The sequence below is a fragment of the Notechis scutatus genome, chromosome 3 (assembly GCF_049901735.1).
Source record: "Notechis scutatus isolate UNSWTSFEM ecotype Mainland chromosome 3, rNotScu1.2, whole genome shotgun sequence".
Lineage (NCBI taxonomy): Eukaryota > Metazoa > Chordata > Lepidosauria > Squamata > Elapidae > Notechis > Notechis scutatus.
Window position 1 is genome coordinate 65,140,595 of NC_142011.1, and position 60,948 is coordinate 65,201,542.

General features: G+C 40.0%; 2 protein-coding genes across 3 annotated transcripts; both read left to right on the forward strand.

Moving 5' to 3' along the window:
- The first annotated feature begins 5,016 nt into the window (after window positions 1-5,016).
- TMEM61 (transmembrane protein 61) lies at window positions 5,017-23,346 on the forward strand. Of its 2 annotated transcripts, none has more exons than XM_026665671.2 (3): window positions 5,017-5,309; window positions 18,548-18,965; window positions 22,596-23,346. In XM_026665671.2, the coding sequence occupies exons 2-3, from the start codon at window positions 18,616-18,618 to the stop codon at window positions 22,885-22,887; spliced, it is 642 nt and encodes a 213-aa protein (XP_026521456.1). In that variant the 5' UTR covers window positions 5,017-5,309; window positions 18,548-18,615; the 3' UTR covers window positions 22,888-23,346. The 2 variants fall into 2 exon arrangements, with proteins under 2 accessions (XP_026521456.1, XP_087816453.1); XM_087960327.1 differs by lacking the exon at window positions 5,017-5,309 and adding an exon at window positions 15,794-15,828.
- Window positions 23,347-37,669: 14,323 nt separating this feature from the next.
- Window positions 37,670-46,985, forward strand: BSND (barttin CLCNK type accessory subunit beta). Its single transcript, XM_026665704.2, has 4 exons — window positions 37,670-37,912; window positions 40,058-40,185; window positions 42,465-42,701; window positions 44,767-46,985. The coding sequence occupies exons 1-4, from the start codon at window positions 37,736-37,738 to the stop codon at window positions 45,191-45,193; spliced, it is 969 nt and encodes a 322-aa protein (XP_026521489.2). The 5' UTR covers window positions 37,670-37,735; the 3' UTR covers window positions 45,194-46,985.
- Window positions 46,986-60,948: the final 13,963 nt, after the last annotated feature.

Consider the following 60,948-nt stretch of genomic DNA (forward strand, 5'->3'; position numbering starts at 1 on the left):
TGAATCCAGGCACAGTGGATAGCTGGATGCTCCCAGGAGATTGCAGGGAGGCCTCCTAGGCCCAAAACGGGACCTAGCAAGCCTCCCTGGAGCCTCGTGGGAGCAAAAACGGGGTGGGGGTGGCGTTTTCGGCCTAGCAGGCCTCCCTGGAGCCTTGTGGGAGCAAAAACGGGGTGGGGGTGGCGTTTTCAGCCTAGCAGGCCTCCCTGGAGCCTTGTGGGAGCAAAAGCGGGTGGGGGTGGCGTTTCGGCCTAGCAGGCCTCCCTGAAGCCTCTTGGGAGCAAAAATAGGGTGGGGTGGCGTTTTCAGCCTAGCAGGCCTCCCTGAAGCCTCTTGGGAGCAAAAATGGGGTGGGGGTGGCGTTTTCAGCCTAGCAGGCCTCCCTGAAGCCTCTTGGGAGCAAAAATGGGGTGGGGTGGCGTTTTCAGCCTAGCAGGCCTCCCTGAAGCCTCTTGGGAGCAAAAATGGGGTGGGGGTGGCGTTTTCAGCCTAGCAGGCCTCCCTGAAGCCTCTTGGGAGCAAAAACGGGGTGGGGGTGGCGTTTTCAGCCTAGCAGGCCTCCCTGAAGCCTCTTGGGAGCAAAAACGGGGGTGAGGGTGGCGTTTTCAGCCTAGCAGGCCTCCCTGAAGCCTCTTGGGAGCAAAAACGGGGTGAGGGTGGCGTTTTCAGCCTAGCAGGCCTCCCTGAAGCCTCTTGGGAGCAAAAACGGGGTGAGGGTGGCGTTTTCAGCCTAGCAGGCCTCCCTGGAACCTCTTGGGAGCAAAAACGGGGTGGGGTGGCGTTTCGGCCTAGCAGGCCTCCCTGAAGCCTCTTGGGGGCAAAAAACAGGGTGGGGGCAGCGCCAGACCACCCAACCCTCCATTTTTGGCCTAGCAAGCCTCCCTGGACCCTCTTGGGAGCAAAAATTGGGTGGGCGGCGGCACCGGACTCCCCCAATGCCCGTCTTTGCTCCCAGGAGGCTACCCTACACTTACCTGGTAGCCAGACAGGCTTCATGGGGATTCCTGGGAGGGGAGGGGCAGGGCAGGCGGGGCCAGCTGGTTTCAGAACTACCGGTTCACCGAACTGGATCAGGCATGATATTCTTCCGATTAAAATCGGAATTCCGATTTTTTGGGGAATCGCCCCCTCCTTTCCCCCCACCCCTTCTTCTCCTCCTTCCCCTCCCCTCGGAGGCGCGAGTCAGGAGTTGCTGGCGCGGCTCCGCGCGGCTCCAGTCCCGCGTTGCCTCAGGAAGGGAAAGGCAAAAAGGAAGAGCCGCGGCGGCGCTTTGCAACGGCAGCAGCGGCTCCTGGTTTTGCCTTTCCCTTCCCGAGGCAACGCGGGACTGGAGCCGCATGGAGCTGCGCCGGCGGTAGCAACTCCTGACAGCCCCAGCCGGATACCTGAGCAGAGCCTGGGCGGTGCGAGCGGAGGCCGCTGAGTGGCAGGAAAAGGGAGCTGGGCCAGCCACAGACCAGCCTCCGTGCAACACGCCGCCGCCCGGCCCCGGCGAGGGAAAGCAGCGGGCGCTCCCCGGGCGCGTGGCGGGGGGGTCTCTTTTGTCCGGCCCTGATTTTTTTTCCAGAGCGGAATATCATGCCTGCTGGATGTAAAAATAAAATCTGGTTCTTGCGAACCGGCCTGAACAGGTAGAATCCCACCCCTGGATACATGTACTAAATTATAAGCCCTAGTATAATCTTAGCAGCTTGTCAATACAAGAAAATAATTGAAAGACATTAAAATAAATTTACATTCCTGATGACTTCATGGACACGCTCATAGAGCTGATTCAATCAGGCATCGATGGTAGATTTCAGGATCCTTCAATTAAACAAATTCCTGATTCTTTCAACAGGAGATCTCGGAAGTAGAAAGCCCATGAGGTAGCTGTACTGTGTGTAGGATGTTGACCCATTCTACTTGTTTTCAACTTTTTCAACTGTTATATGATATTGCTTTATAATTGTTTACTTGATTGTTTTATTCTACACTACTCAGAGTGATGTATATGAGTTGTGTAGTGCTATAAATCTGATAAATACATTTGTGAGGAACCCAAAAGTGTGCTTTCACTGTCTTGGCAGCTGGCCTCTGGAACAAAGTTCTCTCCACCAAACCCCCTCAGCCCACCCCAAGATTTGAATGGCCTTCATTTTGTTGATGTTTTACCCAGGTCTTTGGCAAGTGAGATTGAAGCTCCTTTTTCTACTTTTTCTTTGTTCTCATCTGGATGTGTCGTCTCTGGTATCTTTGCTCTTTTTGGTTTTGTCTGGTTTTCTTATTTTCAAATGTAGTTAACAATTTGTAAACTGCCCAGAGTTTCTGAGAGTTGGCCAATGTGTGAATTATAGGAATTAAATTTATTAGTAGTAGTAATAGTAGTAGTAGTAATTGTAGAAGTGTATCTCAGCCACAGTGAGGAAAAAAGTTTGCCACCATCTTTTTTACAAATAGGTTTGCAGTTTCCCATTGAGCCCTACAATAGCAGTAGCGCTAAGATATTTAGCCTCATAATGATTTACAGCACTCTCTGGGTCATCATTTTACTGACCTCGGAAGGATGGAAGGCTGAGTCAGCCTTGAGCTGTCAGGATCAAACTTCAGACTTTGGGCAGAGTTAGCCTGCAATGCCGCATTTTAACCACTGTACCAGTAGGGCTCATGGATTTCTGATGGTCTCACTCCTAAATATTAAACAGATGCAATATTGTTTAGTTTTTTAAGACCAGCCAGATCCAGCTAGGTGCTGCCACCTACCATAGTAAAAACCCCAAGCACTTTTCTATGCCAAAACTTCGAACTCTAAAATGTGTTCACATAGCCCTGTCTATTTTGTCATCATCATGCCTAATTCAACCACTACTCTCCCCTCATCTTCCCTCTGCAACAGATGGTTGCAGCCAAAGACCAACCTTGGATTCTGCTTACAAAAATCAGAGATGGAACCATGCCTTATGATTGAATTATGAATCCTTCAGATGGATCAGTACAATGGAAAGTATAAAAAGGAGAAACAGCTTTCTTGGTATTAAAAATAAGCAGAGGTGTTTTTTCCCCCTTTAGAAAACTCTGTCCCTTTTCTTTTGTGTTCATGGTATTTTTCTTTATAGAGTTCTGTTATTGGATTATGTTTCCCTTAATCTTCTGGCTCTTTTCTCAGCAACACAAAGATAATAAAAATTAATCTTTGCTTTGGCTGAGAGCTCTGAAAGATGACAGATTTGCTTGAGGTGAGGACATATGCAACTTGGGAAGCCTGTATCAAAATTAAAATCAAGCTGAATATAAATGCTGGGTGCCTTTTTCATCTGCTAAAATTATAAGCATGGTTTTGCTTCTCCAGCCACGAAAATATGCAGGGCAAAGGTGTCTATAGTTATGACAGCCTGGCCTAGAAAATATGCAGCCTGTGTGTGTGGCTTTGCTCCATAATACAAATTGATATATATCAGAAATGGTCACAAAAGAAAGAATTTGGTTAGAGTCACATGTTTCAAGTAATTGGATATGAATAGCTTCATGACTTCCTTAGAGATTCTTCAAACGGTAATTTTGTGGGCTGTTGTAATGTATGACTCCAGAAGAATAACTATTACCATTTTTTTTCCTTCTTCTTCTTCTTCTTCTTCTTCTCTTCTCTTCTTCTTCTCTTCTTCTTCTTCTTCTTCTTCTTCTTCTTCTTCCTCCTCCTCCTCCTCCTCCTCCTCCTCCTCCTCCTCCTCCTCCTCCTCCTCCTCCTCCTCCTCCTCCTCCTCCTCCTCCTCCTCCTCTCCTCCTTCTTCTTCTTCTTCTTCTTCTTCTTCTTCTTCTTCTTCTTCTTCTTCTTCTTCTTCTTCTTCCTAGTTCTTCTCCTCCTCCTCTTGTTCCTCTCCTTCAAAATAGTGGCAAACCTCTCTAGTATGGCTTGATTTTATAATAAATTATTTAATTATTTAATTAAATAGACGCTATAAAACCAAGGACTAACTTCAAATATCACATTCATGCTAAAAATGCTCCTGGATCACACATGCATCGCTGTGTGAAAAATATTAACATAATAAATGCATGATGGATAAGTGTGTTGTTTGGGACTATGGTGACATATTCAGAAAAAGAAATGTTAAAGGAAGACTAAAATGGAAGAGAACATTCTTGAGCAACTAAAAGGGGTGGCAGCAAGCATCTTTGTCCACTTAAGTGATTTGCAAACTTGGCAGCTTTAAGATGTGTGCCTTTATAAACTCCCAAAATTTTGCAGACACCAATGTTGGCAGGGGAATTCTGGGAGTTGAAGTCCACACATCTTAAAAATTGCCAGAATGGAGAAACACTATTTTTAAACAAATAGATATTTAGGAAAAGTTCATGACTTTTGTGGAAGCTATTTTGAGAAAACGGCCTTTAAATGTGCTCAAAACCCCAAATATGTTATTGAAGTCCTCCCCCATCCCCACATAGGTCCCAAAACTACAGTAAAACGTTGTAATAAGTTATTGTAATAATTGAGGTGCTTTGCACTTTTCTCTGAAAGAGACAGGCACACTTTCTAAAACAGGAGTCTCCAACCTTGGCAACTTTAAGACTTGTGGACTATGCTGTCTGCGGAATTCTGGTAGTCGAAGTCCACAAGTCTTAAAGTTACCAAGGTTGGAGAAACTTCTGTTCTAAAACCATCCTACTCTCCGCGCCAGGCTCCCTCTACGTTAGAGGGCGCCCTTCAGATTTCTGCGTTGAGATTTAGCCCCACTTTCGACATGCTGAAATGCAGCGCTCCCCACCCCATTCCCCCTCTGCTTTTTCCCCTCCTTTTTGTCCAGGATGTGTTACAGAAGATGTGCAAAACGCGGTCGTTTTGCAGCATTAATATAACGCAGTGTTTCTTTCTTTTAACGTGGCAACTTTTAAGGTGTGTGGACTTCAACCCCCAGAGCTCTCCAGTCACCACGGTGGCTGGGGGATTCTGGGAGATAAAAGTCCACACATCTCCAAAATTGCCAGGGTTGAGAAACAGTAATTTAAAAACAAAAACAAAAACGCTTCAGCAGAAAGCATCAGCGCAGAATTTCTGCGCCAGGATGCCGCCCCCCTCCCCCCGCTTAATTCCAACGGGGGAGGGAGGTAGGAATCCCGGCTTTTTCCGCTGGAGGGCGCTGTTGCAGTTTCCAAAGTTAGAGACGGGGGACTGGCAGAACTGGCGAGAAGCCGCGCTTGCAAGTCCGCTTTCTCCCTACTGCCGCTGCCACCGCCACCGCCACCGTAATCTCTCCGCGGTTGGCTTCATCCGTTGTGCGAGGACCGCCACTTAAAGTAGATGGGGAAACCCCTGAAGCTGCGGCCGATTCGTAAGTACTTTCCCGTGGCGGTGGGAGAGGGTCGCAAGCGGAGCGGACGCAAAAAGGGCGGGAAGGCGCAAGGTTGGTGGTGGCTTCTGCGGGAGCGTGTCTAGCAAGGCGCTACGTGCTGACCGGGGCTGTTCACGAACTGTGCAGTATGTCTTCCTGAGGTGAATTAAGCTATTTTGCCGCTATTAACATAGCGGGGAGAGAAAAAAGAGGAGTTTCCTCTTATTATTCCCCCCCCCCCACCTTTAATGCTGGATCTTTTTAAAGAGTTGAACATAACTGGGGAGGGTCTCGTCTGCTAGCTATCTAAGCGATCGGATCCAGTTGGGATTCTGGAGTCGAATTGCTTCCTTCCAGTGAGTTCTTCTAAGGGGCATATAAAGAGACAAATAGGATGATGATGATGATGGAAAATGGTATTGACCTTATATCCCCTTTCTCCTTATTTGTCCCTGTGTATTGGAAATACCAAAACTTTCCTTCCCTTGCTTGCTTTTATACAGGAAAAGAATTGAGATTTATCCACAGGTTTATTTATAGAAGGTGGTTTAGATTCAGGCATCCCCGTTTTACAGGGTTTGAAAATGAGTCATATAAGGATGAGCTGAGTCTTCAAAAACCATCTTTTGCTTGTGGGTAATGCTGTCCTTGGATTCGCTGTTAGCATGAAGCGTGGTGATCCTAAGGAACACTAACACACACGGAACCTGAAGCTGTTCAGCCAACTTGTTGTCTTCTTGCCTCCATGCCCTACCAGCAGTAATTTTGGATTTTCTATACCCCACAGCTGTTTTTTGATAGAGCCGATGGTATCATAAAACGAAACGGTGGATGCTTGCTTAGCATGCAGAGCTGCACAAAGAACTCCAATATTTTTGCCTGTTTTGCACAGACTTCCAGAAAATTGTAGAACTGGAAGGGATCTCAGAGACCATCTAGTCTGACTCCCTACTTGGTGTAAAGCATTTCAGATATCCAGGCTATCCAGTCTCCATCTGAAGATCTCCAGGGAAAGGAATGGGTCACTTCATGAGGCAATTAATGACAGCTTTTTCAGTGGGGAAATTTCTCTTCTAGTCTGGGTCTGCTTTTGTGCAGTTTCAAACCTTCTTGTGCAGTTTCAAATCCTCTTCTGTGTGGTAACTCCTTAGATATCTAAAGAGGATGACTGAAATTCCCCTAAATCTTACTTTTTACCAGGCAAACAGTTCCTTTAACTGTCATAGGGCTTGCTAGTCCCATCACCTTCTTCATGGCCATGATCTGAACATATATCTGAACTCTACATACTTTGTTGATGTCCTTTCCTTTGTAGATTGGAGTTCCCAAAACTGGACCCAGTATTCTCTCATCGGCCTGATATAGGGGCTTGCCTGGGGTGAAGTAAAATGGGGCATTTCTGCCCTGTAATCAAGACACTGTGTTCCTCCTGTTAATACTCCCCAAAATAGCAATTCCCTTTTCAGCAGCTGCATCACACTGTTGGATCATGTTTAGTTTATAATCTGTAAGATCTAGGTCAGGGGTCTTCAAACTTGACAGCTTTAAGACTTGTGGACTTGAACTCCCAGAATTCCTCCTCCAGTTCCTCCTAGCTCAAGAATTCTGGGAATTGAAGTCCACAAGTCTTAAACTTGCCAAATTTGAAGACTCTTGACCTAGATCCTGTCTCCATTCAGGTCTCCATCCTATACGTAGGTGCTTTTCATTTTTTTCTCCCCACATGTCAGATTTTGTATTTTTCCCTCTTAATTTCAGTCTTGTCTGTTTCATCCTACTCTTCAGAGCGGTCTAGTTCTTTTTTGAACCTTCAGTTACTCTTCTGAAGCATTACCTATCCCTCGTAGTTTTGTGTCACATGCAGTCTTGATCATGCTCTCTTCAATCCTTTCTTTTGTCCAGGTCAGTAATAAAAATATTGAACAGTCCAAGGCCCAGGATAGAGCTTCATGACACGGTATTTGATGCAAATCCCCAAGCTGATATGGAGCCATGTACAGTATGAATACTCTTTGGGATGGGTGGGTATCATTCAGCCACTTATGAATACATATAATGGTTGTATCATCTAACCCAGTGGTCCCCAACCTTTTGAACACCAGGGACTGGTTCCATGGAAAACAATTTTTCCATGAAATGGGAGGGGGGGCGTGGTTCGCACATTACCTAGCTCAGAGGTCTTCAACCGTGGCCACTTTAAGCCTGGTGGCCAAGATTGGAGACCCCTGACCTAGATCCTGTGCACATGTAGATGAAACTTCGTTCACTTGCCCGGCCAGTTCCTAAAGGGCCATGGGTCTGCAGTCTGGGGTTTGGGGACACCTAACTATCCTATATTTTACAGTGTTATTAATGAGGATATCCTAAGAGGTTTTGCCAAATGTCAAGTTCTCATTACTACTCAAGTTTTCAAAATCATGTTGATAATTTGCTCAAGGATCTTGCCCAGCGTCAATATCAGATTGATAGCTCTGTAGTTTCCTAGGTCTTCGGTTTTTCCTTTTTTTGAAGATAGGAACATCATTTGCCCTACTTCGGTCTTCAGGCATCTTGTTCGTGGTTCTGTTTGGTCACATCTGCTAGTTTCTTCATTACCCTAGGACAGGAGTCTTCAAACTTGGCAGCTTTAAGACTTGTGGACTTCAACTCCCAGAATTCCTCCTCCAGTCACGTTAGCTCAGGAATTCTAGGAGTTTGAAGATTCTTTCCCTAGGATGTAGCTCATCTGGCCATGGAGACTTAGAGCAGTGATACCATTTAAGTGTTCTTTTACCCTCTCCTTGTCTATCCTGAGCTGTTATTTACTTTTTCAACTAGACTAGAGGTACCCTGAAGGCCAGATAGGGCTTCATTTCCCTTCTGTGAATAGACAGATGTAAAATACAGGTTAAGACAATCTGACATTTCACTATCGCTTGTTTGCTTCTGACATCTGTGATTAGACTTTCCTAGAAGTGTTTATAAAAGCCATATGTAAACTCACTCATTCTTCAGGTTTCCTCTGAAAATGACATGTTCCCTGAGATTTAAGGATCTTTCTTTGGGGGCATAATATTCAGGTAGCAATTTAATCTATTCAAAATTCTTGTATCGGAGAAAAGACATTTGAAATTATCACCCACTTTTGACAGTTGGCAGGTGACAAAAGGTATAACTAAATAAAGATAAAGAGAGTATGTAAACCATATTTAGAGGCTCTGAACATATTCTTTTGGGGCACTCTGACCCTGAGAAAACTATAAATGTCCCTCTCTATAGAATTGGCAGGGGGAGGAAGAGTTTAATGGGGAGAAAATACTGCTGCTAAAATCTTTCTGTCAATGCTCAGATATAAACTGAACTGTTTCTCACCAGAATACAGAAACCTATGAATTAAAAAAACCTCACACGCAGCTGTGAGCTGGGCTTACAATGCTGCCTTCTGAGATTCAGTGATTCGCACGGATATGAACAAACACTAGGCATTGAAACTGATAGTCATTTGCTTTGCACCCTTCAGGAAAGGGATCCAAGTTCAGTTCTAACCATTTGCACAGTTTTCTACTAAAAGCTGGAATTTTGGCCTGTTTCTGCACAGAGGACCAAAAAGGAAGAACACCACATCTTTACACAGCACGTAGTTTCTTTTATTTATGGTCCAAAACTAATATTTCAAAGAAGAGGATATTACAATACATCAAATATATAACAGTGCCATACAATTTTTTTTTTTAAAAAAAATAGAACTTGTACAGAAAAGCCAGAAGCAATTAACAGTGTAGGGCATCAGATGATTCATGCAGGCCATGGCTATTGTTAAAAATGTAGTAACTTTATTAGAAATAGCTGAAGTTTGTTAAGGAGAAAAACAGTGACCTGGTCAGTGAATGTGAAGGTGTTATGAGTTCTAACATTCATTCATTGTGTAGTACAATATATACATGTGAAACAGATTTTACTTCTATATCAGAACATATACAAGTGCAGTCTTTTTAATCACCTATCTATAGTATGAGTTATTGCCCTTCCATTGTAATTTTCTGATTTGGCCAAAGTGAATAATCTCCTACGTGAAATAAGGGAAAAGATAAAAAGGTATCTGGGAATCAGTGGTGGGATTCAAATTTTTTTACTACCGGTTCTGTGGGCGTGGCTTGGTGGGCGTGGCAGGGGAAGGATACCGTAAAATCTCCAGTCAGAGGTGGTATTGGCCGGTTCTCCGAACTACTCAAAATTTCCGCTACCGGTTCTCCAGAACTGGTCAGAACCTGCTGAATGCCACCCCTGCTGGGAATGGAACAGGGGAGGGTAGCTGTTATGCAGTAATGGAAGTGGGAGATCTGCTTGGAGATCTAAGCCTCAGCAAAAGGGCAACCATAATTTATCAAGGGTGAGACCAGATAATGCCAGAAAAGAAAAACCTCAAAACCAGGTGAAGATTAATTTGTCTTTTAAAGGAAGATTCACACCTGTCTGTGAAGGTGAAGTGAATCCATGATGTTCTTCAAGACAAAGGTGGGCTCCAAAGGAGATGCAGTCTAATTCCAACTGGTTCAAGTGGCGTAAGGAGCTTGTATTATAGCCCTTATAATTTTAGATTAGGTAGCTTCTATCAAAAGCATTCTTATAAAAAAACCTAACTGGGCGCCATATACATGGAGCCCAGTAGTTTAGCCTTGAATAATTTAAGAGCTGCTAGTACATAATTCTTTATGACATGCATATTTGATAATGCCAAAGGATGCCTTTGTGACTTTTATTTTAAAAAGTCCTTTTCTGGATTAATCCAATGCATAGATGGTAGGGGAGATAAAGGTGCTCATAAAGGTAGTTTTCCCAGGGTGAGTTTCATCTGTTGCAGATCGTTCAATTGATTTGCCATGTGTGAAGTGATGGTTTTAGAAGGAGTCTAAGACTAATTTATGGAAGGGAATTTATGTAACTAGCTACTAGATTTCTTGACTGCATTTAACTTCCAGAATCAAAGATTGTGTCCCTTAAAGGTCAATTGTTACAAAGTAAGGATAGAAAAAAGTTTATGCCCATCAGTCTTGTCTGTGATTTATTTATTTATTTGCATCCCGCCTTTATTATATATTCCTCTGCTATTTTCCCACAACAACAACTTTATGAGGTGGGTTGGATTGAGAGAGAATGACTTGCCCAAAGTCACCGAGCTGGTTTTCATGGCTAAGATGGGACTTGAACACACAGTCTCTGGTTTATAGCCTGATTACTAGAGCCGCGGTGGCACAGTGGTTAGAATGCAGTACTGCAGGCTACTACTGCGGGCTGCCTGCAATTTGGCAGTTCAAATCTCACCAGGCTCAAGGTCTACTCAGCCTTCCATCCTTCCGAGGTTGATAAAATGAGGACCCAGATTGTTGTGGGCAATAGGCTGACTCTGTAAACCACTTAGGGCTGTAAAGCACTGCGAAGCGGTATACAAGTCTAAGTGCTATTGCACTTAAGGTTGGTGCCTTAACCATTAGACCAAACTGCTCCTCATAGTTTGTCTGATCAGCTGTTGTGGATTCAGAATGGTAGCTGACTCTACAGTATTTGAACTTCTTATTCTCTCCATGTGCTTGTATATTTTTTAATTTTTAAGTGCTTTTCTTTTTTTAAATATGACTTTTATACTTTTTTTTATATTTTGCTGCTTCAAGTGATTGTAGTACACTCCCCAGAACAGTTTTTCTTTTATTATAAAAAAACGTATTGTAATGATCGTCCATGTTTCAGTGATATTCAGCAGATGGTTGCTGCATTGCCACATTAATGGCCCGGCTCACCCTCATGCAGCATTCATGCAGTTTTGCAATTATATAGGCTCCACGCATGGGGGAATCTGTGCATTGAGTGTCCTCTATCAGCACAATCCCTGTTGAGCTTCCCGTACTTTCTCTTTTCTAAGTAGCAAATGTGACATTGTGAACTCAGATTCTGGATTTTAAAAGTATTCCAAACATGTTTCTGAAAAATTAAGAACTAGCTTCTGTTTTAAAAAAACATTTTATTAGGTTATAAGATAAGATACAAAATACAAAAGTAAATAGAAAGACAATAAGGGGAAAGAGGTGAAAGAGAAGTGAGGAAGAGCTGGGAAAAAGGGGGGGAAAAAGCATTTACTTCCGACTCCCTCGGTTGCAGTAAAATAAATCATTAACATCAAAGCACAACTTTTTGCTTTTTCATAGTAATATAAACTAGCCATTTCTACAAACACCTATCAATCTAATCGGTAAAACCCAAATTTTAAAGAGCTAGTTTCTGAGAAAGAGAGTTTGTTGTAATGGTTTAAGACACCAGGCTAGAAACCAGGAAATTCTGAGTAAGGAATAAAGCCACTTTGGACCACTCTTTTCTCTGCCCTAGGAAAAAAGCAGTGGCGAGCCACTTCTGAGAACGTTGCTAAGAAAACTGTGTGGATTTGTCCAGATGGTTGCCAGGAGTCAAAAATGACTTGAATATGTGTGCGTGCATGCACGTACACACACACACACACAGACAGACAGACACACGTTTCAAGGCAACCTACTGGCAGAGTTTAAGCTTACTAATTAATTTTAAAATTGCTGTTTTAAACAATGTAACTGTCAGATTTAACAGATAATCAGAGTTGGAAGGGACTTTGTAGGTCATCTACTCCAACCCCCTGCCCAAGCGGGAGACCCTACACCATTTCTGACAAATGGCAGTCCAATCTCTTCTTGAAAGTCTCAAGATCCCTCAACTTCCGAGGGCAAGCTATTCCATTGGTTGATTGTTCTCACTGTCAGAAAGTTTCTCCTTATTTCCAGGTTAAATCTCTCCTTGTTCAGTTTCCACCCAGTGTTCCTTGTCTGGCCTTCAGGTGATTTAGAAAATAGCTTGATTCCTTCCTCTCTGTGGTAACCCCTCAAATATTGGAACACTGCTATCATGTCTCCCCTGTCTTGTGTAACCAAATGACTTCAACCCTATTATGTTCAATAGGGCTTATTCTTGAGTGTGTATTATCAAATTCAATGTACAATAACAGCAGATCTGCAGCTTGGGAGTTCTCCTGGGCTCCTGGCTAGGTGGAGGTCCAAAAATGACTCCCATCCCCATGTAAATGGACTATACTAATAATGAATTTTATACAATGTTTCCTTTGAAGACATCAGGAGGCTGTAGTTGGTATTGAACGCAACAGCCTGCATGCTGACAGGTAAGAGCCACAGCACATGGGTGTTGCAGATGCTACCTTGTCTTCCAGTAGACTTCCAAATGCAATTCAGGGAACCTAAATTTGACCCTAAAAGCAGTGCCACAAGCAGAAAAGCTGACGATGTCCACAGGTGTGAAGGGAAGATGCGTTGACCCAGAGGTAGGGTTTCTCTGATGAGTTCCTTCTTATAGAACTGCTTACCTGAAAAAGTTTGGATTGCACATGCTTTAAATATTTGGAAAAAGCCTGGAGGACAGAGTTCTTCCAAACCTTTTAAGTATGAGTAGGCTAGCATTATGATAACTAGTATTATTTCATTGTTTTGATTACGTTGCTTGTTTTGTTGCAAAGGACCCAGATTTCACAGAAGCTGGTCGTGTACAAGTTAACCAGCCAACCAACCAATACCAGCTCGTAAAATGCGTACATCCAACATTATTTAAAGCTTGTGTGTTGAACTGGGAATCCTCTTTAATCTTCAAACTTTAGTGGTAGAACATTAATTTTGCTGTAAGGAAAAAAGTGAAGGATCAAACACTTTATTCTAAATTCCTAAAGCAGAAGCATTTGTTGTAATTACTTCCAAAAAGCAGATTTTGTCTTAAGGATTTTGTCTTACCCTTAACAAAAGTGTTTTATTTCCAACAGGTCCCATTTAAAGGTTTAATCCCGAGCAGACTTGCACAGAATTTAGCAATTCTCAGTGAGGGGACCCACTGTATCTGTGGCTCCTCCTTTTCTAGCAGCGTGGGCTGGGGATGTTGGAAATGTTGCTGTTGCAGCTTTTTTTGCCAGGGAGGGAAAAATTCTTTTTTCCCCCTCTTTCCTCCTATAAAACTGTCACTCTCTTATTATTTTGTAAGCGACAGAACATGTGTTCAGCTATTAACCTCCCCCACACAAATCATCCTGGAACGCTGAACTGGAGAATGTTTGCTGGGTTGTTTCACATGGCAATTTTTTTTTTTAAGCAAACTGGTCTTGGTTGAACTGCAAAGAAACTCTCCACTTTCAGCTACCCTTTGGTTTATTATCTCTGGCCCTTGGCAAGGGCAAATTCCTCTTTACTTCATCCAAGGCCTTGCCTTTATGTGAAGGCCAAACTAACTTTTTATCATCAGAGTTTAGGACATTGCGAAGATATAAATGAAGAAGAAAATGCTTTTTAAACAATTCAGACTTTTTCCAGTGCAGCTCAACATTGCCTGATTAGTTTCTTTATCTAGTGAGTTTAAGTTTGAATCAGAGACTTCCTCATTGCAAGGTTTTAGGATTCTATCTTGTTTATGCTTCCTTAAATGACATTGTTTTGAGAAAGTCTGTGTGAGATGGCCCTCTTAGGAACCACCAACCACCAGCTCTTTATGAGACAGTGGTGGAACTTAAAAAAAAACTTAAATTGTTTTTCAAAGAAGTAAAGGACAATTGGCAAGCCTGTGATTGGGAGCTTTTCCCCATTCAGGTATCCTCAGATATTGTAAAACTTGCCCCTCTCATCATCTTTGACCATTAGCCCTGCTAGCTTAAGATGATTTGAATTTTGATCCCTAAGTCTGGAGGCACCAAGTTGGGGAAGACTGGACTGCAGCAATAGGCAATCTAGTGACTATTTGTGGCTCCCAGATCATTCCCGGTTTGCTCCACGAAAATCTGGCTACAAAATTGATCATTTGAAGCGGTTTGATCTTTAAGGGGTTTGTTTTTGGTCTCAAGATGCAAAATTGATCTTAACTAACTTATTTTGTATCGTGCCACTTCAGAAAAATTTGACTGAAAAACATTGCCTCCACCCTTCACAATATTGTCACTGGTTACTTCCCACTTATTTTTAAAAATTGAACATCTCCCATGCAAAAATGATAACCGGTTCCTGATCTAGAATCTAGATTGTCTCTTGTCTTTCAATGATAAAATAGGAATGCATCCTGCCTTAATCTGTGAATGTTCCCTCTTTCTAGTTGGTTAGAAGGGCTGAAGGGGAAGCAGTGACAACAGCCTCGGCTTTAAAAGTTTGATCCGGATTATCCAAGATATTGAGAGATACTTTATGAAAGTCTTGAGATGCAAGAAGCCTGATCCTGTAATCCAATTTACTGAAAACAGACTATTTCAATAACATTAATTAATTAGTACTATTCAGATGTGGTACTCAGGCTTAAGCAATCCTGTATAATGTAAATCCTTCTAAAGGCTTTAGAAGGAGTTGACCGAACTACAACATGACATTCCTATAAAATCAGTATGAATTGTTTCAATAAAGCGAATTCTTGCATCAAGTTATAAAGCTGGGGTCATGAAGCTTTGGCCATATGCTTCTTTTCCTCAAAGTACTACTTGTACAGTCCTAACCATTGAGTCACAAATCTTTCCAAATATCTTAAGGACACAAGGTGACCTATGCCAGTTTCAAAGCTAAAAGCTCTTCTGTTATCCCTCTTTTCCACCCAAGTTGAACATGTTACCAAGGATAACTCCAACTTTAGAGGTCCAAATGGATTTAATAGATGTAAGCGTCTGTGCCACCAAGATTTTCTGGGAACTAAAGTAAATAGAGAGGAAAAGACTTTAATGAAGATGGGATTAACTCTATCCCCTCCCCCAAGTATAATTGGCTAATAGATGCTTTGATTTTTCTTTTTTTGGCTAAAGGGTATATATTTTGTCCTTCAACAGAGGACAAACTATACAGCAGCTTCATTTTCTTTGGCTCGAGATTCATTGTTTAGAGATCCATATCTAGAACTGAAACAACATACTGGATTCATTAACTTCCATCATCATCCTATCTGCAGCTTTAATAAACCTAATGTCGCTACTATATTAATAAAACCTGATTTTACAATATCTTTTCATTAGATAAGGATAAGATCATGCAAGATTTCTTTCAGTGCCTCATAATTCAGTTACCCATAGCCCAGTTCAAATGAAATGCAATTTTGCTTGTCATAGGTTTAATGAATGTCGGTTTTCTGGATTTCAATCCCTCTGCATCATCATGGATTTTTGTCATTCTGGGAAATACAATACCAACACAGCAACAGGAAAGTTGTTTTAGAAAATATATTTTAGAAGCAGGTGAAATGAGAACCCCCGATTTTCAAGCCAGAAAGAGACATTTGATAAATGGGTGGCAGAAAGTTTTAAGGTTGAAAAAAAAGCATCCAAAATTGCATCGTAGTAGTCCTCAAGTTATGACGGCAATTGGGACTAGTGATTGTCATTGCTAAGTGATATGGTAGCAAAGTACAATATCACATGACTGCGTTGCTTAGCAAAAATAATCCTGGCACTCCCATGAGCCACAAGATGCATGGGTTGTTAAGTCGAAAGCAGCGGGAGTCCCAGGTAAGGAGTGCAAAAAATCTCAGTGGGATGGAGTGGGGGCTTGGGAGCAGGGGGTGCACGAATGCAGGAAGACCAGGGGTGGAGGTTTGATAGGGTGCTATGCTGGCACAGGAAGGAAGGGTCAACTTACCAGAGCAACTTGCAAGTTTCCTGCTAGCTTCTCCATTGATTTGCTTGTGAGAAGCCAGCAGGAAAAGTAGTCAACGGCGATCGTGCGATTGTGGTCCCACTGTATCCATTGGAAGTGCAAGTCAGTTGCAAAGCCAGAACTTTTGAGGACTGGTCATAAATATCATGCTTTCATCACTTTAAACAATTGCTGAATGTGTGGTCAGTAAGTGAGGCCTCCTTTTAACTTAAAAAGGTAGTAAGGATTGAACTTTGGGACTAACATATAGGAGTTGAATCTTGTTCTTTACTTATACGTTTCCTGTGCACTGCTCAAGTTTATGCAGAATTATTGGAATGCATGGCTTCCTAATTGTGATCTAGCTAGTGATCTACACTTTTTGCATTTGTTTCTGAACGCGGAGCGGAGAGACTTTCATAGCCATGCTCTTTACCAGGTTTTGACAATAAATAAACATATCTACCTCTATTTATGGTCAAAGATTATGTCTAAAAATATATATATAGATATATTTCTTTCTCTTCCCTTATATACTGTATATATATATGAAAATGAGATCTTAGAGACCAGTAATGGAATTTTTATGTCTTGCTGACATGAATACCTAATTAAGCTAGTTTTTGAAACACTATTTTTCTTTATTTCATTTTGCCCTTTCATTTCACTTGAAACCACATGTATGATGATTAACATCTGATTCACACCAGGCCTTTTTGCACTGTTAGTAGCTCCCCCATATAATTACAGTGCTCGCATTGCACATAGATGTAGGGGTGCATCTTGAGAGAGAATTCATTTCAACATTTAGCTACTGTGCTAGCTGTTGTAAATATGGGAGGTGCAAAGTATAAAATCTTCCTCAATCTGCAAATTATTGATCATTGGATAGGGGTAGTTCTTTCTAAGAAGGGAAATTTGTTTGTAGATTAGGGTTGATTAATCTCTCTTTGACCTTTGAAAATTATGCCTTGTATCATCTCTGTAAATGAGTGTAGAAATGAGTACAAAAGTGCTAATTTCATCCTCATACATTTTTTTCCAAGTTTAAAAATCCTGGATAATTCAAGCTTCTAAATTTGGTAGAATGTCAAAACCCGTCTTTTCACGAATGAAGGCAAATATCCATGTCCCAGGATAATGTTGCAAGATCCAATCTGGGTCGATCACTGGGACCAGAGATTTATTCAGTAAATCCTCTGGTTCCTGTGGCTGACCCAGATTGGATCTTACAAGTCCTTTCCTACAGTTACCTGGCAAAAGAATGTATATGAATCTGAAAGCATAAGAGAGGGTTGCTTATTGTGGAGAAATGAGATGATTAATAAACTATGCAGTGAGAGATTCATAAATCAATCTCTTGGTAGTATCAAGAATTGAATTTGGAAAGAATGGATGTAAGAGAAAGAAACTAGAGTGACAGTAGAACATTTGCAGGAAATTAAAGTAGAGATGCTTAGTAGGAGCAAGGTGAAGGTAGAGCTCTGAGACATCGTATATAAATGAAGGGCCCTGGGCGTGACCTCTCTGTCCCATCAATCCTAACTGGAACCAAACATAGAAAAAGGAGAACCACCATAAAGCAGGGGATCCCATACCCAAAAGCTATCAAAACACAAGATAACAGGGATTTTATCTACTAGCATATAATTGCATGTTAACGATTGTACGTCATGTAGCATATTTAATGAAAACAATGCCATCCATGTATCACAAAAATGTAAACGGGTGCTTGATAAGAAAAATATTAATCCCAACAAGATTCCATTTACTTTATTTCATAGAACAAAACCAATGTGAGTTCCTCTCCTTGGTCATGGTATAATTTGAGATTTGATAGGAATTGACGTGTGCGTGTGTGGTAATGAAAATATGCATCAAAAAGTATAACACAACTTTCGTTATGTATTATTAGATGACATTGATTGGCTTCTCAAATCTGAATCTCCTCCAGAACTGCTTAGAATACACATATATACCCTTTATATCCCTTTTGTTAACTACAAAAGGGATTTTTGTGTTAATCTTTTCATCTGAAAGGCAAAAATCATATGGCAAGGGAATACCACATTAAGATGAATGTCAGATTTTAGCTAACCTCACAGCTAAACTGAATACCATCTTGATATTTCACTCTGAGCAGACAAAGTTGAATGAAAAGTTTAAAATGAACCTGTGATGAAGTACTGTAAAAATTGGATTACCTAATGTTGATATAGGTAATCAAGATATAGGTAGATATGTAAGACAGTGGGGATTCTCATTATTGATTTTTTTTAAAATTCTGTGACTTCATCTAAAAAGTGCATATAAAATGAATTTGCTGTAAATTGTAGTTTTTTTTAATAAATCCATTTGATTGATCTCAAACGCAAAAGCTGTAAATTTGCTTCCCAGGTTTAACTTTGTATTGAAAATAGCCACAAAATGGCATTTGATTTTTCCTTCCATTAAGAAGGCTTTGGGCTGTTTTGAAAGGCAAAAGGTAAATCTTAATTGATTCTCTTTGAATCTAAAGTTTGTGCTTTCGTTTTGTTTGTCCTATGGTCTGCTTGTAACTACTCACCATTCATTTTCTTGCTTCTTTTCCAGTCTGAGTGTTGACTCCAGGACCTATACCTTTGTGTATTTTATAATCCCTACAAGTATCAGTCTCTAACATGGCCATAGCTTCTTTGCGTCATGGAGTGACCATCGCTGGAGCTATCCTGCTGGTGACGGGAACACTGTGTTTTGCTTGGTGGAGCGACGGTGAAATGGGGGTCACTGCACCCAGCAGTGACCCCAAAGTCACGCCTCAAGGAGAAACGGAACTTATGACCAGGGCTTCCTCTTCCAGTCCTGTACTCAGATCAATCAGCTTCTTCTGTTGTGGAATTGGTGGCCTTCTTCTTCTGTTTGGACTCCTTTGGTCAGCCAATGCTGGAATAATTTCCCGGCACTACCAATACCATTTTTCCAGCAACCTTCAGTACTCCACAGTTGAACCTCTTGAAAAGCAGACATGCAGGTTAGCAAGGTCTTTGTAGCCATATCTGAGAGATCAACATAGTCCTTTTAACTTGGCCGGCAAATAATTGTCAGGAAGTGTTACTTCAAGAGAAGCATCATGCAAGAGACGAGAGGAATAGAAGGTTAATTTGTCAGAAGCCATCTAGCCAAATGGCATGCTGAAACAGGTGTTCCTTTCACGACTTTTATCTTGGGGTAGTCCAGCACCACATTTACTCTTGCAGACCATTAGGCCTTTCTCAACCAAAGGTTGTGCTTGTTGAGCCATCAGTGCTGCAAAAAGAATATCTCCATTATAGTCTACCTCAGTTTCATGACTTATAAATGTGTGGTGCATGGTTGTAAAATTCTTCAAGTTAAGCTTGATTTTGATAACTTCATGGAACTGTCAATATAGAAGTGGTTTGCCATTACCTTCTGAGATATTTTTTCAAATTCCTAGTTTAGCCAATAGACCCTTATTCTTTGCAATCCTTACATCCAAGTTTTAACCAGCCCTAACCCTGCTTAGCTTTGGAGACAAAACAAGGACAGCTAGATAGTAGACTACTACTCCAAAATATTCAGCCAGCATAGCAAGTGTTTGGACACAATAAGAATGATAGTCCGAATTTCAGGAGGTTATCATATTGAGACACTTGGTATTAGTTAGTGTATCAACTTCTGCAAAACCGAACAGTCACACAATAAGAGTATTATTAGCCCATTTTAAATATCATTGTGAAACCTCAAGATGGCTGAATTGTTAGAATTTTGTTTCTCATAAAGAAATTTAATTCACTTGCATACCCTTCTCCCAGCACTGGGGAAGGATGAGATTAAAAGTGTAACTCTTATACCTAACAATAAAATTACTTTCTCCAATTAATTCTCCGTATCAGACATTATGAAGATTACATACTATATTACAGCTATTTTTCCCCATTTCTTCCTTTTAGTCTAGATAGAGCAGTCTCTGCCTGACTAGCCTGGTTTCATGATGATTTCAACAGCTATTTCCACTTCTAAACTATTTTTCCCCTTGAAAAAGAGGAAATGAGATGAGCAAAGGTTATGGGAAAGTTTTATCTGTACACAAACCATGTTGTTTAGTAAAACACAATAGAAAAAAATGGGTATGTTTTATGGCCCATGCAGTAAAGATTAATCAGTGGTCATACTGTTGAGTTTTGATACTGGGTGTTTGTTAAGAGTGCTGAGGATCCATTGTGTGTGAATACTACACGAACACTGAAGAAATTTGCAGCACGACCTGCTTCTTAGCTTGCTTTTAGAGGCTGAATGGGAAAGACAGCTTCAAACTGTCTTACACATTCAACCTCTGTATTTCCAATGTAATATCTGTACTGGATAAAGGCTTTGGGGCACACACACACACCCAGTTTAAAGGGATTATGACTTCTGCTGGTAAAATAACTATTTACTTTCACATTTTCCTCACTCTGTCTTCAAAGCCTGGAAAGTGATTGTTGTAAAGCCTGATTTCTGCTAAATGCACTCTAGTTTTCTTCTCCATTCTGTTTGGATAGCCATGTTATGGAAACAGGGTGGGTGGTGGTTGGAGTTTAGGGCTTGGCTGTGATATGTACAGCAATTGATTGTTATAAGTCAGATTGACCTGACTAAATAACACCTCTGCCAGACTGGGTTTGTTTCCCTGTGTATTCTTCCATGTTTTAAATCAGGGGTCTCCAACCTTGGCAACTTTTAAGACCTATGAACTTCAATTGCCAAGGTTGGAAACCCCTGTTTTAAATATTGAACCGAGGTTATCAACATTTGTAAACTCCTCCTTCAACTGCAACTTGTACTGCACCCTCAATTTTGTTTCTCCTGCTGGTGATAAGGACAGATTATTATGACTTATGGAACTTGGCTGGTGCTGGAGGATGAGAATTTCATTACAATAAGTTTTTACTAATAAAGCATTTGCATATTTTTTCATTTGTGGCAGAGGAAGAACCTGAGATGCAAAAGATTTGAATTTAGGAATTTGGAAAACTGGCAGATTCATTCGTCCTTATAAACCTGTGATCAGCATGACTTATCTCCAGAGATATATAAGCACAATTTCAGAGCTATTTGAATATATCTCTTTCATCTATCTATCATCTCCCCCTCTCTCCCTGTCTAATATCTATCTATTGTCAGCGTACCAATCAAACTCTCCATCCCAAATTCAGCACTCAGAGACAAAGTCCATCCAAGTAAGAATTTATTAGAGAAGTCATATTGGCACATTTGGGAAAACCTGAATCTGAATTCTTGTATTTTCCTCTGCTAAACTCACACCCAGCCCTTTACTGATCACCCTCAAGCCACACTCTCCAATCCACCTCCATTCTGAACTCCCGCCAAGTCCAGTCAGTTCCGTCCAGCGACTCGACCTTGAGCTCTGGCGAAAGAATGTTGTTGTGGCTATCCTCCCTTCTCACTTCACTCTCTTTCCCACAGTTACCCGTCCTCCCTTGTAGCAGCCCCAAATCTGAATCAAGATGGATCTGCCTGCCTGCCTATCTATCTATCTATCTATCTATCTATCTATCTATCTATCTATCTATCATCTATCTATCTATCTATCTGGATGTTCTAGTCTACCTACCTACCTACCTACCTATCTTCTGACCCAAGCCTTGTTCCAAGGAAATAAACACAAAACAGAGGTAATATCAAAACCTTTTAATGATTCTTTACAAGTTCTGTTCCTTCACAGTTAAAAGGCTGTTTCAAACTAATTGTCTCTAATAAGAACGAGCCTTGCTAAGGTTGTGCAAGGCTGCCAAGAATACTAGATAAAGTTACTAAGAAATATTTCAAACACAGAGTCTCCAAACACCAACCAAGATATCCTGAATGTCCACAAGGCTTGAGTGCAAAAACTTCTTTGCTTCCTGCAAAGAATCTGAGCTGGCTTTTATCTCTTAAGGGAGGGGCCATTGCCTTGCAGCCTTACTCCCGAGTCGCCCGTGCTGCTGCAGCTGCTCTTTCCTTTGAGCAACCCTGCACACACACGCACTGGGCACAGGCTCCTCGGGGACCTCTTCATCACTGCTGCCAGCCTCCACAATCTCTGAAGGCAGCATCCTACTTCCTGATGGTCCTGGCCCCTTCCCTACATCACATGCAGGCCCCTCATCTGAGTCCTCGCTCTCCAAGGCCTCAGCTGTCCACACCTGCTGCCGGTGAACCACAACAATCTAATATCCATCCATCATTTATCTAGCCTGAGCCTGCCTGCCTGCCTGCCTGCCTGCCTATCTATCTATCTATCTATCTATCTATCTATCTATCTATCTATCTATCTATCATCTATCTATCTATCTATCTATCATCTATCTATCTATCTATCTATCTATATCTATCTATCTATCTATCATCTATCTATCTATCATCTATCTATCTATCTATCTATCTATCTATCTATATCTATCTATCATCTATCTATTTATCTTTATGGGACAAGTGAAGATACTTCCCCCCCTCCCCCAATCTTCTAGCCTTTCTACAACAGATAACAGTGGTCATGCTTGTCTTTATAAACCTTATAATAAATAATAATAATAAAATAATGAATTTTAGGACATGCCCATCCCAACTGATTTTCTTTGTGGTCTTGATTCTGTTTCAGCACCTGGGAAGCCACCAGTATTCCCACTTACGAGGAGGCTTTGAATTGTCAACCGGCTGAAAATGCCTTGAGCGACATGCAGTCTCAGATTTCAAAGGAGATCAGGCTGCCCTTATATCAGGTGGTGGATGAAAATCACAAAGGGCCGGGCAGCCGAAGACGCAGCTCCTCTGACGGCGTTTTGTTTCGGAACATTCTACCCAAGCCAAGCTTAGCATCACAGGACGAAGCTATCATTGTCTGTGACACTCCACCCCCAAGCTATGAGAGCATAGGCTTGTCTGATGGATGATCCAGGCATCTTTTACAGCACTGTGTAGGAATTTCTGGGATGCTGTAGAGATTTGTTTTCCTTTAATTACTTGTGGCACATTGGGATAAATAACTGCTGTATATATATTTTTTGTAGGAGCTTTTGCTAAATTATCCAAGAGTAGTCTCAACGTTTTGTAGTATGTGATTAATATGTAAACCTCATGGATGTCCAAATTATTTGGAGGGGCATCCAAAATATAAACTTAATATAACAGAACTGACTTGGGGAGAACTACTTGAAAGATAGAAGGAAAGTTCACAACAAATTAGAATAGAATAGAATAGAATAGAATAGAATACTTTATTGGCCGAGTGTGATTAGACACACAAGGAATTTGTCTTGGTGTAAATACTCTCAGTATACATTCATAAATTCAGGTAATCAGATTCTGGGTTAATGGTTACTGGAAAAATAAAAATGTTATTAATAAAATGATGATCAACTCAACTTTATGTGCATAATGGGATATAGCTGGATATAACTTCTGAACATTTGCAGTAGCAGCAAAGAAAACATCTGAATTGGAAGGATTCATTTATCTGTGGCCAGAGGTTGCACTGGAAAATTAGATAATGAAATGATTTTTAAACAATGAAAATGGTCTTACATCTCACTCACCTGTTTATAACACATGCTTTATCATATAGCCCTTATGAGATCCTTTACAAGAACAGATGCTGTTATTGGCTTTCACTATTACATTAAGTTGCTGGGGGCAATGTTTTATTGGCTTTTTAATAAAACATTGCCTCGGACAATGTTTTATTACTATTACATCTAATTGTTTGGTACACTTGTAATTTAGCCAGTGTTGGATATCCTATTGGTGATACCATTGAAGAGGTCTAAGGACTATTCCCCATTGCTGAACTGCTGTTCATTCATCTTTGAGCCAACGTAAAACTATGGCAGCGTGACGCTGGTTGACTTCACTGCAGTCCCATATCCTGTGTCGGGCACTTCCCCTTCCATTTGTAGTTAGCTGTGACTTCCCTTCCCTAGGGTCAAACACCTATATCTCTTGAGTCTGCCTTTGGACAATGCTGGAGAAGTGGGGAAATACTCCTTTAATACTGGTGTAGCTCAAGGAGATTTAAGCCTGTCTCACTCACGAATTGAGAAGGAGATGAAAGTAGCATCATGGGAATATGGCATGAAAAGATGTGGCTTGTAGTGATGTGCAAGCAGGTAAAAACTGCAAATGGGACAGAATTTATTTCACAATTGGGAAAGACTCCATGAGAAAGAGAAGGAGGGAGGGGGGAGTCAAGTTGGCTGAATGTGGAGAACTGAGCAAATTTTAGAAAACAAAATAATATTTTGTGTTAGTTAACAACCTCTATTGTAATGTATTCCCTGATGTGTGTTTAAGGAATGATTGTCTCACTAAATCAGCAAAAATTAGTTGTCTCTTATAACTATAGCAGTAAACATAATTTTCAACAACATTACTGCTTTTGATATGACCTTAAAATACACAGTAACTAAAAACTAGGCTTATTTCTAACTTGGTGAAACTCAGGTTCTTTGATGGAAGGATTCGCAGAACTTCATATATGAAAGATGGAGAACCAGGAACCTAAGAAATCTTCCGAGACCCAAATTCTAGGTTTCAAATCCAATGGGACAAAAATATTCATTAATGTTTCATTAGTGACTTCAGGGGGAAGAAGGATGCATCCATATTAGCCATTCTTATACATAAACAACTTTGAGACATAGTCACATACAATTTTTTTAACCATGACAAATGTGTGAATTTCATGGCTTATAATAAACACTAACATTATTAAGGTTTCTGGATTTTCAGTGGATCCTTATTCAGTGGTGGGATTCAGCCAGTTCTGACCGGTTCAGGCAAACTGGTAGCGATCATTCTCTGGATGGCTCCCAATCTGTTGAGAAAGGGGATTTGGACTCCATTGTCTACATTTCCCTTTCCAACCCCATGGTTCTCTAGTGAAAATTATAACCCAAGAACATATAGATCTGTTAAAATGCTCCCATTCCCACTTTCCATATTGGGAATCCCTGGGTACCACGCAATAATCTCATCAAATAATTCACCAAGCAAATGTTGGTGCTTTCTTAATTACACCAATGCAAATAATGTGCCCACAATGACTTCGTAAAATGAAACTTTATTTAATTGGTCATCTCATCATGCTTCAGAACCCCGAAGGTGCTTTTGCAAGAGGCAACTGGACTTTCTGATTTTTCTTTGAAGATACTTCTTGGATGAGAAGCAAAGCATCTTCAAAGAAAAACCAGAAAGTCCAGTTGCCTCTTGAAAAAGCACCTTTGGGACGACAATCATGACATGGATGACTGGGAATCTCCATAGACCTCCAAGCTCCAGAATCCTTGCTTTGCTGCAAAGAGCAACAACCTGTTTTGTTTGCACAGAGAAGGCAGGTAGGGAGTTCGTAGGGTTTATTCATTCAGCAAGGGAAGGTTGAAGAGGACTTGATTGAAAATAACTAGATAGAACTCAAGTTCTATCTTAGTCCTTCTGCTTTTGTGACTTCCACCAAATACCTAGTCAGATCAATAATGGAACATTTGCAAGTAGACGGGAAAAGGCTCATTCATAAATTTAGGCCAAAGGAACGGATAATTTAGTTTGAAACAATTGTCTTTACCATGTAAGCCTTCTCAGAAATAACCAAATATGGACAGATCAAGCTTCTTCCAGTTTGTATCAACTCTTGCCTAAATCCTGTTTCTGCACTAATTTGTAGATTTGTGCAATCAGCTTGTAGATTGTGACAGTTTGCAAATTTAATAACATAAGCTCTCCTGGATTGTTTGCAAGACACTAAAACTGATTTTTTTAGAGTACATTTTCTCACAAAATATTTATCTCTCTAATATATTCCATCCAAATGTAAGCTGACAAGCATTGGGTGGGGTGGGGTGGGGGAGAATACTGCAAGGTCTGAATTATTAGACCTTTAAAAATTACTAGCAGCAATTTGAATTGGGTATGAAAACCAAATTGAAGCCTGTCAGGTGTTTCAGCAAATGGGAGGCTATATGTTCTCTGTGCGTCACTGAACTGGAATATGCAATTCTTTCTGTGCAAATGTAGTTTTACTCTGTATGTGCTCGACGAATGAGGATAAGCTATTTGCCAGCTGCCTAAAAGAAATGGAGTCACTATTTGATGAAATTACAATGGCAAATAAATGCCACTTGTGCATAGATTGTGTTTCCTCCTACTTGAGATTCAAATGAGGCATTGCAGATTTCGTGGTGATGACAGTGGCTGTGGAAGAGAGGTTTGCGGTACAATTAGAGATGTTTTAGATGTGTTGAGAAGGTGGGGCCAGGCATGGTGAGTGATGTGTTGGCCACGCCCACAGTCACATGAACCCCTAGCCATGCCCGCCAAGTCACATAACCACCTAGGCATGCCCACCCAGTCACATGATCACCAAGCCACACTCACAGAACCAGTAGTAAAAAAAATTGAATCCCACTACTGTCCTTATTGCAGTTTACCACATCATATGATCCAATAGATTAATAACTTCACACATAACTAATTAGTTTAAATTTTATTATTATAGCTGTTGCTTTGCAGATCAGACTTCATGTAGTTGTCCATTTTGTATAGGCTAATAAAATATAACAAAGACCCTATGGTCCATAGCGATTACTGTTATAATAAAGTCCTTAAAATGCCCCCTAACTCTGTTGTTTTTTTTGTTTCAAGAGAATATGACTGTACATTGAATTGAGTTATACAGCATGACACAATTAGGCTAAAGGTGCATTCTGCTTTACAAGCTCAGAATTCAATTTTATTGGTTGGCTGGGTTGACAAGCCAGAATGTGATTTGATTTCACTTAGCCAAAATCCTCTACGGGGTTTTTATTTTAACAGAATAAGAGTCAGAAGGGAGTTTGAACACTCATTAAGGAGCTTCTATACCTGGCTGAGGTGTTCCTCCTCAAAGTTGCAATGTGACCAAGATAGCACTGAGAAGTCCTGGCCGAAATGTGGACAGGGCAGTGTCCGCAGAGGGGCATTGGCCGCTGATACATAGCAGAAAGCCTTCTTGGGATAGAACTGACTAACTCTAACAGAGTCAGGATCCTGAGCAGCTCAAGGTTGATTCATCCTTCCGTCCTTCTGAGCTTGATAAAATGAGGACTCAGATTGTTGGGAGGCAATATGCCAACTCTGTAAACTGCTCAGAGAGGGCTGTAAAGTACCATGAAGTGGTTTAACAGTAAATGCTATAAACAAGCAGCAGCCAAAACTGGCCAAGCAAGCATGGCTGGACAAAGAGGGTAATTCCCATCTATCTGAAGTAATATCTTGTGTTTGGTTATATCCAACAAAAGAACAAAAGCTTGGTAAACGCCAGAAACTCTGAACAAGGCACAGAAATGTTGGTTTTTAAAATTTACTTTAAAAGTGTTAGGAAATGTCTTTTCTTTCCCCAGAGCATTGGTTGTAGTCTATTTACTGCCTCACAATTAACAAATCAAGATGAGGAATAATCACATATAATGTGACATACGGAGGTGGGAAGGAGGACATGAATGTCTCCCTTAACCATTTTCAGCTGAAAATATGTCCAGTCGTGCTACCAAGCCTGCCTCTAAATCTGAAATCAGTGAGGATCCAAGATGCAAATGAATAACTTATCATCTGAATGTTTTGTTTTCTGGATGGCGAGGTGGAATATTAAGGCTGAGTCACTTGTTTATTCTGGGGTGATAAAAGGGCATGAAATGATTTCATTGCTGCTTATGTACAAGGGAGGTTATGGTCTCAAATGTTGCCTTGGTAAAACTCAATATATCAAAGAAAATAATTAAGAACCCAGACTTGCTCCGAAAACAAAGTACAGGTAGTCCTCAACTTACAACGGCTCATTTAGTGACCATTCGAAGTTACAACGTCACTGAAAAAAGTGACCATGACCATTTTTCACAGTTGCGACTTTTGTAGCATCCCCATGACCATGTGGATCAAAATACAGATGCTCGGCAACCGGTCCACACTTATGGCCATTTGCTGTGTCCCAAGGTCATGTGATCTCCTTTTGCGACCTTCTGACAAGCTCTCAGCCAGTCCTTGAGTATTGAAGATTTGTCTTTAAATGAATCCAAACTCCAGCTCCTCTTTAGGACAATGATGGTTTATTCAATATAGCATCAAACAACATTTACTCTAATCAGGCAAGAATGGCTAAAAGCCAGGCAAGGTTAGAGTTGGGTTTGAGTTTGCTCCCTTTCCCTTTATCACCATTATCACGAGACACACCCCACCACACCCAGGCCTATACACAGTTCTAAATCTGGCCTCGCCTAACACATTATCCCTAAATGCTATTAACCCTATAAGATGTCTACATCCCTACCCTATTCCGACTCTCACTAACTGATCCCCACCTGCTGCCACCTTCACCATGTTTTAACTTAAGGCTTAATTACCACCTATATGTGCCCCAACCCCCTTTAACAATAGGCACCACGTCAATAAAGAGCCAGTTTCAGCATCCTCGCAGTTGTTGCAGAATCCATCCTCAGCTCTGCTGAGTCATTCCAAAGCCATCGGCCAGCACACAAGCAGAAATACAGATCTGGCAGCAGCGGAGATAAGGTGACATGGCCAGCTGACTTGCTGCGAGGCATATTCGGAGCTGTAAACCTAGCCTGAATTATTTCCTTGTTCATTGTTTAACATAACTGATTAGGAAAAAATATCTTTCTTTTCATTTCTGATCTCTTTCAAATTACAGCTGCCCATTTCCCCACAAGTCTTGTTACCAGTTTACTGATCTAGAAAAAAAGCTTTCATTCATATAGTATTTGGAATATTTCCTAGCACTGTGTGCAAATACCTTACTGCATATGAGTAATTAATGTTCTCATTTCAATTAATGTTTGTGAGCAAAAATATAAGAATGTCATCTTTGGGGTGGCATGGTGTGTGTGTGGCTTTCCCCCCCCAGAATTAATTGCCTTAGCTCTGCTCTAATAGTCATTTAACTTAAAATAATTTGCAAATGACAACTGCAAATAGTCTCAGTTGAATATACCAGAGGATAGATTGGAACAATGATTGCAAGGCTAAGAGTCAGCATGATGTAATCAACCATCATCTGCTGGCCATATTTCCTGTCTCTGGCTTAAGGATACACTCTTATAACAATATTAATCATCATGAACTAATGATGATTAATGCTAATTAAACCTTAAGCTGCTGAGGCTTTCATTTGCATATGAGTTAAAGGCACAAGGGAGTGGTGGGCTATTATTGATTGTTTTAGCCTGCTGTAAATTTAAAGAATAGTCTGTTGCTATTAGAGCAACCAAATGATATAACTTTTAAAAGTCACATTAAAATGCATTGCTAGGGATTGGGGAGAGCCAGTTAGTGTAGTGGTTAAGGCATCAGGTTAGAAACCAGGAGACTGTGAGTTCTAGTGCCATTGTAGGCACAGAGCCAGCTGGGTGATTTTGGGTTAGTCACGTCATCTCAGCCCTAGGAAAGAGGCACTGAAAAACCTCACCAAGAAAACTTGAGGGACTTGTGAAGGCAATCTCTGAGAATTGGACATTGTTCTGACCAAGGCTTCCTAGACGGTAATTACGCACATGCTTATTTTAAAAACAGGTCTTATTTTATTGCAATGCTGGGAATTGTTTTCATTCCCAGCCGGTAATGAATCTCAAACAGTCCCTCGAGATAAGCACCCACCTTTCTTTTCTGTGAAGTGCTATCAATAATAGAAGTGTCAAATGAACTAGGAAAAAACCAACCAAAGTACAAAAAGCTTCAAGAATTAATCTGAACTGAACCATTTTGCTTCCTGCAAAGGTTTTGTCATCTTTGCCTGTCCTTTATACCTTATGGAAGGGCAATCACCTCCCAGCCTTACTCCTGAGTTGCCCCTTTTGTTTCAGCTGCTCTTACCTTCTAGCAGCTCTGCACACACACACGCACTGGGAACAGGCTCCCCTGGGTCCTCTGCCTCGCTACTGCCAGACTCTGAAGGCTCTGGAGGCAGCACCCCATTCCCAGATGGTCCTGGCCCCATCCGCGCATCGGACGCAGGACACTCGTCCGTGTCCTCTCCAGAGTCACTGATTGATCCCCGTTCTTCCCCACTGTCCAATTCTGCTGCTGTCTGAACAGGCTGCTGGCGAACCACAACAGACATGTTTGAATGGAAGAAAAAAATATTTGGGGAGAAATGATACGTGTGGGTTATTTTTCAAATGGCAGACTTTAAAATTTAATCTGCTGAGAAGATTGGTGAAAAGAAAATTGTTAAAACACACACCTTTTTTTGTGCCTGTTATTCATACATCAAGATATGCAGTTGAGATTGTCAACTTTTCTGTGATCTGACAAAATTCAGTAGTATGACAGCAGCAACACTTAGACTTATATAGCACTTCACAGTGCTTTCCAGGCCTTTCTAGGCGGTTAACAAAGTTAACAGAGTTAGCCTATTGCACCCAACAACCTCAGTCCTCATTTTACCGACCTCTGAAGGATGGAAGGCTGAGTCAACCTTAACCCAGTGAGAATGCAACATAAAGGAATTAAGGATCTCCACCCATGGTCCTGAAAAATTTCATGTGCTTAATTTGTATGGCTGCTGCTGCCACATGCGTAGGATCAGAACTTGAAGAAGAATCATTCATTCTATACAGGTATTGTGGTCCTTGACTTATAATCATTTGTTTAATGACTGTTCAAAGTTACGACAGTGCCAAAAACAAAAAAGATTTACAAATGATCCTTGCGCTTATGATTGCTGCAGTGTCTCCACAGTTATGTGATCAAAATTCGGACACATGGCAATTGACAAGCAAAGTCAATGGAGAAAGCCAGGCTCACTTAATGATGACAGCAAAAAGGGTCATAAAATCAGGTGTGATTCACCTAATGACACGTCACTTAGCAACAGAAGTTCCAGTCCCAATGGTAGTCATAAGTCAAGGACTACCAGTAAATAGGTACTTTTTACTTCTTAAAAAGGGATGGACGACTTACTGAGTCTTCCTTTCATTAAAATGTTTATTTGCAGATTTAGAACAATGCATTTTTTAATCTTTAAAATTAGGACAGGAAAGCTGACTGATCTGTCCTGCTGGGCATCAAATTACACTCTACTCCTGCCGGCAGCCCGTACCTGTTCCTCCAAAGTAGCTTGTGTTCCATCTGTTCCCCTTGCAGAAGAAGGCAAGGAGCTATTCCTCCCCATCTTCTCCTGCAGCAAAAAAAGGCCTGGAAGATGTTGCACTGTCACATGTTTGATCAATTCTTCCTTCAAGCTAAAGAATAGGTTATGTGGGTGTTAGACAATGGATCTGGTGGCAGCATCAAGAATGCAATTAAGTCTTTGATATTTTTAGCTGGGTTGCACCCTTTTATTGGTTAAAAGGAAATATTCTTCTCTAAAATTAGTTATCTACAGTATGGGATTATCTTAAAATTGATTCCGTTTCATCGTCTTCGCCCATGGTGTTCAGGGCAATCTGTGCACGTTGACATAGAAGGCTACTAGGGCAGAGATAAGTGGGCACAGCATTATGGACATCATTGGAAAGTCCATTTGACTTCACAAACATAGAGTTTCTAATAGCTCTACTGCTGTGGCATTTTTTTTTCTTTTTAAACTTACAGTCATTTTATCTCCTGGTGTGTCAGGAGACATATAATTCATGTGCTTTCTTCCCATTGTCATGTTGTTTAAAGGCACAGATGCAGGGCAAGGAGGAAAGAACAAAATGCCGAGGACACTATGTGAAAGATGGCCGGCCAAAGAAAGTATTTCATTTTTTTAAAATGAATAATATATAAATAAAGTAAAATAAATAAAATAAAATATACAAATAAAATAAAATATCTACAGCTTCATTTAGAAATTAAATGTTACGGTCCTCAAATTATATCAGTAATAGTAATAGTTACAATACTGAGATTATGTGTTTCCAAATACAAATGCTGTAAGCACAGCAAATAAAAACAATTAATTGCCCTTCAATTGCTAACTCATTTTTTCTTTTCAGAATATTAACAGCATATTATTATCTTGGTCAGTTTTCCTTTTATTTGTATGTATTTCTCTTCATATAATAGATCTGTTGCATGATGCTTACTCTACAAAAATTGATACGGAGGGGGCATTTCCATTTTAAACATGTTAATTAGGTTTAGCTGTGCTGCAAATCCATGATAATGGGAAATAAATTTGGCATTTTAGGCGATCTTGTGTGCAGAGGCTCAGTTTGACATCTCTCAACTGTATTGGACTACATTATTATCAATAAATTTAATAAATGAACAAAATAAATTAGACTACAATTGGAGTACAATGCAATGCAAAGCAACACCGTGCAATGCAATACAATGTACAGTAATACTATGCAATGCAATCATTTCCAATTGATACTGCAATGATTGTAGATCAGAGGTGTCAAACTCGATTTCATTGAGGGCTGCATCAGGGTTGGGTTTGACCTCAGGGAGGGGGGGGGGTTGGGCATGGCCAAGGGGGGCATGGCCAACTTGACGTCACTCATGTTGGGGGCGCCTGTGGCGGCCCGAGCACTCTAAAAGGGCCTTCCCGGTCTCTGTTTTTGGCTGGGACTGCCTCTTGCAACCCGGTGCAAGCAAAAAACCCTCTGCAACCCTCTGTCAGTGAAAACAGCTTGGGAGCATGAGGCCCTCCCAAGCTCCATTTTCGCCAGCAGGGGGGGCAGGAGGCCATCCCAGCCGAAAATGGAGATCGGGAGTCCGTTTTTGCTGGCAGAGGTACCATGGGCCGGTTCTTCACTGTTTCCAGAGAGGCCCCATGGACCAGATCTAAGCACCCCGTGGGCCGGATCCAGGCCACGGGCCTTGAGTTTGACACCCCTGTTGTGACTTGTGGCTCTACATTGCTGGAAAATACCAATGCTAAGTACAAAGAATCCATCCTATTGGAAGGGCAGCTCCATTCTTTTATGGATATAGGGATTATTTTGGTGGTGGTGTTTTTTTAGCTAATCTGTTTTTGTAACTATATATTAGATCCTGACTGCAACTATGGAAAAACCTAATTGCTTAGTGGATGTATCTAATTCACCATTGTGGCAAAAGAGATGCTGAATCTTGAAAGGATCTCATCTCCTTGCAAAAAGGAATCTCACAAATCCCTGTGCGGACAGTTCTTGAAAACCAGATAGGATCAACAGGTAGATCCTAAATGAGCTCAGAAGAGTTTAAACCAGGGGTGTCCAACCTTGGCAACTTTAAGACTTGTGGACTTCAACTCCCAGCTTTGCTGGCTGAGGAATTCTGGGAGTTGAAGTCCACAAGTCTTAAAGTTGCCAAGGTTGGACACCCCTGGTTTAAACGTTAAGTTAGTTCCTATCAGTTCATGATTCCCGACTCCATTTTGTTCTTTTGTCAAATCTGAGCCTCCTAATGTGCCTTGAGTGAAAGTGGCTCATTCTTTAATTATATTAGTAAAAGTGATCAGCATCATCATCAACAAAGTGGAGCATTGGAGTCCAGCCATCCTGTACTAAGGCTGGCCAAGCCATTTGAACTGTCACTTTGCCAGGTGATGACATTCGCTATCATCTATACGTGTACACATATATTTAGACAAAATGGAGAAGCCACTGAAGTGGCTGTACAGAATCTTAGTCAGGATATGGCACATTAAGAACCATGGGCTCTGAAGTAGTAGTAACAACAACAGCAGCAGCAACAACAACAATGGCAACAAATTGAAAGGGACTGTGTAGGTCCTAGTCCAACCCATCGCTCAGACAGGAAACTATTTCTGACAAATGGTTGTCCAATCTCTTCTTTAAAAAGTCCAGTATTGGTGCGTTTCCACCTATTGCTTCTTGTCCTGCCCTCAGGTGCTTTGGAGAATAGCTTGATTCCCTCTTCTTTGTGGCAGCCCCTCGAATATTATGCTATCATGTCACCCCCTAGTCCTTCTTTTCATTAGACTAGAAACCAAACTAGTGCTTGGTTAATTTTCTTTTGATTTCCCTCTTTAATCGGTTCACCTGGCATTCCCACAGCCCTTCTTAAAACCCTCCTCAAAATCTAATAGATGTCCCATAACCACCCAACTAAAATTTGACCATTTTATCATCCAATTTTCATGGCACAATTTCAGGGGAGTGGATAAAGGGGCAATTAATGGGTTGTTCATTGTTATGCTACAGGAAGCATGCAGGAGAATAATATTTTTGTTTCTCCTTTTTCCTGAAACTCCTTGTGGCTCTTCAAAAGCTGTTTTGGATGGCTGGGCATCCTTCTGGATATAAGAGGTCCAAGTTCAATCGCATGGATTCTTCAGCAATTCATGATCCACTGGCCATAATGGGATAGTAGATTGTACATAGAAAGTTAAAGATTCCCCGTGGGTTCCCTCTTGTTTTATAATGATATATAAGTTAAAGATTCCCTCTTGGTCTATAATTCTGCCTTCTTATCATCTAAGAGTTTTAATTTGAGCTTTCTTCTATTTTATTACTCACGCACACCTACACAAAGCATGTGGTGTTTGATTCTTTGCCTGATAGAATGGAGTCACCTGACTCTATAAACCATTTCATTAATTATGACAGGTTGTCCTCAATTTATGACCACAACTGAGCCGAACATTTCTGTGGCTAAGTGAAACATTTGTTAAGTTAATTTTGCCCCATTGCATGACCCCTCTTTTCACAGTTGTGAAAAGTAATTTCACAGTAAGTGAATTACTGGAGTTGTAACATGGTTGCTTCCTCATTGACTTTGTAAGAAAGTCACAAAAGGGGATTAAGTGACCCTGGGACTTTGCAACCGTCATAAATATGGACCAGTTGCCAAGCCTCTGAACTTTGATCCTATGACCTTGGGACTCTGCAACTGCCATAAGTCACTTTTTAAAGTGCCATTGTAACTTTGGTCACTAACTGTTTGTAAGTTGAAGACTATCTGTACTCTACTTTCAGGAATATTCACATGCATTCAGAGTATACAGCAGAGGTGCTTCAGGGCAGGCAACAGAAAAAGGTATAAATGATGATTGCTGGCCTAATTCTTCCAACATGGAATTTTTGTTGCATCCTAGCATCTTTGATAAATAGATGGATCTTTTTCATGAATGGGATAGCCAGTCAGGATGGAACTGAATCCAATGAATATTCATTAGGCTCTCCATGGCTTCTCTTGGCAGTTCAGTCTCATTTAGATGCTGACTATCTCTCAAGAAATAGAGATTCAACCTCTTCAATAGAGATTCAAGAGATTCAAAATATTTCCACTGAATGCAGCAATTAAAGCCACAATTCTAGGTAACAAATTTTGAATAGTAAACTGAAATGGATCCAAGTTTGATCAAATTTGACCGCTGGCTAAGTAACTGAAAAGAAGTTATCTATGCAAAAAGTAGGACAAATAAGAATAAAACAGGTCTGGGGGAGAATATTTAGAGTCCTCAATCCCCCTTTCTTCATAAAGAAACAAACTGACATCAAAATCAAGCACCAACAAGAACATTTCCAGGGAGTTACTTTCCTATTTGCCATTTGAAAGCTGCACTAGATGGCAACCTACTCCCACAATATTTGTGTCACTACTGCAAATTTGCAAATTTTAAGGACTGCAGTGATAGGGAAGAAAATAAAGTGCTGTAATTGAAATATGATTAGAAGAAAGAGGACCAGAAAAAAAAGGATACTTTGCTGTAACCCACAAGCTGGATTAGTACATTGAAAATATATAATACGCTGAAATGAGTAGATTGACATTTGAAATTAGAGAACAAGAGGATAAGTAATTTTATAAAATTTGGGACCCTTTCTATCAATGGTTAGATAATAAAATACAGTAATGAAATATGTAGATTTTTAGAAAATAATAAATATATAAAGATGTATTTCTTTTTTATTATATCTACAAAATGTTTTTAGGATAGATTTGGGGAGGATAATATGAATTGTTATAAAATAAACTAAGTAAATTGTGGTTATCTCGTAAAATATGAATGAATAAAAGTATAGTCAAATGATTGATTAATAATGATATTAGGGTATCTAATTTTTGATTGATAATATGAGCCTTTATGTAATGTAACTGTAATTGAAGACTACGAAATGGATGCACAAAATGATTTGTAAACCAACCGGCACACTGTTTGTATACCTATGGAAGAAAGTTTGATGTTTTTATGTTTTGTTTGTTTATGTTTGTTTTTAAAAACCAATAAAATTTACAAAAAAAAAAAACAACCCAAGAAAATATATAATACAAAGTGTGGTTTCACTAAGCAGTTGGGAAAAGAAAGTATGAATGATGGCATGGCAGATTCAGGATGAAATGTTTGAAGATCCTTCTGAAAAAAAGATTAATTATGGAAAATATTTAGATGAATTAAGAGTAAACCCAGAAGACTAAGCGTGTTTGGAATTATGGGAAAATACACTCTTGGATTACAATTTAGATTGTAACTATTGAGACTGGAGTTTTAAAAATAATATCTAATGAAGGAACGTGGAAACTGAGGGATGATTATACATATAGTAAACACATAATCATATTTATTGACATTGATGTAATGCAATTCAGTTCAGTATTTTCCCCCCAGGGAAAAAACATGCTATAGCTGAGGATTCCCACCTAAATATGACTCTTCCCACCAATTAAGAAAGAAAATAATTCATAAAACTTTCTTCTCATTTGCCTTTCTTAATATGACAACTTCATTCTCCAAAGCTTGAACATTTTTCAGAATATTTCATTTATTAGCTTGCATGAATGGTTTTATTCATATTTTTGTATATTAGTCACTGGAGTAACCGCTCATATATAATTTAATTTTGTTGATAATTTTACTCATCACCTGTATTATGTGTTTCTAAAATAATTAATTGCTTCAGTGTTTTATACTTTTTCTTCCTTCCTTTTTTCTTTTCCTTTTCCTTTTTCTTCCCCCTTCCTCCTTGCCTTTCCTTCTCCCTCCAGTAACCCCCTTAGAATAATACATTGGGCTCTGGACAAAGGATGTTTACTGAAATGTCCTGTCTTTCAATACATTTTGTATGTTGTTTCTGTGAATTTTATACACCATGCTGCATTTGCTACTCCATATGAAATAATAATCTCTGGACAAAGGATGTTTAAGAAATGTTTTCAATAAATAAACCAGTTAATTACGTACACACAAAGAAAGACATATTACTTGAGAGAAGATATATTTTAATTTGAGTAAAGTATGGTGGAAATAGTACTCCTTTGGCTGTCTACGAGCTCCCTAATTCACCATTCAACAGTCAGACCCATAGCTTTGACTCTGATTGGAGCCTAGAACCTCTAACTTCCTCTCCACACCCCCTTGGCAAATCATTGGCAGCTTTTGCACTGCCTGTAGCCAGGAGGAAGGTTATAGTAAAGCTCCCCCCAGGCAGAGTTACTCAAATGTGAATTTAAAGATCTTGTTTGCATTCATTACAAACCCATTTAAAACTGGCTGGCTGAGATCAGGACAGGGCTAGTCTGAAGGTGGAGCTGACACTTGTTCCCTGGCTGCCTCTGGAAGAGGTACTTGTGGATTGTCTGGGTCAGGGACAGGTGAAGGGCTACCCTGGATTTCCTTCCTTCCTTCCTTCCTTCCTTCCTTCCTTCCTTCCTTCCTTCCTTCCTTCCTTCCTTCCTCCCCTTCCCTTCCCTTCCCTTCCCTCCCCTTCCCTCCCTCCTTCCCTTTTTTTCAGATTCCAGTTCAACCCCCCTTTATGAATAAGTCTGTCTACATTAGGTTAGCTTGATGTCAATTTTGCTTTCCGAAAGGTAGAGGTTACAATGGCTGAAGAAAAAACATTTCGCTATGGACTTATTGTCCTGGGATTCTTTCTGGTCATGATCGGCATGTTCATAATGAGTGTGGAGAAACCACAAATCTATATCACCTTCTGTACCCTGGGAGTCTTGGTCATCACTGTGGGCATCATCTGGAGCATGTGCCAGTGCTACCCAAAGGTAGGTAGCATGGTTTTTTTTAAAAAAAATATATGCTTAAAACAATAGTTAACACCTCTTTCTTTCTTTCTTTCTTTCTTTCTTTCTTTCTTTCTTTCTTTCTTTCTTTCTTTCTTTCTTTCTTTCTTTCTTTCTTTCTTTCTTTCTTTCTTTCTCTCTCTCTCTCTCTCTCTCTCTCTCTCTCTCTCTCTCTCTCTCTTATTCTCCTCCCCCCTCCCCCTGTCTTTCAAAACAAATGTAAGGATATTGTTTTCTGTTGGAGTGATAACTTAAATCTACTGCCTGGGTATCTAGAATTACACTGAAAACATGTTTTTGAATGTATTAACATAACAATAATAACAAGTCTCTATATGTTGCATTTTCAGCCTGTCATTTCACAAAGTTGGCCCAAAGATGCTTTTTCAAGAGGCAACTGGACTTTCTTTTTCTTTTTCCTTTAAAGATGTTTTGCTTCTCATCCCAGAAGCTTCTTCAGCTCGGATGTGAAGAAGCTTCTTGGATGAAAAGCGAAATGTCTTCAAAGAAAAACCAGGAAGTCCAGCTGCCTCTTGAAAAAGCACTTTTGGGACAACCATACCTGGAAGACTGAGAATCTCCATAGACCTTTACATAACTGAAGTGATAGCTAGGGATTAGGTGTAGAGAATTGTTCAGGATGGACTAATTAACTATTATTGAGACTGAAACTTTGTATAATATTGATTTTGCCAATGAAATGTGTGTTGTACATGTGTGAATCTGTTAATTTGATTGAAACTAAGGAAGGAAGGAAGGAAGGAAGGAAAGGTTGACAAATACAAACTAATTAAAACTCTTTTGTGGCCAATGGCTGGTAGTGATGGGAACTTTCTTAACATTGTTTCTGACCCTTGACTTGCTCTTTTCCTTTGAATTTAAACTAAATGGAGAACTTCCCGCAACCCTTGTTTTTTACTTATATCTTTATTCTCAGACAGGGCAGGTACATATGGAACAAAAGTAGGAATCCTAATGCAGTATAATGGTTAAATGGGCTGACATCATGTCCTTTCTCCAGGAAGAGCTCGACATCCCATGAGTCTTGGATCAGGAGGCTATTGGCATGGCTACATGAACATAACTAGCCTACTTCTTCATTGGCCAGGCACTAGATAGGTAGCAGGAGGAGCAGATTAGCATGGGTTATGTGGTATCAGGTTTCTGTTTTCTGAATTCTAACTGTCTGCTTTTCAGCTGTCCCTCTCCCCTCTTTTTGTTGGGAAGAAATTCGCAATGGGTTTAGGTATTTCCATACACAACTGGTTGGAGGGAGTTAGTTTAATCCTTTGAATGACCGGGATAAAATATGACTGCCTGCAGGTTATTTGATTAGATCAGTTAATTCCTATATGGTGTTCCAACAGTATGTTACTTTCCATTGGCTCAATTAAGGATGTTGTGGGAACAGGATCATTCAGATCTGGTGGAACCCAAAAGCATTCTTACAAACAAATCAGTGGTGGAATTCAATTTTTTTTATTACCTGCGGGCGTGGCTTGGTGGGTGTGGCAGGGGAAGGATACTGTAAAATCTCCAGTCAGAGGTAGTATTTGTGAGTTCTCCAAACTACTCAAAATTTCTGCTACCGGTTCTCCAGAACTGGTCAGAACCTGCTGAATACCACCTCTGAAACAAATGTATTAGAGATTTGTATATTCCAACTTCCTGTTATTATCTTTTTGTTAAAATAAACAATTATTTTTAAAAAATTAGGTGGGAGAGTAAACAAGATTGGAACCAAGGAAGGTGCCTAGAGCAACATTTGTTCCATGGACACCATATTGCAAATGGCATTATTGTGGGAACAATTATATTATTATGGATACAATTATATTGTAATGGACATCATGTTGCTTATTACATTATTTGCTTATTACATTATTGTCTCCCTAGAAAAGAAATCAGGTAATAATGTAATAAATAACTAAAGAGAAGCTGGGTAGAAGACTGTACCATAGGAGGTTGAATTGGTTTTCTGCAGCTGTATAGTCTTTTACACATACTCAACAATGCAAACTTCTAAGGCCTGTTGAAGTGATACCTAGTGAAACTATACCACTGTTTGCATTTTTACACAAAACACAAATGGATCAATAGAGCCATTTTTCCTAACTTTTCCCCTAGATCAGAGTTGTTTCCATTGACTCGGAGTCTGAGAAGTTTCTTGTAAAGAACCCAGAGTCTGAAAAGTTCTTTGTGAAGAAGTTGGCTGCCTCATCATCAATTGAAAATAAAATTCCTGAGAAGAAAAGGTATGCTTATGAAGACGCCAAACCACCAGGCTTCAAATCAATAATCTGCAATCTACATTTTAATTAGAGTGCTAGCTAGTATATGCTAGAGGCTATGTTCCTCAGGAGGACAAGGTCAAGGATGAGAAACACTGGCATGGGATAGCAAATGGCATTAAATATTATATCTGTTGATTTAAAAAAAAATAAACTTACTATTATTATCTATAAGAAAAAAATGAAGAGTATCTCAAAACCTATTACTCATTAAAATCAAACTCATGAAATTACATTAGATTTCCACCTGCTAAAAACTAAAAAGTAATGTTGAGGTTGTAATGTTCAGCTTCTTTTTTTTTAAACAAAGTTTTTATTTTTTACAACAAACATACAAACAAAACATAAAAACATAAAACCCTCTTTCAACGATATACATATAGTGTGTCAGTTGGTTACAGTCATTTGTGCTATCCTTTTTTTACCATTACTCACAAGTTATATAAATTCTCACCTTATCAATCTAGCGTGTGCTTATGTTCAGCTTCTTCTTAGTATTTACCTAGCCCTGGTAAATGTTCAGGATTTAAGGTGAGTAAAAATGCACTTGCTGTTAGAACAATAGATCTTTTGCCTTCCTGTGTCTGTAATGTAATGTGTTGAGTCTAAAAAAGATTATAAAACCCATTGAGAAGATTCCCTAAGAGAAAACTATAAATCCCATAGAAAAGTATAAACCCCACAGAGAAGAATATAAAACTTGGAGTCTCATCCAAGTCAAACAGAAGATTCGCTTTTCTGAAATTGGTTCATTTTTATGATCTCTGTTAAGAATTGTTTTCCTGATTTAAGATCTGAATGTCATTTGCTGTGAATTAGTCTAAGTCATTCATCCGTCCTTCTTAATTAAAGTCTCTTAACAAAGGAAGCTTTTCATAAAACATAGTTGCATGTTGAGTTATAAGCTACTAGAGAACAATATCCCCTTTGGTGCAGCCATTCTAACTTCTGGCAAAGATGTACCACAGTTTATGTTTGGTTTATTCTCGGTGTAAGCAAGTTACCAAGTTAACAAGGGTTTGGATTCCAACTAGGAAAAAAATGGCCTGTACTGAACTACAAAAAATTGGCTTGGCCTTTCATTCAAACTGGTCAACATCTTTTTCAAGGAACAACTTTTCATTCAATGAGAAGGGCCAGAGAGAGAGGCAAAAAAGTCCAAGTAGATTTCACAAGTGTTTTATTGAAACCTTATTCCTTTGTATGGGTGTGTGACATTAACACATGTACAAAGGGCTTGATGGCCCTCCCCTGAGCACATCACTGGCAAAGGGGCATATCTCAAGGATATCAGAGTAACCCTCTAACCTACTGAACTTGGATCACCTCACTCTTAGCAAAGCTTTCATGGGACAACGGGTTCATTTGAGGGCATCCCCTGATTTAAGAGTTATCTGGGCCAGGTGGGGAACGATGGCCCTTTGATGACTTGTGGATTTCAACTCCCAGAATTCCTTGGTAATCACTGATAAGTCCACATAACCTGCTTTGCTCACAAAGAGAGCAGGAAGCATATACCTCATAAGTGTAGAAGAAGGAAAATGTGATAGTGGTCTCAACACATTTTTTCTTTCCTGTATGTTTTAGTTAGTTTGAAAAAATAATCATTCTTTTTCTAAACACCAGTCCTTCAAGGACATAAGATACCTCCTCCTATATCTTCCTCTTGATCGGTTGCCAATACTCTAGACTCTAGTTAATTGTTCCAGCTCATTTTAGCTGTCCTTCCTTCCTTCCTTCCTTCCTTCCATCCATCTTTATTAGATTAGATATTGTGTCTTTCTTCCACAAACTCAAACCAGCAACGGAGCACCTTTTTCTCAGATTTGTGTCTACAGTAACCATCCAGTGGGTTATGTTGGTCTACCAAAGACTACCTGGCCAAAGACAGCTAGTGAGTTCTATGGCTGACAGTAGAATAAAACCTTGTTTGCCCTATTTGGAGTCCAGTCTCAATCAATATATCACTTCTTGTTAGTTTCAGTTCTGTCTAATCAGTTTCATGTGGAGAAATAAATTGTAATAAAATAAATTATGATTTCAATATCCCCATCAATGCATGATGTTACTTCTTTGGGACAATATTATCCATAGGATCTTCTAAAGATCAAAGTCATATTAATACTATTAGGAGTAAGGTCCACTTTTATGTCCGGGGATTAGCTGTCTTGAAAGTAAATTCATGGATAGATGGATGGATGGATGGATGGCTAGAAATAAACTTTATCCTCCTTTGTCCACAGTTTGCAAACCCAATACACAAGCCAGAAAGAAGCTGACATATATGAGAAAAGCCTGCCGACTTATGAACAGATCCAGACAAACAGTTCTGCTGAATGCTTGGGAACATTGCCTGTCCCAGTGCCACTGGTCAGGACAGGAAGACATCTCCAGCCACATGTACATGCCAAAGCAGAAGTACACAGGGACTCAGAGAGTAATGGGAATCCTAACAGAGATGCAACAACAGGGCTGAACTGGTGAGTAGCATATATGAGCTGTCCCTGAATTAGCTGTTGCCCTATATTAGGGCAATTGGATTCGGACAGCAAAAATCTAAAAGACTCATAGTTGGAAGCAAAGAGATACAGAAACCTTAACCTTTTAACTACAATTTAGGGGTTGTCCAGATTTATGGAGCTGAGATCTGGCAGTGCTAATTTATATTGCGTATCACCTCATTCCTTATGAGCAACTCTATTAGGACAAAAAAGCTTACCCTTATTATTTTCATAGTTTTAATGATACCGAGGTATTATAATTGGTAACATAGTCAGCCAATATTTAGAATGGATTTGACATTTTTCTCCACCTATTGAGTAATTCCCAAGACCTGGGTTGGGTAGATGTTCTTGTTTAATAATTTTAAAAGTATTATTATAAAATGTAAGTTGTTCCAAGTGAAGCTGCCTGTTGAAGTTGATTTTGTCAGTGTCCAAGTGATGGTCTAGTGGTTGTTGTTGTTGTTGTTATTATTATTATTATTATTATTATTATTATTATTATTATTATTATTACTTTTTTGGTGAGGAGCGGGGGAGATATAGGAACCACTGAATAAGTAGCTTCATTATGTATGATGTTAGGAAAAGCTGTATCATATAAAATGATTTTTGCGCCTGGGTTACTTTTGACACAAGTTTATAGTTTTGAGAGTAAAAATAAAACAATTGTTGATATATAGAGTCAGAATCAATATGTACTTTACTCTGGGGTTTCTTCATAATAAAATTTACGTTGTTAGAACTGTTTCAGTGAAAGGCTCTTAATTTACCAGGTCTTTCATCACACTCACAATATTTTGCTTTACATAATGCAATGAATCTTCTGTTGCAAATGCCTAAAGGAAATTAAGCCCTTGTTTAGAACTCCTAAAATGTTATGTAACTCTGATCACCTTGCTCAAAACATTCCTAACTTTAATGGATGGAAAATAATCAAGGAGAAAAGCAACCTAGAATTAAGGAGACATTTCCTGACAGTGAGAACAATTAACCAGTGGAACAACTTGCCTCCAGAAGTTGTGAATGCTCCAACACTGGAAGTTTTTAAGAAGAGATTGGACAACCATTTGTCTGAAGCAGTATAGGATTTCCTGCCTGAGCAGGGGGTCAGACTAGAGGACCTACAAGGTCCCTTTTAACTCTGTTATTCTGTTTTAAATGCCAATTTCTATGGAGCAAAATATCACTAAGTAAAAATGTCACCAGTGTATATTCCTTAAAGGCATCTCAAACAATCACTTAATTTTATTTTAAAATTATTAAAACTGTTATGTGTTTTATAAAAAGTAGATATTTTGATAATGATATAATTAAATCATCATCTAGAAAAAAATGGTTTGACTCTTTATTGTAGATTTTGATAATGTTATTGAAGACTGATGTGATACAGCTATTTTGATTATGTGCCATCAAGTTGCTTCTCATTCTTAGCCATCTCCAAATAGAGAAATGATGGCAGAAAACATTAGCAGAAAATTACTGGACATGGAACTAGAAGCTGGAACTAGAAGTATAACTAGATTAATTGAAAGTACTTTTAAAGTTGTAATGTTTCTTCTAAGACAGTCTCTCTGGAAATTTTGTTGCTTTGTTCACTGGGAACACCAGTTTACTTGAACAAAGTTGCTCTAACTGATTAATGTGCTGTGACTGATGAATTATCAAATCATATTCTGATCCTAGTTAAAGGAAAAATGAAATTTCTAAAAAAAAAAAAAGGTTTGTTGAATAAAATAGAAGCCCTCTAGTTTCCATCTTTTACAAGCCAATATAGTCAATATATTGCTTAGTACAGTTCAATTTTCCTCCCATTCTTTTATCAAGATGCTGATGTTAGACTGGGTTGGTCAGTAATAAAATCTAGTCCTAGAAACCAAATTCATAACAAGGAAATTAGTCATTCTGGACTAATAACCTGGTACAAGCTTAACATCCACATTGCTTCATTTACTGTAAACTCAGTGGAAACCCAAAACAGTTCAGCAAACAGCCTTAGAAGGAATGCCCTTCACTGAATCTTTTTTTCCCCTTCTTCTTCCAGCCCATCTAAGAGGTTTCCAAAGGCTGCACCATTAGCATCTCTTCAAGAGGAAGTAGACACATCTTCCCTGGACTCCACTTCCAACAGCCCATTTTTACAGAGATGGAAAGGTGTCCCAAATCCCGTGTCTCTAACAGGAAGCCAGCTCCAGTTCAAACTTCCTTCTTATGAAGATTTTGCTTTGATTGATTCCCTGGTGGTGGAAGGCCAGGAGCAAAGCCATGAAAATACCGTGGTCCCAAGCCAGAGCTGTTGCTCTATTCCTCCTACAGCAAGTGATGGCATTGTGGGAATAGCAGGTTGTGGTTCTCTGGAATGCAGCAGAGCCTTGCAGGAGGCAGAAGAGGATGATTTATACTATGGGATCCAAGAGGATCCAAGAAACACCTTTCCTTCTGCGGTTGCTGTTGCTGAACCAAAGCCATAAGCCCTCCAAGATGAGAATTGAAAGTACAGAAGTTTCAACATTTTTACATTTCAAATTTGGGAAGAGTGAAGGGGGATGGAAAACAGATAATTCGATCAAATCCATGGCGTTAAGGCTTATTTTTGCTGTATGGAAAAGAAAAAGATGTGGAAATTAAAAAAAAAAGTCAGAGTAAGAAATAGTAAAAAGAAGCAAGGCAGAGTGGAAAAAACGTCTAGTCTAAATCCAAGAATAGTGTGGTATGTATGTGCCTCTGTGTGTGTGTGTTTAATATATGTTTATTTTAGGGTACTATTTCTCAATTCAGTGACATTAAGATGTCTGGATTCCAATTTCCAGCCTACTGGCCGGAGAATTCTAGGAGTTGGTCTAACAAAGTTGCTGAGGTTGAAAAACATTGCTTTAGAGCAGGGGTGGAGAACAATGGCCCTTTTATGACTTGTGGACTTCAATTCCCAGAATTCTGGAGTCAGCCATGCTGGTTCAGGAACCTCCTTCAACCTTGGCAACTTTAAGACTGGCTGAGAAACTCTGGGAGTTGAAGTCCACAAGTCTTAAAGTTGCCAAGATTAGAGACCCCTACTTTAGAGTATCATAAAAGAAGGTGATCATAAACCAGAGCTGTCAAACTCCTGGCCTGTGGGCTGGTTGTGTTGGCCACACCCATGCCCAGTTTAGCGAAGGGGGAAAAAAGTCTCAATACATCACGTGACGCTGCTGTGACATGAGTTTGACACCCCTGTCATAGACCATTACGTTTGCCTGTGATGCATCCAGCCAATTGTGTGCCTTAGGAGAGCCAGCAAGCTCTTTTTGTTGTCTCTGAGATTTTTGAAATGAGGAAAATGTGCCAAATGCTAAACCAAGATGTGCAGATACGACAAACTGTTTTGAAACCTATTAAGTGCAACAGAAGTACCTTTTTTTAATACCAAGAAACATTCATTTCTAAAATCTGCTAAGCAGGCTATTCCTCCTTTAATAAGCGGAAACCTCAGCTTTGATTATTTTATGGGATAAATAAACCAGCTATAGAGATTTATCATTTTAGTTGATTATAACAGACCCTTTCCCCCTTCGCCTGTTATAGCAGATTTCTTCAGATGTTTTGGAATGCAACTTTTTTCATTCTGGTGTTAGCTGCACATTATGGGAACTGTACTCCATCAGATCTACCACTCTAATCTGCAATTGACTCCTGGAAAGTTTATGTATACCTCCAATTAAATTCAATAAACTCATGTATTAAATAACATATGTTCCCAGTGACTTCCTTCTGAAGGAAACCAAATCTTATTAAGGTCTTAATGTTCTGAAATGTGTGGCAATAATGATACGAAGTAGGAACTTTACTATTGGGCAAGTTATGCATTTTTTCTAGGTCAAGGATATCAGGATCTTCACTACATAATCCAAAGCTGGACCCAAACCTATCTTTTATTTTGTTTAATTTACCCATAATATTAATTTTCATGTTCAGTCATATTTTCTGTTGTCTGGAGAGGATTGCACATAATAGTTTCAAGGGTTGCATGAAATCCTGTAGGCTTAGGTGGTATGCTTTTGCTGCGGAGGCAAAAACAGTCGTGTAATGCTCCCAATTCTGTTTCCAAAAAGTGTTTGGCAGTGCATGGACCTGAGTACATCAATCCTGAAAGCAGCTGCATCTTTCCTGGCATCCGAATCGTGACTTTCCCTCAATAGCCTAATACACTACCTAAAAATGCAGCAAGATGATTCATGTTTGAGTTGAACTTGCTGATGCTTCCTTTTTTTTTTTTTGAATATATGTAATAATATGTGTAATAAATGTACAACAGTACTCTAAATTACAAAGGATGTAAGATAAGTATGCTTTCATTATTTCATATACATTTTCATGTACATGTAATAAGTAAATTAATAAATTCACTTAATTCCTTTTTGGTAAGTGTCCGCTGGTGTGACTGTACGTCATAATCCCATTTAAATTTGAATATTATTGCTAGACAAATTTTAGATGATTTTAGGCCTTGCTTCAGCCCAATTTCCTCTTTTAGCAGGCATGAATTCAAGAAATTCACTTAAATATCCCTTGATTTTTGTGGGAAAAGACAACTTCTATTGTCTTTTCAGCTATCACTTTGGCTATTTAAGGATGGCAATGTATCTCTGCACAAGAGGCTGTTTGTCCATCAACTCACTGGTCTGAATTATGGACGTGACACAACAGTTGCGTGCAGATTTGTTTATAATAATTTTTCCTAAACAGCGACCTGTTGATATTAGTTGCAACATATAAAATGGGAGGTTAAAATTGGAGGTTAAAAAACGCTTCTGTGTCAATGTCCAAGCAGATTGCTTGCTCACGCTTCATTGCTCATCACGATCTCAAGTGAGCAGCAGATGTGTGTGAGCCATGGCCGGACAGAAGGGCCCTCCTGCATTCTCTGCACCTTTGCTATGGAGGTGTACGGCTTCATGGTTCAGTTCCTGCCTCATGGCTATTGAAGATCAGCTTGTTGTGGTGGAAAATCTGGAGTGATTTATATCAGTCTGTTGGCTGTTTCTACGTAGAAAAGAAGCAGCGCTTCGGGGCAGCTGCGGGACTATGGCAGTTCAAAATTTGACAAATTGTGGCAGAAGGACTTGACGCTCACTTTATCCCTTTCTAACTAGGCCGCCTCAAGCTTTGGTCTTATGCAATATCAATATTTGGAAAGATAGCCCCACAGAGAAGTATTTCTCTAGCAACTTGTATTTAGAATGAAAAGACTTAGGAATTGCCTCGACTGATCGATTTCTGAATTAATTATTAACAATTCCGTCATCCTTCTGAATGCCAGTCCATAAGACCAAAATGCAAATCTTGTTGCATACAAAAAAAAGGTGACACTTCTCAAAGCAAATGGAGTATCTTCAAGTTGACTATGTATGGCCACATTATCCTATTTCTCCCTCAGGATTTAGTCATGTGAGATTTTTAACAGCTATGGGTTATGAAGTGTATTTCTTTATTCTCTGCTATAAATGTGGAGGGGTTTGCTAATTTATATAGGCATTAAATGGGATTTAATAAGGCCCATCACTTTCCAAGGATTAGTTACATATAATATGTCAGGATACTTTTGGCAAAACCACTAATAACCATAGCCAGCCGTCACCCCTTGGGATTAGGGCAAAGAAATACACGATTAATATCCAACCAATATATCCATATTACCCTTTTGTTTTTGTTTTTGTTTAAAAGAGATATTTCCATTGTGATAACATACAGTCCAAAATACATCAGCTGGTATGGGATATTTTTTTGGGGGTCCTCTTCCCTTAGAACAGGGGTCCCCAACCTTGGCAACTTTAAGACTTGTGGACTTCAACTCCCAGCTTTGCTGGCTAAGGAATTCTTGGAGATAAAATCCACAAGTCTTAAAGTTGCCAAGGTTGGAGATACCTGCCTTAGAATATTTTTAGTTTATTACTTAATTGTTAAATTTTTAAAACTAAAATCTGCCTTTAAATCAAAAACATTTGAAGTGTTAGACAACAAAAACATATCAACATATCCACAAATCTAAAGAAGATCTGCTGAAGGCCCCAGCCCTTTTGAGGTGGTGTGGCCCAAGGGGCCAGACCTTTAGACAGGTAGTCCTCATCTTACGATCATAATTGAGCCCAGAATTTCTGTTGCCAAGCAAGGTACTTGTTAAGTGCATTTTGCTCCATTTTACAACCTTTCTTGTCGCCGTTGTTAAGTGATCACTGCAATTGTTAAAGTTAATGATATAGTTGCTAAGTGAATCTGGCTTCCCCATTGACTTTGCTTGTCAGAAGGTCTCAAAAGGTGATCACATGACCCTGGGACACTGTAATCGTCACAAATATGAGTCAGTTGCCAAGTGTCTGAATTTTGATCATGTGACCAAGAGGATGCTGCAATGGTCATAAGTGTGAAAAATGGTAACTTTTTCAGTAGTGAAAAAGTCACTTTTTCAGTACCATTGTAACTTTGAATGGTCACTCAATAAACTATTATAAGTCAAGGACTACCTGTAGTTATAGCCCTTACATTTTGGAATCATCATCATCATCATTCTAGCCATTGTCTATTCACTACAGGATGAAGGCCTCTTCCGCATGTTTCCAATCGATATGGTCATGAGCTTTCTTTTGCCAATTGGGCCCACAATACTTGCTGATGTTGTCAATCCATCTTGTTTTAGATTCTTTGGTGGACACTTTTTATCAAGTGGGATCCATTCTATGACTGCCTTGGTCCACCTTCTTCTTGCTATGTGACCAACCCATTTCCATTTCGATTCTTTTATTCTTTACATTTGGACCTGCGTTTCACAAAGCTTTGAAGATCACCCTGTTTAAACATGTTGTTGATCTTGGATGATTTGAGAAGATTTATGTTTTACTATATTAACATGTTGTTTACTTTTATGGTTGATTTACTTTGCTGCCCAGAGTCAGAATGATGGAATGGTTTGAAAATACACACTAACGCGCCTGCAAGAAGGTAGGTAGGAATGTAGATCAAAGGATACATTCTATAGAACCGTGATGGCAAACCTATGGCATGCATGCCACAGGTGGCACGTAGAGCAATTTGTGCCGGCACGAGAGCTGCAGGCAAACTTACCTCACTGCACATGTGCGTGCCTCACAGCTGATTTTCGGTTGGTTTGAGGCCTTTTTCAGCCTCCCAAAGGCTTGAGGAAGGCTTCTGCAGGCTTTGCAGGCCAAAAACTAGCCCCGTTTTATCACTTCCTGTTTTTCCAAAAGTACCGGAAGAGACGAAACGGGGCTAGTTTTCGGCCTGCAAAGCCTGCAGAAGCCTTCTTCAAGCCTTTGAGAGGCCGAAAAAGGCCTCAAACCAGCTGAAAATCAGCTGTGAGGCACAGTGAAGGTAAGGGGGCAGGGGGGGTGGATGGCGCGTGCATACGTAGGGGGCATGGGCGCACATTGCCTTCTGGGTGCTGGCACGCGATCGCAAGCATGCAAGCACACACACAATTTTTGGCACTGGAGCCCCAAAAGGTTAGCCACCACTGCTGTAGAACATTAATCTAGACGGCCTCTTTCATTAATCTAGCAGAACATTAATCTAGAAGGCCTCTTTCATCTTCCTTCCAAATGTGTCTCTTCTATACTGGACCACAGCAAGCCTATATGGGACAGATCACATTTCTAACTTCAGCCTTGTAGAACAACTTTAGTTGACCTTAATAACCTCCAGATGTGGTTTCATTACCCTGAGTTCTCGGCAGTGATAATTCTGACAGGAAAATTCTAACAGTTGTGCATGGACAACTTTGGTATATTTGATAAAGTTTACGCGAGTTTCAAGCACAGCCTTGAATGTTTAATTTAATTTAATTTCGTTGTATCAGGTGCAATGACAATAAAGTAAACTAAACTGAAGGATGTTTTGGGTTATAAGAAGAAACAGTCACAGCAAATTGTCAAAGGGGTCTTAGGTTTCTTATACTGTACCTTCCCATAGCTTTCTGGATTAGAGTGGTTGCAGTTTCCAAACATCTTGTCAAGGAAGTTTTATGGTGAGTGCGCTGCAGTAGCACAAGTGGGAAGTAATGATGGCCAGACAGATGACATCTACTTTGAATGCTTAGCTGAAGAATTTTGATTTTAGTACAAGTTGCACTGACAAAGGTAATGCAGCTGTTCACCATGTAAACAGACATTTGAGATGCCTTGTTTATATTAAACAGAAAAGCCTTGTTAATGACCCCAAAAGGTCCTTCAAAACTATGCTTCAAGCTCACGTAAGCTTTATCAAATGCACCAAGGTATTCTTGCTCAGATGTTCTTATTCATGGATATTTTTCATATTTTCCAGCTTTTTTGAAAAGCTTTTATCCATTCTGACAGTTCTGATCAATCTCTCCCTCCTCGTTTGAGGCTTGAGACTTGTCATCTGCATCTCTGAAAATTTCCTTTAGAGTGGCAATAATTTAAGGCTTAGCCATCATGGTCTTCCCTTCAGTTGAGGAATTTCTTGCTCATCTTTTGATTTCTTCTAAAGAAGAAGGACTCTGACTGGGATTTGGCAAAGGGATAAGATGACTGTAGGGCTGGAATCAGCAGACAGTTTCTACTTCTGTTGCCCCACAATGTGACATCAAACGCTGAAGACTTTGGAATCCAAAGTGACACTCAAAAATTAATGCATAGATACATAAGTGGAATCAAAGTTAGCTTTCCTTTGATGGAACTGTTCAACAACTGGGAGATGTCAATTCTGCCCTCTCCCGAAGCTGCAATATGCTCCTCAAAAGATCTATTAAGCATCTTCTAAAACTGTGAAAGGACCATCAGGCTTTCAAGGAAGGATAAGAATTACAGCTTCCACGGATAGATTCTAACCAAGGGGAATAATCAACAAAGAGTTAGGTAGATTTTATATCACAGAATCATAGGGATGGAAAAAAAGTTTGGAGATCTTTTAATCCATCCTCCCTGCCCCAAGGCAGGATATATCATATCCTCCCAAATAACTACCAAATATTTGATTGAAAATATCCAGAGTTGGAGCCACTCATGAGTTTCCTAAGCAAGAGCCTATGCCATTGCATAATAGTTCTCATGGCTTTTTATATTTGATTATCCATCTGTAAAACATCAAGCTGCTGTTTTTTTGTCCTAACTTGGAGTTCTGGTGAATAAATCCACACCCTGTTCTTTTGTGACAGATCTTCTTCTTCTTCTTCTTCTTCTTCTTCTTCTTCTTCTTCTTCTTCTTCTTCTTCTTCTTCTTCTTCTTCTTCTTCTTCTTCTTCTTCTTCTTCTTCTTCTTCTTCTTCTTCTTCTTCTTCTTCTTCTTCTTCTTCTTCTTCTTCTTCTTCTTCTTCTTCTTCTTCTTCTTCTTCTTCTTCTTCTTCTTCTTCTTCTTCTTCTTCTTCTTCTTCTTCTTCTTCTTCTTCTTCTTCTTCTTCTTCTTCTTCTTCTTCTTCTTCTTCTTCTTCTTCTTCTTCTTCTTCTTCTTCTTCTTCTTCTTCTTCTTCTTCTTCTTCTTCTTCTTAATATTTGAAGAGTACTATCATATCTCCCCTCTGCCATCTCTTCTTTGCATAGTTATTGTCAATCCTTCATTGAAAATTAGACAAGATATTTAGCAAATAACTTCACAAAATAAAACAATAACTCATGTTTGTTTATTTCTAGAAAACAGACAACAGTGAGAGGGTGCTCCACATTGTTAGGGTGAATATCTGGAAAGAGATGCCAATATAGTGCCTATAATACACCAAGTTCCAAGTGACCTTGAATTAGAATTAGAAATATATACCCTGTTTCTCCAACAATACAGCCTCCCCCAATAGGAAGTCCCAGCATGTTTTATAGGCATGAATGAAATTAAGCCCCTCCCCCAAATTAAGGCCTATATTAAAACATGCAAAATGGGGGAATGGTGGGGGGCTTGCCATTAGGAAGTACTTTTGTTGCACACCTGGATATGGTGCTGCCTGTGTTGACCCCGATATGAAGTGCCACACCAACGCCGAGGTCAACATCCAAGCCGTCACCGCCCGCCCGAAGATGCAAGGGGGGGGGAATTAAGTCACCCCTGAAAAGACGGCCTAGCCATTTTTTCGGGGCTCAAAAGAAAATAAGACCCGGCCTTATTATATGAGAAACACGGTAGTAGATTCCAGGGTATTTGCTAGAAAACTGGAGTTGTGTGTTTTTAGCAGCTTGTTAAAATAATCTTATATTATCTTTTTTCCCATCTTTTCTGGGCATTGGCTGCTTTTTTATATTTATCCTCTTGACATAAAGTCAGTAAAAGTTGCACGATGGCCTTCAGAGCTTGGAGCTATGCCTGGGTTTGATCCTATGCTCCTCTATGGAGGAATTAATATAGAAAAAGGAAGCAAAGTCATAAACAATGTTGCTCAGACAACCGCAAGGCAGCTTTGCCAGTGGAGGAAGAAGTGAAAGGTTGAAAAATGAATGTTTCCTAAACATTGCACTCAGAGAACATAAACTCTTAGGAAAAAGAAAAGGGGTCTGTCATGTTTACTCTGATTAGCAATTTTCAAAACACCTTTGAACTGGTTTTGTGTGGCTATCATAGTACAGAGGTTGTTTTTTTAACAGTACTTAGCTTTTTTTTTTTTAAATGGAAATTGCTCTTTCTTCAGATCTCACCAACCATTTATTAATACCCATAAAATCGATGTGATCTTTTCTGGAGCCAGCAAGACCAAACAAAATAGTTATGATCCATCTGATCCGTCTATTTGATATCCACCTGGTGCTTATAGAGAAGGATCAGCGATCTAGAGTTAGCAGTGTAGCTTAGGATGGTAGCCCTGTTCACTGCTGAAATGCACCTGCTAATGGACTGGACCAATGGTAGTTTTGTCTGGACATAAGTTGGTAAGAGAAGCCTGAATAAAATGTGCCACTGCACATTTTTATATAGATGGATTTGCTTTAGGAAAAATTGTGGACTTGCATTTTTTCACACTGTCTTTCCTTACAAAAGAAGGTTCTTTTTTGTCCTTTTTATCTAAAGCTGCTTGAGAATTTATTTCTGTTTATTTTGGGAGTGTTTTCGAGCTCACCCCATGGTGACACAGGGTATCACTCAGTGGTAGGATTCAGTTTTTTAAACTACTGGTTCTGTGGGCGTGGCTTGGTGGGCGTGGCAGAAGGATCCTGTAAAATCTCCATTCCCACCCCACTCCTGGGGGAAGGATACTGTAAAATCCCCATTCCCTCCCCACCCCAGTAACCTGCTTTCCAGCTCCGTTCTCCTGTGCAGAGCAACAAAAGAAGACCCAACCGATCATCTAGGACTCGGGAGGCAGAGAATAGATGGGGCGGGGCCAGTCAGAGGTAATATTTGCCAGTTCTCTGAACTACTCAAAATTTCCGCTACAGGTTCTCCAGAACTGGTCAGAACCTGCTGAATACCACCTCTGGCATCACTGCTACAATTGTATATGTATCTGCTTATTTATTTTCTGTCATGCCTCTTTCTTTACGCTGAATCTTCTCTGGCTATCATACTTGCCAATCTAAAAGAGCCTAAAAGGGATACTTACACAGTCTCAAAACATTTAACTATCTTAATCTTGGTTGAACTAACCAAAACTCTCCAATGATCCCAGGGGAGAATGTACATCATAATCCCCACCTCTTTTTAATGTGCATTGCATGGTGGGCGCACATTAAAAAGGGATGTGGCATCAATTGTGTGGCTGTGCCACCTTCTTCGTCCCTCACAGAGACTCCCAGATTGAGCAGAAGTTGGTCTATTTTCTAAGCACACCACACCTGGGTGAGGTTCACTTGATAAATAGTAAAAAAAAAAAAAAAAAGAATTCATTTTGGCCTAATGGCTGCATTCACGTGTTGTGCTAAGACAGAAGGTGGTTTAAGTTTTAGCATATTGTGTGAATGTCAAAAACTGCCACTGATTCAACAACCCATGGCTTACTGCCATGTATATAAGCATGTCCCTTCCTATAAAATCATGTGGCTCATGGACTTCCACTGAAGTAGCTCAAATCCTGGATATCCATAGGGGTTAAGTATTATAGGAAGAGGGACATTCCTGCATGAAATTAAAACATACATTTTTTTTTAAAGTGCCCAAGTTGTAAGCTTCCTATTTGTAGACAAGGCTGAGGCAACGATCAACTGCCTTGGAAATAACCTTGACCTAGGGCTGAGGGAGCCAAGCCAATTAGTTACGTTACAGAAATAGCTCACCTGAGTAGAAATTAAAATCAGGAACATTTGGAGTGAAAAAAACAACTCTTGAGCAAATCATTACTATAAGCAGCAAGTGAAGGCTGGAATGGCTGGGAATTTGGGGAGCTGCAGTCCCCACATATGGCACAAATGGGGGTTATCAGGTTGGGGAATGTGAGAGTAGGGGCTGCCAAGGCAGATGAGACTTTGGCTATGGAAGAAATGGCTTTGCAAGATTGGGCTTACCTAACTCCGCAGAGCAAAAAGAAATAGTGAAAAAAAAATCTTTCACCTTTTATCTGGGAAAAGGATTCATTGGGCAGCAGAATACTTATAGGCCAAGAAGGGAGTATGTTTTATAGTGTGAAATTAGGTTGTTTAATCTAATTTGCAAAATGCACCTATTAATTGTACTGATAGAAGAGAATATTGGTAGCCGAAGGTGCTCTCTGAGCTTGGTGGTTTTCCTCAATGCACTGATGATGTCATCTAGCTGGGTAAGGAAACGTCTGCAAGAAAACCACCAAGCTCAGAGAGCACCAGAGACCCTGATGATTCTATCTTTTGTGCCCTAGCCAAATCAGATGCAATAATACCTTGGTAACAGAAGCATCAAGGGAGTGTATCACTATGACAAAAAAGTCAAGATGGCGGTGGCAATTGAAGTCCTTACCCCTTTTAAAGTGAGCCTCATGCGTGCAACGCAGGTGAGAGAAGCAGGCTTCCATCAGATGGTCAAGGCTGCCATCTTGACTTTTTTGACAACCCCTCCCCCCAAACAGCATCCTTGGCAATGCTGTTGAGCACAGGGAGAGTAGAAACAAGGGGAGGGGAAGAGAAACACTGAATCCTTAGGCTACATTGCAACCTCACACCCGAGGGCTGTCAGACATGGGAAAAAGTTTCTGTCAGAAAGGCAGGGAAAAGGCTAAGTGTTCCCCCTAAATAACATCCATGCTCCTTATTCCAGCCATCTCCAAATGAATTCAACCCATATTTTTGCTTTCATAAAGAAAAACAGAAGGGAAACTACAAATGCTGAGAATACAGTAATCCTTGATTTACAACTGTTCGTTTAATGACCAAAGTCATAAGAGTACTGAAAAGGGTGTTTTAGCACCAACCTTCACACTTATGACCGTCACAGAGTCCCTGTGGTCACATGATTCAAAATTCAGGTGCTTGGAAACTGGCATGTACTTGCAACACTTGTAGCATTACAGGGTCACATGATCATCATTTGCAACCCTCCTAGATGGCTTCTGACAAGTAAAGTCTGTGGAAGAAGATGGATTTGCTTAACAATTGCATGATTCACTTAACGACCAGTGATTTACTTAACAGCCATGCCAAAAAGGATTGCAAAATTTGGCACGATTCCCTATTTGTCTTGCTTAGCAACAGAAGTGCCTGTCCCAATTGTGGACTGGTCATAAGTTGAGGACTTCCTGTACTCATTTAGGGAGTGACAGCTATGGAGTAGAACTCTGTAAACTAAATCACACATTAATTAAAACATCAAGCCGCCATTCATTTAACTATAGTCACTGAATAAACCATAATTAGTTAAATGTACTTAACCCAGCCCTGTCATTGTTTATAAGACTTGCAGCAGAGTTTCTGTGTGACAATAACTTAGGTTCCTGTAGAAATCTAATTCAACACACTGGCAGGGAAAGATTATTAAGATATCAAAAAAGTAATTAGATAGATAGATAGATAGATAGATAGATAGATAGATAGATAGATAGATAGACAGATAGATATACAGAACTCAACAAATGTTGGTATTTCTTAAAGCATTTCTGCCCAGGAAAGGACAAAGATGAAGCACTAAAAAAGCAAAATACAATATAGGCTGAATGAAATTGTATTTAGAATAAAAGTGCCGAAATCAATAGGATAGGAATGAGTCATGATCTTCTCAGCAATTTTATCAAGCCTATTTTGATTAAATTTGGTTCTTGGTTTCCCTATTACATTCCCTCTCTTGGAACCAAAACTGGGCGCTTTAGTTGGTAAGTTTGTGCCAGTCTGCCCTCTAGTGGAAAAATGTACACTCGCACTCCATTGGGTATCCTTCAGAATGGTATATATATGGCCCACCTTCCCTTAAACTTTCAGAGCAGAGACAATCAGATATTATATAAGTGATGTCCCTCCCAGTGTATGGGTTTTACGTGACTTCCACCCATACCCCCATTTTGGAGAGGAGGAGGAAATTTCATTAAGCTAAATTTCATTAAGCTAAATTTCATAAGCTGTACTATCTATACTAGTTTGTATCCATCCATCCATCCATCCATCCATCCACCCATCCATGCTATCCATCCACCCACCCAGTTGCTAGAAATCAAAAACAACTTGATGCTATTCACTCATTCAATTGATATGGTATAGTATGGCAGGGGTCACCAACCCCCAGGCTGCACCCACTACCAGGCCATGGCCTATTTGGAACAAGGCCACACAAACAGTGGTCCAGCACGCATGCAGTTTGACTTGTGCAAGCGGTGGGCTTGCAACAGAGGTGGTATTCAGCAGGTTCTGGCCAGTTCTGGAGAATCAGTAGCAGAAATTTTGAGTAGTTCGGAGAACCAGCAAATACCACCTCTGACTGGAGATTTTACAGTATCCTTCCCCTGCCACGCCCACCAAGCCATGCCCACAGAACCAGTAGTAAAAAATATTGAATCCCACCACTGGCGTGCAACTCCACTTGTGCAAGTTGAGCTGCACATGCATATACGTGTGCACTGGCCCATCACTCATGCAAGATAAACTGTGTACATGCATCAGTCTGCCGCTCAGGCAGTACAGTTCCCCTCCCCTCCGCCAGGCCACCAAGTCACAAAGGTAAGGGACCATTGTAATATGTTATGTTTTGGAATGCTATGGTACAGAGTATAGTAGAGTACAGTACAGTATTAGTATAGCATAGTTCAGGCTATAGTACGATAATACAGAGACAGAATCAAGGATTATTTTGTATCTGTTTGTACTTACTAAACCTCTAGCCCAACGTTTCTCAACTTTAGTTACTTAAGGTGTGTGGACTTCAACTCTATGCTGGCTGGGGAATTCTGGGAGTTGAGGTCCACACATCTTCAAATATATCTTCATCCAGAACTATTCTGCACCATTCATGGTTAACTTTAGATGCCAGCATTCTCAGTAACTTTGCATTGTGTGCAAATCTGGTTATTTATATGTTCATAAATGATCTCAATAGGGACGCGGTGGCTCAGTGGCTAAGACGCTAAGCTTGTCGAGCAGAAAGGTTGGCAGTTTGGCGGTTCGAATCCCTAGCACCGCATAACGGAGTGAGCTCCCGTTACTTGTCCCAGCTTCTGCCAACCTAACTGTTTGAAAGCATGTAAAAATGCAAGTAGAAAAATAGGGACTGCTTTGGTGGGAAGGTAACAGCGTTCCATGCGCCTTCCATGCCAGCCACATGACCACGGAGACGTCTTTGGACAGCGCTGGCTCTTCAGCTTTGTAACAAAGATGAGCACCGCCCCCTAGAGCCGGAAACGACTAGCACATATGTGTGAGGGGAACCTTTACTTTTTAAATGATCTCAAACTAAAACTAGAGCTATCATATTTGGATGCAAAAATCTAGAAAACCACTAGAGGGCAGAAAAGAGGCATAATAAATGGAATAGCTTTTTCAGATTTTTATACCCCATATTTGATAGTCCTATCCCTGACACCAGATCAAATACAGACATTAAGTAGCAGCAACCTTTTAATAACAATAACAATGTTGGACAACTTGATTGTGTATTTTCCCTTTATTTATTCTCCCACTGCTTATTGTTCCTATAGCCAAACTGCAACAAATTGATCATCTCAAAAATGCTATTTTTTTCTTGAGAAATCTGAGAAGAAAAACCTTTTCTTCCTTATGCCCAAAAGGCAGTTTTCTCCAATATGGTGTCTTACTGATATGTGGAGGTACATTATCCATTCATCCAGGCAGTATTGTAATCATCATATCGTTATTGGTCCTCCACTTTCACTTGTCAAAAATGCTATTTTTTGCGTACGGGTTTAGCACTTTTTCTGAAAAGGGCTAGAACCAAGTTCAGAAGTATCCAACTAAGGGGTCACAGGCAACCTGTTACTTGGGAACCTGGTAGATGGTTTAACCTGCTGCTCCACTCAGCTGCCCGCATTTGCTCCGTTCCATCCACCCCACCTTAGAGAATGGCTGTCAATTTCATAGTAGAATGAGACATTCAATGAGAAGACAAATGAATGGAAGGAATTTACCATCACTTTCCTTAATTGTCCTCAGTTAAAACAATAAAGATAGCATCAATGGCCTTCTTATAATAGCAGACTAGGGTTTGACTATCAAGGCAGCAAATTCTATGCCAGCATGCTTTCCTGATGGTTCAAGCACTGATGGTTAGCATATTGTGGCTATCTAATTGTTATTTTTTTAAGCATACTATAGTAGCTTCTTTCTGTTACGATATGAAAGCATCCTATTTTTTTCTTAGTAGTAGAAGCAACTGGCATTCTTCTTTTTGGAAGAGAAAGGCAGGTCAACTTTGCTCCCAAATTATTTGCTTTAGCCTTCTTCTGGCAAGGAGACCTACTGCTATTTGGAGCCCAGCACAACACTGCCTTCTGCTCAGGAAATGAGATTGGACTTGCCAGTCCATTAACTCTTCTTGCTCCACCAATATTGGTGACCCAGAATAAGCAATGGATATCCCCAAACTGCAGTCAAGGAGATTTTCACTTCTTTTCTTACAAGATCCTGTATTCTGCTACACTATATGCTGTGCAGACTCTCTTCTCCGTGGTGGAAATCCGGAACAGCTCATGAGAATTCAGGATTCTGCCAACATCCTGGCTTACCAATGTGCCTTCAGTACAGAGTAAGTGCCAATGTTTTAGGGGGCATCAAGCCAAAGAAGGACTGAGTGAAATTGACCATGAGTGGCAAAGAAATTGGAAGGCAACCATTATTTGCTCCCTCTCCCATTTTACTTTCCATAATGATTTTAAATGAAAAGGAAGACAAGATCCAAATTCTCCTAATATATATGCCAACTGTAGCCTAACCATTCACACTGTTGTAAATGAGGCGCGGTGGCTCAGTGGCTTAATAACGCTAGAAATGGACTTTGATCCAGCGGTTCAAGTTTTAGCACTGCATGGTGGGGTGAGCTCCTGTCACTTGCCTCAGCTTCTGCCCACCTAGCAGTCTGTTATTTATATGTGAGTAGATAAATAGGTACCATTTACGTGGGAAAATGAGTTGGTGCTTTGTGTGGACGGTTAGAATCCCGCCAGTGCTAGACCTTCCCAGTTGTGATGCCTGTTTGAGAAGCAGCTTCGGTGGAAGGAGAGTGCCCCAGATGCTGCTGCAGGATGGTGTTCATCCTTATTTCTGATGCGTAGCTAGGTTGTCTCCTGCGGCACACCTTGGAAAGCACACGTGCATGAACTGAACAGGGCTAGCAGTCTTAGGCAGCCAAACTACTACTCTGTATTAGCATTGTAGTCTCCTGGCTAATGTAACATCATGACATGCTGAATGAATGAATGAATGAATGAATGAATGAATGAATGAATGAATGAATGAATGAAGTTAAGCAGGTTGTTTAAGCTCTAGAAGAATCATGACAGGAAAAACCATTATCCATCCTACTTCGGTCTGTTCTATGTGATGGCTCATATTTCCCATCCACTTTTGTAATTGTTTTTTAATAGTAATGTTATTAAAGATTATAATTAAAACAGTTAAAAACTATTAAAAACTATTAAAAACTAAAAAAAGAAAAAAGAGAGAAATGGGAAAAATAGGTATGTAGTAAGGAAAAGATGTATTTAAAGAAGTTACTTCCTATCTTCATCACAAGTGTATACAATTTTAGTAATTTTTCACCTTCTATGGATAAGAGATAGGTTATGATTCCCATATCCCATCTGTTATCTATAAACAAATCGCTAAAGTCTTGTCATTCAGTCTTGGTCAGCAAAAATCCATTAAGGATTCAGCAAAGATAACGTATCTATTTTAATCTT

What these genes read in the sequence shown, in the direction of transcription:
- TMEM61 (XM_026665671.2), top strand. Translation starts at nt 18,616, where the DNA reads ATGGCCATAGCTTCTTTGCGTCATGGAGTGACCATCGCTGGAGCTATC. An exon ending in CTTGAAAAGCAGACATGCAG is followed by an intron (nt 18,966 to 22,595) that starts GTTAGCAAGGTC and finishes ATTCTGTTTCAG; the next exon opens with CACCTGGGAAGCCACCAGTA.
- BSND (XM_026665704.2), top strand. Translation starts at nt 37,736, where the DNA reads ATGGCTGAAGAAAAAACATTTCGCTATGGACTTATTGTCCTGGGATTC. An exon ending in TGTGCCAGTGCTACCCAAAG is followed by an intron (nt 37,913 to 40,057) that starts GTAGGTAGCATG and finishes CTTTTCCCCTAG; the next exon opens with ATCAGAGTTGTTTCCATTGA. An exon ending in GCAACAACAGGGCTGAACTG is followed by an intron (nt 42,702 to 44,766) that starts GTGAGTAGCATA and finishes TTCTTCTTCCAG; the next exon opens with CCCATCTAAGAGGTTTCCAA.